Source organism: Oncorhynchus gorbuscha, linkage group LG16 (assembly GCF_021184085.1).
Source record: "Oncorhynchus gorbuscha isolate QuinsamMale2020 ecotype Even-year linkage group LG16, OgorEven_v1.0, whole genome shotgun sequence".
Lineage (NCBI taxonomy): Eukaryota > Metazoa > Chordata > Actinopteri > Salmoniformes > Salmonidae > Oncorhynchus > Oncorhynchus gorbuscha.
In genome coordinates, this window is record NC_060188.1 from 39,369,546 (window position 1) to 39,441,634 (window position 72,089).

At 42.1% G+C, this 72,089-nt stretch overlaps 2 protein-coding genes across 2 annotated transcripts; one reads left to right on the forward strand and one right to left on the reverse strand.

Annotated features, from left to right (window-relative positions):
* Positions 1-11,132: 11,132 nt before the first annotated feature.
* LOC124000388 (vesicle transport protein SEC20-like) lies at positions 11,133-18,618 on the forward strand. Its single transcript, XM_046306708.1, has 6 exons — positions 11,133-11,238; positions 11,481-11,573; positions 11,666-11,757; positions 11,856-11,960; positions 12,197-12,315; positions 17,450-18,618. Exons 1-6 carry the CDS (start codon positions 11,155-11,157, stop codon positions 17,644-17,646), a joined length of 690 nt encoding a protein of 229 aa, XP_046162664.1. The 5' UTR covers positions 11,133-11,154; the 3' UTR covers positions 17,647-18,618.
* Positions 18,619-22,293: 3,675 nt separating this feature from the next.
* On the reverse strand, positions 22,294-50,176 carry LOC123999763. The gene is made up of 7 exons (XM_046305789.1): positions 49,724-50,176; positions 49,387-49,511; positions 46,382-46,581; positions 28,911-29,099; positions 25,757-25,899; positions 23,375-23,586; positions 22,294-23,247 (listed from the first exon to the last, which is right to left on the reverse strand). The coding sequence occupies exons 1-7, from the start codon at positions 49,859-49,861 to the stop codon at positions 22,890-22,892; spliced, it is 1,365 nt and encodes a 454-aa protein (XP_046161745.1). The 5' UTR covers positions 49,862-50,176; the 3' UTR covers positions 22,294-22,889.
* Between the last annotated feature and the right edge of the window lie 21,913 nt (positions 50,177-72,089).

The following is a 72,089-nucleotide window of genomic DNA, read 5'->3' on the forward strand; positions in this document are numbered from 1 at the left end:
AGCGAGACTATCCAAAGAGTGCTGCAATCATGAGTCGAAGGAACTTTGTCGTCCTTATTTCTGTGAACCTTTTATTATTGCTTTGGTATTTATGCTTTAAATCTGTAAGTTGTTGCACATGTTTGAATTTGTAGATTTCTTTTTTTTTTGTGGTGCCTTTTGTACTTTCTGACTTGCCATACCATTTATTTTATTATATTTACTTTTAACCTAAAGAAATTACTTTACCTACAGAAATTATTTTAGATATTCATGATACTGCAGCGAAATACATTTAGCAGACCCAGAGCGTCCACCAACGATTTATTTTTTTATATAGAACTGGTAGATCTGCTTTGCAAAGACTATGTCCAACCTTTTTCTAACCTATTGTGTCCCCTCCACAAATTATCAAGATAATTGTGTGCCTCTGTTCATCATTTTCTACTGTTCCACAAACGGCTGGGTTGCACTTTACCTGGATCAGTGGCGCATACAAGCAGGTGGCCTTTAGCAGCCGTTCTTCAATGAACAAATACGGTTTGAAATAACTCTTAATGACACACTGAGGTTTGCATTGTTCAACTTTAGATCTATATTAACCATGGAGCTCCAGGAAACTGCATAAATATTTTTCACTAGAGACCAAGGTAGGCAAGGCTTTAAACATGGCAACCCCTGTATAACACTTAAAGCGATGATAATCTTGAAGTGGTGGGCCTCTGCACATAATCAGTTTCCTTGATTTCTCCAAAGTGGTGCCACCGCACAGTTCCCTTTATATCACCGAAGTTTGAAGGGAGCACTAATTGGAGTGTGAGTTTTAAACAAACAATGCAAACAGCTGATAGGAGTCACCACTCACCAGCCATGGTGCTGAATCTCAGATGTACTTGAGCTCACTCAAGAGCTGGCATTCGGCTCCTGTTGCCGTGTTTGCACGCTGCTTGGGAGCGTTGCAACTCTTTACCAGTTCCCAGAGAACTTCTCTGGACAGTGACTGATTTGCTTTAAGACCTGCACTAGCCACTGAGGAATCAGTGCCAATAAGGCCTTGTCCTCAGTAATGGTCACTGACGACCATGTTTGAATTTGATTGAAGTGGATTGGCCGGTGGTGGTGCTTTTTAATAGGATTATTTTTACTTCAGGAAAGGCATAGAGATCGGTTAGAGTCGCTAGGGCTGCTGGGCAGAGATCTCTCATCCCTGCACTGAAGTGTTGAGGTATGTACTCCTGCATGTGACGCATGCAGACCAATTCAATGATTACCAATGCCGCTGAGAAAATGGGTATAACCCTCTTTCCAAACACCATAAACACATCATATTCACACTGCAATGATATACATTTCCTTCCAAACTTGCCAAATGCATGGAGTGAGAGGGAAATGTACCTAACATTTATTTGTGGTTTTTGTAAGGTTAACTCCAAATTATTTTTGAAAATCCTTACAACTCTCGATGAGTTCTATTTAAAACCCATTCTAAAAACAACACAATTCCTGCCCTTGATGTAATGCTTCTGATGTTGTATGGTATTTAAATTGATAATTTAGCATGTAGTAGTGTGTGTACTCTCCAAGTGTAGAATATTTGTCACAGTAGGAAGGCTGTATGTCATTGCTAAATTCTCTATAATAGATCTCTTGGTAAGATTCATAAGAAAATCTGCAGAAGTATATCTTGCTGAAACTAACAGTAACTTGATCCTATTAGCAATGTATATTTGTAGTTCAAATACGTTATCTTGACAGTTGTCATATATGTTTTGAATGTTGTGCTGGGTTTATACTTTTGTCGTACTCTTATATTTTTTATATTTTTTGGGGAGGCACAATTTGTTGGAGAACTGTTATGGATAATAAGCCTTGAAAATGTACAGATGTGATTTTGGCTAGGTTCAGTTGTGAACTGGCAGGGTAGCCGAAGTATTTAGTGTTGGGCCAGTAACCGAAAGGTTGCTGGATCGAATCCCCGAGCTGACAAGGTAAAAAATCTGTTGTTCTGCCCCTGAACAAGGCAGTGATCCCCAGGAGGCCGTCATTGTAAATAAGAATTTGTTCTTAACTGACTTGCCTAGTTTAAAAAAAATAAAATTGATTGGAAAATTGGTCTGCTTGTGTAATTATGCCTCATTTTTAAAAATCCTTTTTCTCACAGGTACCAACTCTGCTCAGAGTTTGTACCACAGTTTTGCGGTTTATGTTAGAGTACAGCTACGGACAGAAGTGACGTTACGTCAGGAGAATTTGGTAAGGGTTAGCGAAAATACTACAGTTGTCCCCATTGCGACTCAAACATGTCACTTTTGGTCTGTAGCTGTATTCCATCTAGCCACAACCCAGTTTTGCTTGTAACCATGATAGTCTAAATCTACTATTGATTTGAATAAAAAAAAAAAAAAAAATTTACTTTTAGAAACTACAATTTGCTTCATGTTTTACAATTGTTTTATTTGTGTAGGCTATTAGTTTAATTGTATGATTGACACTGACACACATTCATGACCTACATGAATAGTTGAATAGTTGAAATTTAGTCCAGACAGCTGCCATAAGATGTTATTGCATAAGCATTGATGTTAGAGGCCGAATCATAGAAATATAATCACATTCTAGTTCTGTGGGCTGACTGACCTACTGTACTGACAAATGAGTTAAAATAGCCTGGCAGCTTCACTTTGCATTGTGATTCACATTTCCTTTTTCTGCCACTAACTGTTATGTCGCCTCCTGTATATTTATTTTCCATATTTCTTGTCTTGGATGAATGCCAATATCATCTCAGATCTTGCTGGGGTGGGTGGAAAGAAAATGTTGCAGTTTTAAAGCTACTTTTCTAGCAATTCTTTAAATTTTTCCATGTCTAATGTATTCATTTGATAAGAGTGACAAAACCTACATTCAAAAAAAAGTTAGCTGTTGTGGGCTAGTTGATCTGGACATGTCTGACAAGTTATAAATAGCTCTCTAAGGTATACAATGACTAACATGACAAGAGGAACTGATGATGCACTACCCAATGTAAAAATTGCACCATGTGCATTCTACTATTAAACTTTCAAGAGTACGTTTGAAGCCGGACTTAGTTTCCTAGGGGGCGCGCCTCACAGCTTGGGAACCACAGACTTAGGTAATTGTATTAGACTTGATTTGTGGTCAACTTACTACAACTCTAAATTTTCAATGAATTTCTTATTTCATGGAATTACATAGATACACGATGAGGCGTGGCTTAACGTGACCACGGCCCCGAGTAGGGTACAGACGTGGGGTACTCCCCTTACTCCCATGTTAAATTGCCTACTTCAGACAACGGCTGTATTCTTACTTTTAGTCTATAAACATTTTGTATATGCTTAAATTACAAATCACATCATACCTAAAAACACTGATTCTAAATGTAAAAATATTAGCATGAACAGAGACTGTCGCATGGAATGTAGCTACGTCAGCCAACAAGCCGATCTCAAATTACTTTCTTCAGATCGCAAACGTTAGCTAACTAACCCTGCCTTTATAGATAAAATGCAAAGAAGCTGTTACGTACGTTTGTTTGAAGAAAAGACCAAATCAAGTTTCATCAACTGCCCAATGACCAGGTTAGACGAACCTCTCATGGTTTCAGGCTATACGCCGCCATTGATGGAAATCTGTGGGTACCGGTTACTCGATGCATTTCAAGCACTTCATTCACTGTAAGTGGCTAGCTAACACTTTTTTATTTTTTTATTTTTATTTCACCTTTATTGAACCAGGTAGGCTAGTTGAGAACAAGTTCTCATTTGTAACAGCGACCTGGCCAAGATAAAGACAAGCAGTTTGACACATACAACAACAGTTACACATGGAATAAACAAACATACAGTGGAAAAAGTCTAAATACAGTATGTGCAAATGAGTTAGGATAAGGGATCGGCCATGGTGGAGAAGTAATTACAATATAGCAATTAAACACTGGAATGGTAGATGTGCAGAAGACGAATGTGCAAAGAGAGATACTGGGGTGCATAGGAGCAAGATAAATAAACACAGTATGGGGATGAGGTAGTTGGATGGGCTATTTATAGATGGGCTATGTACAGGTGCAGTGATCTGTGAGCTGCTCTGACACCTGGTGCTTAAAGCTAGTGAAGGAGATATGAGTCTCCAGCTTCAGTGATTTTTGCTGTTCTTTCCAGTCATTGGCAGCAGAGCACTGGAAGGAAGGGCGGCCAAAGGAAGAATTGGCTTTGGGGGTGACCAGTGAGATATACCTGCTGGAGCGCGTGCATGGTGACCAGTGAGCTGAGATAAGGCGGGGCTTTACCTAGCAGAGACTTGTAGATGACCTGGAGCCAGTGGGTTTGGCCATGAATATGAAGCGAGGGCCAGCCAACGAGAGTGTACAGGTCGTAGTGGTGGGTAGTATATGGGGCTTTGGTGACAAAACGGATGGCACTGTGATAGACTGCATCCAGTTTGTTGAGTAGAGTGTTGGAGGTTATTTTGTAAATGACATCGCCGAAGTCAAGGATCGGTAGGATGGTCAGTTCTACGAGGGTATGTTTGGCAGCATGAGTGAAGGATGCTTTGTTGCGAAATAGGAAGCCAATTCTAGATTTAGTTTTGGATTGGAGATGCTTAATGTCAGTCTGGAAGGAGAGTTTACAGTCTAACCAGATACCTAGGTATTTGTAATTGTCCACATATTCTAAGTCAGAACTGTCCAGAATAGTGATGCTGGACGGGCAGGCAGGTGTGGGCAGCGATTGGTTGAAGAGCATGCATTTAGTTTTACTTGCATTTAAGAGCAGTTGAAGGCCACGTAAGGAGAGTTGTGTGGCATTGAAGCTCATCTGGAGATTAGTTAACACAGTGTCCAAAGAAGGGCCAGAGGTATACAGAATGGTGTCGTCTGCGCAGAGGTGGATCAGAGAATCACCAGCAGCAAGAGCGACATCATTGATGTATACAGAGAAGAGAGTCGGCTCAAGAGTTGAACCCTGTGGCACCCCATAGAGACTGCCAGAGGTCCGGACAACAGGCCCTCCGATTTGACACACTGAACTCTATCAGAGAAGTAGTTGGTGAACCAGGCGAGGCAGTCATTTGAGAAACCAAGGCTGTTGAGTCTGCCGATAGGAATGTGGTGATTGACAGAGTCGAAAGCCTTGGCCAGGTCGATGAATACGGCCGCACAGTAATGTCTCTTATCGATGGCAGTTATGATGTTGTTGTTAAAGAAGCAATAAAACTGACCTTTAGACTTGTTGAGTATCTGGCCAGTCTGAAATATGTATTTTTCTTTGCAACTCTGCCTAGAAGGCCAGCATCCCGGAGTCGCCTCTTCACTGTTGATATTGGCCACATACTCAACAAGTCTAAAGAAGGTCAGTTCTATTGCTTCTTGAGACTGGTGTTTTGTGGGTACTATTTAATGAAGCTGCCAGTTGAGAACTTGTGAGGTGTCGGTTTCTCAAAGTAGACACTCTAATGTACTTGTCCTTTTGCTCAGTTGTGCACCGGGGCCTCCCACTCCTCTTTCTACAGCGTTGTACGAGATCATCAGTTCCTTGGCAATTTTTCGCATGGAATAGCCTTATTTTCTCAGAACAAGAATAGACTGACGAGTTTCAGAAGAAAGGCTTTGTTTCTGGCCATTTTGAGCCTGTAAATCGAACCCACAAATGATGACGCTCCAGATACTCAACTAGTCTAAAGGACAGTTGTATTGCTTCTTTTAATCAGAACAACAGTTTAACTGTGCTAACATAATTGTAAAAGGATTTTCTAATGATCAATTAGCTAATCCAAGTTGATCATTTTAAAAGGCTAACACAGGCGTGATAGTTGCTGATAATGGGCCTCTGTACGCCTATGTAGATATTCCATTAACAAAATAGTCAGTTTCCAGCTACAATAGTCATTTACAACATTAACAATATGTACACTGTATTTCTGATCAATTTGATGTTATTTTAATGGACGAAAAGTGTGTTTTTCTTTCAAAAACAAGGACATTTCTAAGTGACCCCAAACTTTTGAACAGTAGTGTAAGAAGGCTGTTCATTGACTATAGCTCAGCCTTCAACACTGTAGTACCCTCCAAGCTCATCATTAAGCTTAGGGTACCTGGGTCTGAACCCCACCCTGTGCAACTGGGTCCTGGACTTCCTGACGGGCCACCCCCAGGTGGTGAAGGGGCCCCCCAGAGTGTGTGCTCAGCCCACTCCTGTACTCCCTGTTATCCAATAACTGTGAAGCCACGCGCACTTGCAACTCAATCATCAAGTTTGCAGATGACACAACAGTAGTAGGCCTAATTACCAACACTGACGAGACAGCCTACAGGGAGGAGGTGAGGTTCCTTGGTGAAGTGGTGCCAGGAAAATAACCTCCCCCTCAACGTCAACAAAATGAAGGAGCTGATCGTGGACTTCAGGAGACAGCAGAGGGAGCACGCCCCCATCCACATGGGATGGAAAGAACGAGATTATGCTCTAAAAATAGCCCTAAGATCCAAATTAGAGCATGACAGACGTAGGTTTACCATGTTGAGAAATAAGGTGATGAAAAAAATCAGACTGGCCAAGGCAAACTTTTTTATTAACATAATTGGTGAAGGGAAATTATAAATTGATCTGGGGATTCTAAAAAAGTTAACAGGGAAAGACCACAGTAACACTGCAAAAAGACTAGAAATCATGGGGAATAACAATCTTGCACAGGATGCAGTCGAAATAGCACTAGCCTTCAACTCCTACTTTATTAACTGTCAGGGTACTGACACAGAACCCCTCCTGGTTTCATGGGCTCAGTGCTAGCTCAGCTCAGACCCTCAAACTGTCTTCATCATAAGGGAGGTTTCTGAGTCAAAGGTGAACAAGGTGATTAGCTCACTAAAGAACTCTAAAGCCAAAGATGTGTTTGGGCTGGACTCTATCTTTCTTAAAAACTACAAAGAGTCACTCATTGACCCCATTACTAAGGTCACCAACACATTTATTGGTCTCGGAGTGTTTCCAAGGGTATGGAAGTCGGCCATAATAACGTCCATCTTTAAATCAGGCAACCCTGCTGACGTGAGTACAGGCCCATTAGTATACTACCTGTGGTGTCAAAGGTTGTTGAAAAGTGTGTATCAGAACAGCTGATTGCCCACCTCAACAACAGCCCCTTCACATTACACTCCATGCAGCTTGGCTTCAGAGTGAAACACTCCACAGAAAAAGCCAACTGCTTTCTTCTGGAAAATGTGAAGTCCAAGATGGACAAAGGGGGCGTTGTTGGGGCTGTGTTTTGGACCTAAGGAAGGCTTTTGATATTGTTAACCACCACCATTTTCTCATCACAAAATTGTCCAAGTTCAACTTTTCCCACGATGCCTTGAGATGGAAGAAATCATACCTTGAAGGCAGAACTCAGTGTGTCAGAGTGAGTAATGAGCTGTCGCCCACTCTTAGCTATGATGTGGGCGTGCCCCAAGGGTCAATACTGGGGCCCCTCCTGTTCAGCCTGTACATTAATGATCTGCCTTCTGTCTGTACTGGGTCTGAAGTTAAAATGTATGCAGATGATACAGTGATATATGTGCATGCAAAGAGCAAACAACAAGCTGCACAAGAACTCACTACTGTAATGGTCCAGGTTACAAAGTGGCTCAGTGACTCGTGTTTGCATCTCAATGTGAAAAAAAACTGTTTGCATGTTCTTCACAAAGAGGGCAACAGATGCTACTGAGCCAGATGTCTATGTGTCAGGGGAGAAGCTCCAGGTGGTATCTGATTTTAAGTACCTTGGCATCATACTTGATTCCAACCTCTCGTTTAAAAAGCATGTGAAAAAGGTAATTCAAATACCCAAATTCAACCTAACTCATTTCCGATTTATACAAAATTGTTTGACTGCAGAGGTAGCAAAACTGTACTTCAAATGTATGATACTCCACCACTTAACATACTGCTTGATTAGTTGGGCCCAAGATTGCTGTACAACATGAAAACCTATTCAGTCTGTTTACAAACAGGCTCTCAGAGTGCTTGATAGGAAGCCTAATAGCCATCATCATTGTTACATCCTCAGAAAGTATGAGCTCCAGAGTTGGGAAAATCTTGTGCAATACACCGACGCATGTCTTGTAGTCAAGATCCTAAATGGCCTGGCTCCCCCTCCACTCAGTATTTTTGTTAAACAGAAAACCCAAACATATGGCAGCAGATCCACAAGGTCTGCCATGAGAGGTGACTGTATAGTTCCCTTAAGGAAAAGCACCTTTAGTAAATCCACTTTCTCTGTGAGAGCTTCCCATGTCTGGAATACACTGCCATCAGACACACATAACTGCACCACATATCACACTTTCACAAAATGCATGAAGACATGGCTAAAGGTCAATCAGATTTGTAAACATAATCCTTAGCTATGTATTGCCACTTTCCATGTTGTCTGTAGCTTGTGAGGTGTGGAAACACTTTGTTGCTTTTATGAATTTTGTCTTGCTGCTTTTTGTTCTATGTTGCTCTGTCTGTGTGCTACGTCTTGCTTGTCCTATGTTGCTTTGCGTGTGCTCACTGCTCAATGATTGTCTATATTGTAATTGTTTTTAAGAACCTGCCCAGAGACTGCGGTTGAAAATTAGCCGGCTGGCTAAAACCAGCACTTTTACTGAAACATTGATTCATGTGCGCTGTCCCTGTAGAAATGAAATACACTCAACTCAAATACACTACACTCAACATCGACAGGACTGCATTGGTGAAGGTGAAAAGCTTCATGTTCCTCGGTGTACACATCACTGACAATCTGAAATGTTCCACCCTCACAGCGTGGTGAAGAAGGAGCAACAGCGCCTCTTCAACCTCAGGAGGCTGAAGAAATGTGGCTTGGTCCCTAAGACCCTTCCACACTTTTACAGATACACCATTGAGAGCATCCTGTCGGGCTGTATCACCACCTGGTATGGCAAATGCACCACCTGCATCCGCAGGGCTCTCCAGAGGGTGGTGCGGTCTGCCCAAAGCATTACCGTTGGCACACTGCCTTTCCTCTAGGACACCTACAGCTCCCGATGTCACAGGAAGGCCAACAAGATCATTAAGGAAATCAACCACCTGAGCCAAGGGCTGTTCATCCCGCTATCATCCAGAAGGCGAGGTCAGTACAGGTCAGGGTACTGGGACCGAGAGACTGAAAAACAGCTTTTATCTCAAGGCCATCAGACTCTTAAATAGCCATCACTATCCAGCCTCCACCCAGTACCCTGCCCTGAATTTAGTCACTGTCACTAGCCGGCTACCACCTGGTTACTCATCCATGCACCTTAGAGGCTGCTGCCCTATGTAGATAGACATGGAATCACTGGTCACTTTAATAATGTTTACATACTGTTTAACAAATTGCACATGAATATACTGTATCCTACTGTATTATAGTCAATGTCACTCCGACATTGCTCGTCCTAATATTGATGTATTTCTTCATTTTATTATTTTACCTTGATTTGTGTGTATTGTTGTGACTTGTTAGATACTACTGCATTGTTGTAGCTAGAAACACAATCATTTCGCTAGACCTGCAATAACATCAGCTTAATATGTGTACGTGACTAATACAATTTGATTTGAAGTAGGTGTAGATATTGACATAGGCTACTTTGGGCCATTTGGTAGGGTTGTCTGCACAGCTGGTCTCAGGCAAGTTGAAAGGACATATAGGCAAGTGAACAAGAATCAAGTTTTCTAAATACCTAGACCGTTCAAGCTTAGGCAAAGACTGGAAGTAGTTATGCGGCATATCTAAAACTAGCGAATTAGATCGAGATTAATTTATCTCGCTAGCCAGCAAGCTAACTAGAAAAAAGTTTAGGGTTAACAAACAGCGACGTAAGTATAATGTCGCAGCTTTACTAGCTTTATGGCACATTCATAACTACTCGGAACTGGGAAGTCTCCGACTTCCTTTCTTTCAAAACTGGGAACTCGGGAATAAAACAAGCTCCAAATGGAAAAAAAATAGTTTTGAACGGTCATCCAACTTGGAATTCAAACTCAGGACTCTTTCTAGAGCTCCGACTTGAAGATCACTTACAGTACCAGCCAAACGTTTGGAAACACCTACTCAAGCAAGGGTTTTTCTTTATTTTGACTATTTTCTACATTGTAGAATAACAGTGAAGACATCAAAACTATGACATAACACATATGGAATCAAGTACAGTAGTAACAGAAAAGTAACTAAACAAATCAGAATATACTTTTATATTTGAGATTATTAAAAGTAGCCACCCTTTGCCTTGACAGCTTTGCACACTCTTGGCATTCTCTCAACCAGCTTCATGAGGTAGTCACCTGGAATGCATTTCAAATGTGAGATTTTTGGTTCCAACCGCCATGTCTTTGTGAGATGCAGAGTAGGTGAACGGATCATCTCCACATCTTGAAGGGAACTCCTTCAAGACTATTGGAAAAGCATTCCAGGTGAAGCTGGTTGAGAGAATGCTAAGAGTGTGCAAAGCTGTCATAAGGGTGGCTACTTTTAATAATCTCAAATATAAAAATATATTCTGATTTGTTTAATTACTTTTATGTTACTACATGATTCCGTATGTGTTATTTCATAGTGTTGATGTGGTCACTATTATTCTACAATCTCGAAAATAGTAAAAATAAACAAAAACTCTTGAATGAGTAGGTGTGTCCAAATTTTTGACTGGTACTGTACGTCATGATCTTGATCTATTTTTCTGAATTCCCAGTTGTTTTGAACACAGCATTACTGTCAGTGTTTGCAGGTCGGGTAAATATGTATCATGTAAATCATTTGTTGTTGTGAGAGCCAAGTATGTTAATAAAGACACGCGAGGCTGCTGAAAACGTTTGTTGAAACGACAGTGTCAGTAGTTGGCTTAGGATGACGCCAAAGATAGGCTAATTTACATGGGAGTACCCTACCTAAAACACTGGCCAAAAGAACAATTTTAATAGGATATCTGTGTCTAGTTTGCTAACGTTATTTGTGATCACTCAAATAAGCACATTTTCATATATTGGCTATGCACTATATTATGCTATATATTATTTATTCGATGTATCCGATTCATAGTGAATGAACACGCTCAACGTTTTCATAAAACAACGCGCTTCAAGTATTGCGCGCTTTTTGGATTAGTGGTTTTGCCGTACAACAACAACAGAAATGGCGTCTTCCCAGGATGTCCACGTCCGTATTTGTGGACAAGAAATAATCAAATATGATCTCGAAATTAAAGCTCTCATTCAGGTACATCCATCTTAACAACTTTTAACTTATTTTATTTATTAGGTATACCTTGTGTCATTTCAATATGCGGTTGTGAGCCAAGATAGTGTACATTTGTCCAGCTGTCTAATCTAGCCTAGTTCATTTTGGCTGGCTAGCTAACTAGCTAATTGCGGAGAGCAAAAGCGATGCAATATAGCTAGTTTCACGAATGTGTATTATATTGAATGGACAGTTACATACATTTATATTCTCTTGATTAGGACATTAGAGAATGTCCGGGGCCACAAAGTGTGCTGATGGATTTCAACTCCAAAGTAAAAGAGAAATTAAATCAACTGCGACTGAGAATCCAGGTAGTTATGGAAATGCTAATTTATTTGAGATCGCATTTATTGTGATTAGAGAGCTAGGAAAAACTCATCTGAACTATACATTACATTCACAGAATATGGAACAAATGGCTAAGGAACAAGACAGAGAGACAGACAAACAAGCCATCCTGAGTGAGACAGAGAGTCATCGCAGACAGAATCTGAGGTGAGAGATTGGGATCCAGATTCCTATTTAACATGCCATTGACCTCACACCTTTTGGAATTCCCTGACTTAATATTTTCATATTATTTCCATCTACAGTAACCAGACAGCTTGGAGGAAAGCAAACTTGGCATGTAAACTGTCCATTGACAACCTTGAGAAAGATCAACTTCTGAATGTTGGAGACTCTACTGTGAGACAGCGGTGAGTCGTGCTCTTCTCATCAGGCACAGCTGTTAGCTATTTTATTAATGCTCTATGTCCAGTTTCTTATTCCTACAATCATTATTCTTCACAGCCTGAAAAATCATATTTTCAACACACCCTAATGTACAGGCTAAAAGATACCCCCTCTAACAGGGTGACAGGGACAGAAAGTTGAGATTGCATTGAATTTAGTTCTAGTGTGTCATCCCCTCTCTGTGCGTGTGTGTTCTCAGGAAAGCAACTAAGGAGAGTCTGGTCCAGACGTCTGGTGACATCACAGAGAGCCTGATGAGCATCAGTCGTATGATGGCCCAGTCGGTGTCTCAGAGTGAAGAGACCATCGGCACTCTGGGTAAGAGACTACTCATTCAGGAAGGGAGAACAGTCACAAAATGGGTGCCAGTGGTTAGTGCTTGAAGACAAATATAAGATACGATAACTTTGTCCATTCACATTTTTTTTAAAGTTAGCATACAAAATACACAATCAATACACTATAATACAAATAATGCAATACAAAAATGGCTGGAAAGTGAGAACACATTCACATAGCCTAGTCCCTTTGGTATACTGTCCTCAGTGTCCCTGGGTGGTTACAGACGTCGTCCATTAGGCTATGCATCATGCAAGCCACTCTCTTATTAAGCTATGATAAATTACTGTAAAACTTTAATTAAACGCTGAGTCTCAAATAGTCGCCAATTTTATTTGGAATGGCAAGCCAGACAAAATTAAAAGGGCCAATTTATATCACAAATATGAATTTGTGGGGCAGAAATTATTAAAGCATTCGACCTCTCACTAAAAGGTATCAGTCATACAAAAGTTATATTTAAATCCGTAATGGTTCTCTAGTAAATTGGTCGGAATGTCTCACCCCATGTTCAAGAATTGCCTTTTTCCCTTTATTCAGATTACAACTGCTCACTTTCGGTCGTTTGAAAACGGAATCATCTCCAAAATATAGTTCTTTTATAAACAAGCCTTAAAGGTTGGTTACAATTTTAGTTTAATCCACCTGAAAAAAACGGAACAAATATTGTGGTTAAACTCAAACATACTAACTGATAAAAATAACATATTTTTCGATAAATTAAATAAATATTTTGTTGTAAATTATATCATAAATAGGACTGGTGGAGTTAGGTCACATGCAGCTAACACAGACATATGAAAATGTCTGCTTTACCCAAAAAGTAAGGAACTTGTCTGTCGGCCCTGCATTAAAGACCAGAAATGTTTAATGAAAATTGTGATAAATAAAAACCATATACCAATTTCATTTAAGGACCAAAACATTGACAGCTGTGCCATATAAATTGCAAAATAGTTGGGAAGAGTTTTTTGATGTACCTATTCCATGGCACATGGTTTATGAATTGACACGCAAAACAACGGCAGATTCAAAACTTCACATTTTTCAATTTAAATGATTATACAACATTTTTCAAATTAATAGAATGTTATATCATTTATTTATTTTGGTACTGTCCATATGTAGCTCGTTTTTGGTCACAGGTCTAAGAATGGCTGAAGAATTGCAACATTTGCCTAGAACTAATGCTACAGATAGCAATACTGTGTGATTTGAAAAGTCAGTCAGTCAATAATATTATTATTATTTCAGCAAAAAATGAGAAGCTATGAGAATAGAAAGGTTTAGTACACCATAGCACAGTTGAAACATACAGTGGGTTAAAAAAGTATTTAGTCAGCCACCAATTGTGCATGTTCTCCCACTTAAAAATATGAGAGAGGCCTGTAATTTTCATCATAGGTACACTTCAACTATGACAGACAAAATGAGAAACAAATCCAGAAAATCACATTGTAGGATTTTTAATGAATTTATTTGCAAATTACGGTGGAAAATAAGTATTTGGTCACCTACAAACAAGCAAGATTTCTGGCTCTCACAGACCTGTTCTTTAAGAGGCTCCTCTGTCCTCCACTCGTTACCTGTATTAATGGCACCTGTTTGAACTTGTTATCAGTATAAAAGACACCTGTCCACAACCTCAAACAGTCACACTCCAAACTCCACTATGGCCAAGACCTAAGAGCTGTCAAAGGACACCAGAAACAAAATTGTAGACCTGCACCAGGCTGGGAAGACTGAATCTGCAATAGGTAAGCAGCTTGGTTTGAAGAAATCAACTGTGGGAGCAATTATTAGGAAATGGAAGACATACAAGACCACTGATAATCTCCCTCGATCTGGGGCTCCACGCAAGATCTCACCCCGTGGGGTCAAAATGATCACAAGAACGGTGAGCAAAAATCCCAGAACCACATGGGGGGACCTAGTGAATGACCTGCAGAGAGCTGGGACCAAAGTAACAAAGCCTACCATCAGTAACACACTACGCCGCCAGGGACTCAAATCCTGCAGTGCCAGACATGTCCTCCTGCTTAAGTCAGTATATGTCCAGGCCCGTCTGAAGTTTGCTAGAGAGCATTTGGATGATCCAGAAGAAGATTGGGAGAATGAAACCAAAATATAACTTTTTGGTAAAAACTCAACTCGTCGTGTTTGGAGGACAAAGAATCCTGAGTTGCATCCAAAGAACACCATACCTACTGTGAAGCATGGGGGGTGGAAACATCATGCTTTGGGGCTGTTTTTCTGCAAAGGGACCAGGACGACTGATCCGTGTAAAGGAAAGAATGAATAGGGCCATTTATCGTGAGATTTTGAGTGAAAACCTCCTTCCATCAGCAAGGGCATTGAAGATTAAATGTGGCTGGGTCTTTCAGCATGACAATGATCCCAAACACACCGCCCGGGCAACGAAGGAGTGGCTTCGTAAGAAGCATTTCAAGGTCCTGGAGTGGCCTAGCCAGTCTCCAGATCTCAACCCCATAGAAAATCTTTGGAGGGAGTTGAAAGTTCGTGTTGCCCAGCAACAGCCCCAAAACATCACTGCTCTAGAGATCTTCATGGAGGAATGGGCCAAAATACCAGCAACAGTGTTTGAAGATTTACAGAAAACGTTTGACCTCTGTTATATACCCTTTGTTGGCAATGACAAAGTATTGAGATAAACTTTTGTTATTGACCAAATACTTATTTTCCACCATAATTTGCAAATAAATTAATTAAAAATCCTACAAAGTGATTTTCTGGATTTTTTTCATCTTTTCAAGTGGGAGAACTTTCACAATTGGTGGCTGACTAAATACTTTTTTGCCCCACTGTATATGGCAAATATAAATCCAAAATGGATGGTGTTAAGAGATAGATGGGAGGGGTTGAATGGAGCTGAAGGGTGGGACTAATAACAAGATAACCAATGTAAAACATACGGGGTCTTCAAAATGTATATAGGTTGTTAAGTAGCACAGTTACAAATAGAAATCAAATTGGATGGACATCAGAAATAGAGGAAGGACTAAAAACAAACAAAATATAACTATTGTAAAATGTGTGTAATCTGAAGGTAGAAGCCTAAGTGTTATTGTTTATTAGTTTACTCCAATTGGGGGAGGGGTGGTTGGGTTTGCAAGGAATAATGAAGGTATATTCTAAAAAAAGTATATGTATGTATGAATATTTGTGTATGTATGTACAGTTGAAGTCAGAAGTTTACATACACTTAGGTTGGAGTCATTAAAACTAGTTTTTCAACCACTCCACAAATTTCTTGTTAACAAACTATAGTTTTGGCAAGTTGGTTAGGACATTTACTTTGTGCATGATACAATACATTTTTCCAACAATTGTTTACAGATTAATTCACTGTATCAGTGGGTCAGAAGTTTACATACACTAAGTTGACTGTGCCTTTAAACAGTTTGGGGGGTCATGGCTTTAGAAGCTTCTGATAGGCTAATTGACATAATTTGAGTCAATTGGAGGTGTACTTGTGGATGTATTTCAAGGCCTACCTTCAAACTCAGTGCCTCTTTGCTTGATATCGTGGGAAAATAAAATATAAAAAAACAGGCAAGACCCCAGAAAAAAATGTGTAGACCTCCACAAGTCTGGTTCATCCTTGGGAGCAATTTCCAAACGCCTGAAGGTACCACGTTCATCTGTACAAACAATAGTATGCAAGTCTAAACACCATGGGACCACACAGATGTCATACCGTTCAGGAAGGAGACGTGTTCTGTCTCCTAGAGATGAACGTACTTTGGTGCGAAAAGTGCAAATCAGTCCCAAAACAACAGCAAATGACGTTGTGAAGATGCTGGAGGAAACAGCTACAAAAGTATCTATATCCACAGTATAACGAGTCCTATATTGACATAACCTGAAACGCCGCTCGGCAAGGAAGAAGCCACTGCTCCAAAACCGCCATAAAAAAAGCCAGACTACGGTTTGCAACTGCACATGGGGACAATGATCGTACATTTTGGAGAAATGTCCTCTGGTCTGATGAAACAAAAATCGAACTGTTTTGAGGAAAAAGGGGGAGGCTTGCAAGCCGAAGATCAGCATCCCAACCGTGAAGTGTGGGGGTGACAGCATCATGTTTTGGGGGTGCTTTGCTGCAGGAGGGGCTGGTGCACTTCACAAAAAGAGATGGCATGAAGGAGAAATTGTGGCTATATTGAAGCAACATCTCAAAACATCAGTCAAGAAGTTAAAGCTTGGTCACAAATGGGTCTTCCAAATGGACAAGACCCCAAGCATACTTCCAAAGTTGTGGCAAAATGGCTTAAGGACAGCAATTTCAAGGTATATATAAATATATATATATATATATATATATAAATGCCATTTAGCAGACGCTTTTATCCAAAGCGACTTACAGTCATGTGTGTATACATTCTACGTATGGGTGGTCCCGGGGATCGAACCCACTACCCTGGCGTTACAAGCACCATGCTCTACCAACTGAGCTACAGAAGGACCAGGTATTGGAGTGGCCATCACAAAATCCTGACCTCAATCCTATGGAACATTTGTGGACAGAACTAAGAAAGCGTGTGCGAGCAAGGAGGCCAACAAACCAGGCTCAGTTACTCCAGCTCTGTCAGGGGGAATGGGCCAAAATTCACCCAATTTATTGTGGGAAGTAGAAAGGTTCAAAATTCATGTAGAACATCACAGCACAATTTGAAAATATATGGCACAGGGAAACCAAACGAGGGTGGTCTATGTTGATGGGCGGAGACTGCCTAAGCGGTGGGATTAAAGAGTTTATGTATTATGTGATTGCTTTATATAAAAGTACCATGTATATAAAATGTATGTCGCAGAAAAGCTGTAAAAATAAAGATGTCCTCCGAAGAGGTGGATGAATGAATAAAAAATAAAATAAACACCACATTACTGCAGGAAATGTATTAATATGCTGGAATTAACTATGCAAATTAGCAAAAGCTGTGTCCGTTAAGGAAATAGACGCCTGGCTCATAAGCGCCTGTTGTGTTCAGTGATTTTAGCAAATAAACGCCCAAGCTATTTTTGAAATTTTACAGTAGTCATGTTTTGTAGAAATGCACATTCACTCATACAGTACTTGTCCTCTATATAGCTACATCTTCAAGAACAGTCCTGGAAACGGATGAAGAGTTCAAATCCATGACAGGAACCATACATTTGGGAAGGAAACTGATCTCGAAGTATAATCGACGAGAATTGACTGACAAACTACTAATCTTTCTAGCAGTAGCTTTGTTTTTAGCCACTGTCTTGTACATTTTGAAAAAAAGGCTGTTCCCATTCATTTAGAGGAAATTGTAAGCAATTGCCAGTTTTGTCCTTTGATATTACTCCCCAAAACGACATCTGTAATGTCACTGCAGTCATGCTGCATTTCTAACCTTTCAATGTCTTTCTTGCCCTACTACTGCCTTGTGCATGGCCATTTTGCATCTTCAAAACTGTCTGACATGCATTATCTAATACCACAGAGGAATGACCTTTAATGGTAAACTCACCGCAGATGTTGAGATGAGCGTGATGAAAGGACTGCTCAGAGTATCTTGAGCATGTGCACAGGTGCGCTTCACGCTGCTACGAAATGGAAGCTACAGGACCAAAACAGAGAAGTTTAGCCTTGCGGAAATGGATCCACTTTGTCTTTACTTCGTGCATGCAACATCTCGTTGAGTATCTTTACTGGCAGGAATGATTTTTTTATTCCATTACCTTATTCTTACTGTATAGTATACCTCAAATATACACCCTGGTGTTAGTACATACGAGGAAATGACAATGGTTATTGTATATCTGAAACAGTATAATAAAGTTTGGACGTAATGTCTGCCAATAGTTTTTGGATAGAGAACATTACATATGGCTAAACGCACCAAAGGAGACTGCGTGTGTGTAATTTGAGAATACATTTTTGAATTATGACTCAATTGAAGCGGAGCGTGCGGGTTTTCCACTTTGACTCCTCGCTCAATTAAGTCTATTGTAAAGTTTTAATCGCTGGTGCTGTTAGTCACAATAAAATGTGGTCAATTATTTCACTTTTTTTGGAAGAGGTAGCTAAGGGTTGAGGCTTTACCATACATGGTAAATTAGACCAATTCATCCACTTATGGAAACATCGCAATCCTGCTCTGCCTGTCCCGTCCTTTCCACCCGTCTCGCTCTGCTTGCTCCACCTTGTTCTGGTAAGTTATTTTCATTATTGTAGGAAATTGAGTTTGAAGTTGAAAAACTATTGAATAAACAAATATTTCGTGTCTTGTATTGCTAGGTAGCGGAAAGATCTCTCTAATACGACTTCCAGTCTGTCCATTTTGGATTCCTCCAATACATGTTCTACATATTACCAGTAGATGGCAGTAAGCAACCAATATATTATGGCCAGATTTGCCAGTTCATTGTTTTACGGAGCAGACCGTTTTTGTACCCGAAATTACATCCTTGCTACAGACAGTAAGATTGGTGAATGCATTTTCTTGGTATTTGAAAACACTCAAGTTTGAGGAAATGTGAAAGGAACGTAGGGGAATAACATTTTACCAAATCAATGTAAGACAGTTTTGTACCATCATCTTTGAAATGCAAGATAAAGGCCATAATGTATTATTCCAGCCCAGGTGCCCACTAGATGGCAGTGTACGTGAAGATTTAGGCAATGAACCATTGCGTTTGTTCATAATTTTGTACGAAGACTGCCCAACTGTGCCCATTTTGTTCAAAACTGTACATAATAGCATGGTATTCTTTCACTGTAATAGACAGTGCAGTCAGATTCAATTCTTAAGCTTTCTGACAATATCAGATGTCTTGTCCTGGGAAATTCTCGTTACAACCTCATTGTACCTCAGGGTATCCACCGATCCTGAAGACGTTCCAGTTGAAGTGGATTTAAAATCAATTGTATGGAGGTCAATGGGAGTATGTCAAAATAAATCTCTATAATTCGCTATGTGAGGTTTACTGACTAAATTTTGCAATGTTTAGGTTGGCTAGAATGTCCAGCCTTTGTGGTAATATATTTACATTGTTAAGGCATTGAGGCCTGTCTCGTCATTATCGAGATATTTGGAAATGGCTTGTCTAATTTCACAATCGCATTAACGCTTTATTTTCACGCTGACATTTGAGCGGAGTCTGCCCTCTCCCTTCGCCTTCCTCTGGGATTACGATGTAATTGACACTACAACTTTTGCGCAGTCGTAAATGGACTTCGCCCACTTCAAATTGTACACTTGAGTTATTTAAAGCAACTAGTCTCAATTAGAAAATTTACACTCAAACTAGTAACAATTTATTCTACTGCTTATAACATTTCAATAAATGGTCAAAATAGCAACAAAGTATGTGAAAGTGTTTAATGTCCAAAAGTACAGAACAAAAGAGATGTATAAAATGCTTTGCTTGCATCAAGGCCTAATGATATGCATAGTTTAAGAAACAAATAAAAAGACATTGAATCAGAGTAAACAAACTTCATACGAAGTCAGTTGTCTTTAAGTACAGACCTTCATTTTCCAATAGGTAAAAGTGAATAGTCATTCATTTGATTACAATTAGGTGAAAATACTGACACAGAAGTTGTCAGTACTATCATATAAACCAACCTGTACAAAATGCATGTAAAAATGTGTGAGATAGCGGAGTTGTATTCATACCAGTTCAATGTCCTCAATGTGTCCATTATGAAACATCTCTAGAGCTGGCATGGTGTGAGGTAGGTTCATTGGGGTACTAATGAAGTTAGAACAAGCATTTGATGTACAGTAGCTAGCTAGTAAAATGCTGAACCGTCCGTGGCAAAATGTTCTGATAAGACACTGTAGTCATCCTGTGACAAACACTTTGTAGTTGGAAAAATACATTGCAGTAGACCCTATTTGATACATACGTATTATCAAAGACCTCTGTGAGAATAGTCCAAGGCCCATAATATTTTAACCAGGAAATTATGAGTTTCGTTTTGTTACGAGACCTGAGGTTTGTCTTTGAGTGAATATACATAACCATGTTGCAGAGTTGTTACGAACGTTCCTGATTGTGGTAGGCCACTTGTTCCTTGTAATTAGTGATCATGTACCAGAGATATACTTCCCTTGTGGAGTTGATGTGCAAAATTACAGAGTTGAAAGGGAACGTAAACCTGTCTTAGACATACAAATTAAAATAATCCTTGGCGGTTCACCTTTGTACTGCAAATAAAAAGTAGAAAAATGTTTCCACAGAAACGTTGAACTTGCAAAAGCACTAATCTCTATACAAATGTTTTTCAGTAGTGACAGTATAAATGGGTCGAGCTAACGCAGTATTACCTATTTTAGAGAATGCTAAGCGTAGTATCAAAGGGACAGTTTACTTGAATTATATTTACCTAGTCTTCTGGATACCTTGAAATCTATGACCTGGAGTCAGACATTCAAAATGTGGGTGTTTAAGTACATTAGGAAATGTACTTTTAAGAGACATCATAGTATCTCAAAAGCAATAGCTTATGGTCTCAATACATTGTGTGTACCAAGTTAGTGTTCAGCTAAAACTACATTACAGCCACAATTAAGAAATGTAAAACATCCAACCTTCTGCAAGAGTCCGTGCTATGATAAGCACTTGTACATCTTCACTGAACCTATATAAAATGTTGATACTGTAAATTGTATATACAGTGGGGCAAAAAAGTATTTAGTCAGCCACCAATTGTGCAAATTCTCCCACTTAAAAAGACGAGGCCTGTAATTGTCATCATAGGTACACTTCAACTATGAGACAAAATGAGAAAAAAATCCAGAAAAATCACATTGTAGGATTTTTAATGAATTTATTTGCAAATTATGGTGGAAAATAAGTATTTGGTCACCTACAAACAAGCAAGATTTCTGGCTCTCACAGACCTGTTCTTTAAGAGGCTCCTCTGTCCTCCACTCATTACCTGTATTAATGGCACCTGTTTGAACTTGTTATCAGTATAAAAAGACACCTGTCCACAACATCAAACAGTCACACTCCAAACTCCACTGTGGCCAAGACCAAAGAGCTGTCAAAGGACACCAGAAACAAAATTGTAGACTTGCACCAGGCTGGGAAGACTGAATCTGCAATAGGTAAGCAGCTTGGTTTGAAGAAATCAACTGTGGGAGTAATTATTAGGAAATGGAAGACATACAAGACCACTGATAATCTCCCTCGATCTGGGGCTCCACGCAAGATCTCACCCCGTGGGGTCAAAATGATCACAAGAACGGTGAGCAAAAATCCCAGAACCACATGGGGGGACCTAGTGAATGACCTGCAGAGAGCTGGGACCAAAGTAACAAAGCCTACCATCAGTAACACACTACGCCGCCAGGGACTCAAATCCTGCAGTGCCAGACGTGTCCTTCTGCTTAAGCCAGTACCGTAATTTCCGGACTATAAGCCGCTACTTTATTACCACACTTTGAACCTCACGGTTTATACAATGATGCGGCTAATTTATGGATTTTTCCCGCTTTCACAAGATTCATGCCGCCAAAAAACAAACTGAGCACCGTCACATAATGTGACGTAAATCGCGCGCGCTCAAACGTCCCATCATTCTGATTACGGTAATTTTGTCACCCTCATCATGGCAAAGACATGGAGAAATGCATATGATGCAGCGTTCAAGTTGAAGGCGATCGATCTGGCTGTTGGAAAAGGAAATAGAGCTGCTGCATGGGAGCTTGGCCTTAATGCGTCGATTATAAGACTTTGTAAACAGCAGCGTGAGGAACTGACTCGTAAGAAGCATTTCAAGGTCCTGGAGTGGCCTAGCCAGTCTCCAGATCTCAACCCCATAGAAAGTCTTGAGAGTTGAAAGTCTGTGTTGCCCAGCAACAGCCCCAAAACGTCACTGCTCTAAAGGAGATCTGCATGGAGGAATGGGCCAAAATACCAGCAACAGTGTGTGAACCTTGTGAAGACTTACAGAAAACATTTGACCTCTGTCATTGCCAACAAAGGGTATATAACAAAGTATTGAGATAAACTTTTGTTATTGACCAAATACTTATTTTCCACCATAATTTGCAAATAAATTAATTCATTAAAAATCCTACAATGTGATTTTCTGGATTTTTTTCTCATTTTGTCTGTCATAGTTGAAGTGTACGTACCTATGATGAAAATTACAGGCCTCATCTTTTTAAAGTAGGAGAGCTTGCAGAATTGGTGGCTGACTAAATACTTTTTTTGCCCCACTGTACCCATTTACTTCTAAAAGGAATCAAATGAAAGCTATTTTACAAAACAATGTTTTACATTGCACCTGTAATTAAAACAAAAAGCAACTACTACTACTGAAAAACAAGTGCATGGCCTCAAATCTACATTTGACCACACATACCCTGTCACCTTTACAATTTAGGAGAGTATGAATGGAGCATGGTACAGGACCATTACTCGTCCTTTGTCATTGTTTGTAACCACTGAGGTTATCAAGTAGTAGGGCTGCTTGAGGGGGAAAAGGGGTTAGGGGCAGCTATGTTGTGTGTCAACAAGCTAAAGACATTGCACTCAGCGTTTCACCCCTGGATGGCGGTATTGGGTGGTTGACTGGCCACAGCGAGCCCAAGGTCTGTGGCGTTGTCCAGGGGCTCCTGACTGAGACTCACAGAGGGGTGGAGGGAGCCCCTGTCTAGCTGGCCAGTCTTAGGTTTCTCCTGTTCAATGTCTGGGAGGAAGACCTGTCCAGCAGGATGCAGAGAGGCGGGAGGGACGGTGATGTGTTGGGGGTCATCTGAACGACCGAGGGAGCACGGGCTCAGGCTATCACACAGGGCCCCCCAGTTCTGCTCACACTGCATCCTCACTCTCTGTGCTATGGCTGTCCTCACCTCCTCACCACAACCCAGCAGGATGTTCACCAGCTCCACATGAGTCCTGAGGTAGGAGGAAAAATTATATTTCTGAATGCAGACTACTACAGTATTTGAATATCAGATCATGTGGAGTCTGGAAACACCCTACACAGAGTTTAGTATGAAATGGAAAAAGGCCTCATGCTCACCCTTTGGGGAAGAGGTCCTGGAAGTGGATCATCTCCACCATGACATTGATGTTCTCCTGGATGGCGGAACAAAGGTTGTGTTTGACGTAGCACTCTCTCTGCAGGTGGATCATCATCTCCTTCACTGCCAGGCACTTCCTGCTCACACAGCTGAACCGGTGCCTCAGGCTGTGGGCCATGCACTTCAGGGCATCCTTGATGAAAGACTTCCCCTACAGAGTTCAACATAACAGCTGACATGTCATCTCAGGGCTGGCACAATAATTGTATCATGTAACCTACAATTATGGACAAAAAAAAAGTCACTACATTTTAGTGAGGTGTTCAACTTTATTTTCAAGTAGATCTAGTTTACCCAATAGCAGTTTAATTTTTACATGAAGATGGTAAAGTTGGTAATCATTTTACGATCAGAACGTTAGGGAGGAGAATCTTAATTTACGAAAGTTCCAAGCAGTCAAAACTGTTTTGAGACAGAACAGAACTTTGGCAACACCCCTACTAATTAGATACAGTTGGAAGTCGAAAGTTCACACACTTATGTTGGCGTCATTAAAACACATCTTTCAACCACTCCACAAATTTCTTGTTAACAAAACTATAGTTTGACAAGTCAGTTAGGCCATCTACTTTGTGCATGACAAGTCATTGTTCCAACAAATTGTTTAGACAGGTTATTTCACTGTATCGCAATTCCAGTGGGTCAGAGGTTTACATACACCAAGTTGACTGTGCCTTTAAACAGCTTGGAAAAAACAGAAAATGATGTCATGGCTTCAGAACCTTCTGATAGGATAATTGACATAATGAGTCAATAGGTGTACCTGTGGCTGCATTTCAAGGCCTACTTTCAAACTCTGTGCCTCTTTGCTTAACATCATGGGGGGAAAAAAAATAATCAGCCAAGACCTCAAAAAAAATTCAAGTCTGGTTCATCCTTGGGAGCAATTTCCAAATGCCTGAAGGTACCACATTCATCAGTACTAACAATAGTACAGAAGTATAAACACCATGGGCCCACGCAGCAGTCATACCGCTCTGTCTCCTAGAGATGGTGCGAAATCAATCCCAGAACAGCAAAGGCCCTTGGGAAGATGCTGGAGGAAACGGGTACAAAAGTATCTGCATCCACAGTAAAACGAGTCCTATATTGAAATAACCTGAAAGGCCGCTCAGCAAGGAAGAAGCCACTGCTCCAAAACCACCACAAAAAAAGCCAGTCTATAGTTTGCAATTGCACATGGGGACAAAGATTGTACTATTTGGAGAAATGTCCTCTGATCTGATGAAACAAAAATAAAACTATTTAGCCATAATGACCATCGTTATGTTTGGAGGAGAAAGGGGGATGCTTGCAAGCCGAACACCATCCCAACCGTGAAGAACAGGGGTGGCAGGCTTTGCTGCAGGAGGGACTGGTGCACTTCACAAAAGAGATGGGATAATGAAGGAAAATGTGGCTATGTTGAAGCAACATCAGTCAGGAAGTTAACGCTTGGTCGCAAATGAGTCTTCCAAATGGACAATGACCCCAAGCATACTTCCAAAGTTGTAGCAAAATGGCTTAAGGACATCAAAGTCTAGGTATTGGAGTGGCAGTCACAAAGCCCTGACCTCAATCCCATAGAACATTTGTGGGCAGAACTGAAAAAGTGTGTGCGAGCAAGGAGGCCTACAAACCTGACTCAGTTACACCATCTCTGTCAGGAGGAATGGGCCACATTTCACCCAACTTATTGTGGGAAGCTTGTGGAAGGCTACCCAAAACGTTTGACCCAAGTTAAATAATTTAAAGGCAATGCTACTAAATACTAATTGAGTGCATGTAAAATTCTGACCCACTGGGAATGTGATGAAAGAAATAAAAGCCAAAATAGATAATTATCTCCACTATTATTTTGACACATTCTCAAAATCAAGTGGTGAGCCTAATTTTTTTTACTAGGATTAAATGTCAGGAATTGTGAAAATGACTTCAACTGCATGTTGTAGCTAATTTGCAAATATGCATTATGATAAGCTAAAAATACATTTTTACAAAGATGTAAATTGTTACACCAAATTCCAGAATAGTCACATCATAGGTATCATTTTCGAAATTGTTCTATAACATACTAAACATGTTCATACAGTTACATAAAGGATGTACTGGCTGTAGTACACTTAGAAAAAAGTTGCTATCTAGAACCAAGAGGTTCTTCAGCTGTCCCCATAGGAGAACCCTTTCTATAGCGGGTTCAACATGGACACCAAATTGTATTTCTTTATTTTCCTACGGGGACAGATGAAAAAAAACTTTTAGACCCCTTTTTCTAAGAGTGGAGAGCATTTGTGGAAAACCCTCTATGACAGCAGCACAGCGGTTTAGGAGAAGTGGAATACCTTGGAGTCAAACTTGCCGGCATTGTGCAGAAATGTCACGCAGATCTCATGTAGGCCTCGTATTTCACAGGAGTTGTTGTTGAAGCATTCGAACATGCCACAGCCCACATCCCCAGCATTCACCAGACAGTGCTGGATCTCCGCTGATGGAGGGAACATGTTACTAAACAGGAGGGTGGCAAGCATGTTTGTAGTCTCTTCAGAAGAGAACAGTAGCTTGTTAATAATAATGCAACAGTCGATCTTGTGTCAATGTGCTGGTTCCTAGGGAATCATTGAAAAGTCCTCCAAATATGACTGCTGCTTTTTCAGTAAAGAATAATCCTCTTACAAATTATACAACCAACTGGAGATGTAATAATGTAAAAGTATTTAAAATGTTTCAGGGTTAGACTAGTGCTAGAAAAATGGGTCCCTCCTATACAGTGGCGATCCATCTTTCAGGGCAGGCACATTTTTTGCAAAAATAAAAAAAATAAAGGGTGGCTTGCCTGTTTTGCATGTAATTTTGGCATTAATACATTTTATTAAATTTATTTAACCAGGTTGGCCAGAACAATCTCATTTACAACGGCAACCTAGCCAAGATAGCACAACAAACAAAGAGTTACACATGGGATAAACAAATGTACAGGCAACAATAGAAAAATCTATATAGATTGTGCAAGTGTAGTAAGATCAGGGAGGTAAGGCAATAAATAGGCCAGTGGTGAAATAATTACAATTTAGCAATTAAACACTGGAGTGATAGATGTGCAAGTAGAGATACTGGGGTGCAAAACACCAATATAAATCATATGGGGATGAGGTAGTTGGGTGTGCTATTTTCAGATGGGCTGTGTACAGGTACAGTGATCAGCAAGCTGCTCTGACAGCTGATGCTTAAAGTTAGACTCCAGCGACTTTTGCAATTCATTCCAGTCATTGGCAGCAGAAAAATGTAAGGAAAGGCAGCCAAAGGAGGAGATGGCTTTGGGGGTGACCAGTGAAATATACCTGCTGTAGCGTGTGCTACAGGTGGGCATTGCTATGGTGACCAGTGAGCTGAGATAAGGTGGAGCTTCACCTAGCAAAAGACTTAAATGACCTGGTGCCAGTGGGTTTGACGACGAATATGTAGCGAGGACCAGCCAACGAGAACATACAGGCTGAAGTGGTGGGTAGTAGATGGCACTTTGGTGACAAAGCAGATGGCACCGTGATAGACTAACATCCAATTTTCCGAGTAGAGTGTTGGAGGCTATTTTGTAAATGACGTAGCCAAAGAGCAGTAGGATAGTCAGTTTTACGAGGGTATGTTTGGCAGCATGAGTGAAGGATGCTTTGTTTTGCGAAATAGGAAGCAAATTCTAGATTTAATTTGGGATTGGAAATGCTTAATGAGAGTCTGGAAGGAGAGTTTAGTCTAACCAGACAGGTATTTGTCCACATAAAAGTCAGAACCGTCCAGAGTAGTGATGCTAGTCGGGCAGGCAGCAATCGGTTGAAGAGCATACATTTAGTTTTACTAACATTTAAAAGCAGTTGGAGGCCATGGAAGGAGTGTTTGGCATTGAAGCTCTTTGGAGGTTTGTAAACAGTGTCCAAAAGGCCAGATGTATACAGAATGGTGTCGTCTGCGTAGAGGTGGATCAGAGAAACATCAGCAGCAAGAGCGACATCACAAGAGGTCCAGACAACAGACCCACCGATTTGACACACTGAACTCTATCAGAGAAGTAGTTGGTGAACCAGGCGGGGCATTTGAGAAACCAAGGCTATTGAGTCTGCCGATAAAAATGAGGTGATTGACAGTGTCGAAAGCATTGGCCAGGTCGATGAAGACTGCTGCACAGTACTCTTATCGATAGCAGTTATGATATCCTGTAGGACCTTGAGCGTGGCTGAGGTGCACCCATGACCAGCTCAGAAACCAGATTGCATAGTGGAGAAGGTACGGTGGGTGATCTGTTAATTTGGCTTTCGAAGATTTTAGAAAGGTAGGGCAGATATAGGTATAGGTCTAACATTGGGCCTAGAATGTCTTCCCCTTTGAATGACCGTGGCAGCTTTCTAATCTATGGGGATCTCAGACGATACGAAAGAGGTCAAGTTGCTGCAGATCGTAGAGTTATCGGTGGTGACAGTGTCTCCTAGCCTCAGTGCAGTGGGCAGCTGGGAGGAGGTGCTCTTATTCTCCATGGACTTTAGTGTCCCAACACTTTTTGGAATTAGTGCTACAGGATGCAAATTTGTTAGGAAAGCTAAGGCTAGTGTTTTTCAAACTGACATTGTATATTGGTCCCCGACTTGTCTGAAAAGTTACATATCGCGGGGGCTATTCGATGCTAATGCAGAACGCCACAGGATGTTTGTGTGCTGGTCAAGGGCAGTCAAGTCTGAGGTGAACCAAGGGCCATATCTCTTAGTGCTACATTTTTTTTAAGCATGTCACATCAGTTTGTAAACAATGTAAAACTATATATAATTGAGTTAATAAAGCTGCTTGCAAAACAGGCAGCTCCAAAATGCAGGTGTTTCAGCCTAAACTCATTGCTTTGTCGTGGTGGGGAAGGCCAGCAGAAAATAGGAGCGCCAAGATTTACATGCTAAAAATCGCCACTGCGCCTATACCCTGCAAAAATTAAATAAACACTGCTGAAGACTAGGCACGTGGGACCACGATTTGCGAGTTTTGCATGTCCCCGCGTCATTACGTTGAATGATTACATAAACCCAGGGTATTAAAAAAAAGTCGTCGTCAACATATTCACGGTGGTGTGTGGCTGCGCCGGGGGTAAGAACAGCTTGCTGTCAGAGCTTGTGTTGGCATTTCAACGGGAATGTGCTTGGATAAGAGTTGGTCACTTGGCGCATTGAATTACAGTGAAGTGACAGAACTAGAGATCACTGCGTACCTGCGTAGGACGACACTATAAAGCCACATTCTTCAGGTCATTTCGGGGAACATCATTTTGTAAAAACTTTCATTCACAGTGAAATAGTTTCAAGTGGCCTAAAAAGAATACGACCGGAGAGTCACAAGGGCAGTGTGCACATCATTTTATGAAGACGTGTGAAACTTTAGACTAGCTGGTGAATGTATAATCCGCATTTCAGACATACAAGTACGAGGCAGTAGCTATAGCCTACAAGCAACATTTAGCCAACATACCTGTGTTTTGCAGTGAGAGTCGTCTTTTCGGATGGTTCAATTGTTTCTCTTGAGGAGTTTCGTGAAGTTCGTTTGGGTCGGTCGCCTTTACTTGCTGAAAGGCTATACAAAGAAAGACAGCCAAAGAAAATTTAAGTAGCATCTCCATTCGCACTAATACACTCCAAAAAGAAAATAGCATTTTGAATATTTTATTTTTTCAATGTATTAAATTCAACTAAATGGATAACTTTCCAGTAGAGACGTGAATCAAAACGAGCATTGCGGGGGAATGGATGCTGCCTATATTTCCCTCAACTCTTATGTCAGTTTTAATGAAGGCGCTAAACAGGTGCTGTCGTTTGTGGCTGCCGACCAATCACATGTCAGGCATCCACGGCCAAAGTTTAAATGGCCTGCGTTCAATAACATTTCGCCATACTGTACTAAAGAATTGGAGGAAGTATTGAAGTCAAAGGCTGTAATATATTTCATATTACAACGCAGTGATGCATTTATGGTTTTGAATTATGTGATGTGAAACTACAAAGTAAGGGTGGAGTTGGGTTTTTCAGATGCTGAGTTGTTTGTTATAACAATGGAGGCTAGTAGTTGCTGCTGTTGAGGTGGCATTTGAAAAAGACCGAATAAAATGTTGAAATGTAGTTTCTTGAAGAGTGTGCATGCACATAGACATGGATAACAAAGGCTTGTGGACTACTAGGACACATGATATTGCCATTGCCTGAATGTATACAGTGGCACAGGAAAGCAATGTCCCTTACCCCCAAAGAACCTAAGCACATTGTAAATCAGTTACACTGATGGGATTATCACTTCTAGCCTCAATTAATCTGGCAGCTAACGGGGGTGAGAGAATGTCAGCGTGCCGTGACAGCCAGTGTGGCGGTAGGCAACTGCAAAGTAGTAGCCTTCATGAGGGACATGCTCGAAGGGATCAGTTTTGCAATACTCCAGAAAAATGTCACTTAGTTTTGAGTCTTTCACGGAGAGATAGTCAATGGGGGGGGGGGGGGGGGGGGGGGGGGTGTACTGTGAAGTGGTGCTATTCAAAATAGTTGAGTGAAAGTCAGGAGCCTTAGTTCCCATAGGCTGGGCAGTGATTTGTGGGAAATATCTTGCTGTCTTGCCTAAAGGTTACAACTGCATGAGAGGCATAGTACATACCATGGAAAACAGAATGTGACAAAGTGGCCTATAGTGCCAAAGGATCCCAAAGGAACATGAGGTGAGAGAGAATCCGATGCCATTACCAGGGCTCAGTGCCAAGCCAAACATATCCCCTGTCATCCTTATATTGGCACTGTGTGTCAGAGGCACACTTCAGGAGGCCATCAGAAAGTATTCACACACCTTTGTTGTGTTACAAAGTGGGATTAAAATGGGTTTACAACCCCCCAAAAATACCCTGTCAGTGGCAGACAAATTCTAACATTTGTAGTTATTGTCCTGCTGAAAGTTGAATTAATCTCCCATTATCTGGTGGAAAGCAGACTGAACCAGGTTTTCACTCGAGGATTTGACCTGTGCTTAGCTGCATTCTGTTTTTTTTAATCCTGATAAATGCCCCAGTCATTAACAATTACAAGCATACCCATAACATGATGCAGCCACCACTATGCTTGAAAATATGGAGAGTGGTTCTCGGTAATGTGTTGTATTGGATTTGTCCCAAACATAACACTTTGTATTCAGGACAAAAAATGGAATTGCTTTGCAATTTCTTTTGCAGTATTACTTTAGTGCCTTGTTGTACAGGCTTCCTTCATTTCAGGCTGTCAATTAGGTTAGTATTGTGGAGTAACTACAATGTTGTGGATCCATCCTCAGTTTTCTCTTATCACAGCCGTTAAACTCTGTAACTGTTTTAAAGTCACCATTAGCCTCATTGTGAAATCCCTGAGCAGTTTCCTTCTTTTCTGGCAACTGAGTATCTGTATCTTTGTAGTGACTGGGTGTATCGATAAACCATCCAAAAAGTAATTAATAACTTCACCATGCTCAAGGGGATATTCAATATCTGCTTTTTTTTACCAATAGGTGCCCTTCTTTCCAGCACTGGAAAACATCACTGGTCTCTGTGGTTGAATCTGTGTTTGAAATGCACGCTTCGACTGAGGGACCTTACAGATAATTGTATGTGTGGGTGTACAGAGATTAGGTAGTCATTCAAAATGAATATTAAACACTATTATTGTACACATTGAGCCCCTACAACTTATGATGTGAGTTGTTAAGCACATGTTTACTCCTGAACATATTTAGGCTTGCTATAACAAAGGGGTTAAATACTCATTGACTCAAGACATTTCAGCTTTTTATTTTTGGTATTAATTAGGAACATTTTCGAAAAACAGTTTAGAAATGTGTATATACAGTATATACGGAATAAAAATATAAAGGCAACAGGTAAGTGTTAGTCCCATGTTTCATGAGCTAAAATAAAATATCCCAGAAATTGTCCATAAGCACAAAAAACGTATTTCTCACAAATTTTGTACACAAATGAGGTTACATCCTTGTTCGTGAACATTTCTCCTCTGCCAAGATAATCCATCCACCTGACAGGTGTGACATATCAAGAAGCTGATTAAACAGGATGATCATTACACAGGTGCACCTTGTGGTGGGAATAATTAAAGGCCACTTTAAAATGTGCAGTTTTGACACACAACACAATGCCACAGATGTCTCAAGTTTTGAGGGAGTGTGCAATTAGAATGCTGACCGCAGGAATATTCACCAGAGCTGTTGCTAGATAATTGAATGTTCATTTATTTACCATAAGCCACCTCCAACGTTGCTTTAGAGAATTTGGCAGTACGTCCAACTGGCCTCTCAACCGTAGACAACTTGTAATCAAGGCAGCCCAGGACCTACACATCTGGCTTCTTCTCCTGCGGGATGGTCTGAGACCAGCCAGCCGGACAGCTGATGAAACCTTGGGCTTGCACAACCAAATAATATCTGCACAAACTCAGAAACCGTCTCAGGGAAGCTCATCTGTGTGCTTGTCGTCCTCACCAGGGTCTTGACCTGACTTCAGTGGGAAAATGCTCACCTTCGATGGCCACTGGTAGACTGGAGAAGCGTGCTCTTCACAGATTTATCCCGGTTTCAACTGTACTGGGCAGATGGCAGACAGTGTGTATGGTGTTGTTTGGGTGAGCGGTTTGCTGATGTCAACGTTGTGAACAGAGTGCTCCATGGTGGAAGTGGGGTTATGATATGGGCAGGCATAAGCTATGCACAATGAACACAATTGCATTTTATCGGTGGCAATTTGAATGTACAGAGATATCGCGATGAGATCCTGAGGCCCATTGGCGTGCCATTCATCCCCTGCCATCACCTCATGTTTCAGCATGATAATGCACGGCCCAATGTCGCACGGATCTGTACACAATTCCTGAAAGCTGAAAATTCCCCAGTTCTTCCATGGCCTGCATACTCATCCGACATGTCACCCATTGAGCATGTTTGGGATGCTCTGAATCGACGTGTTCAACAGCGTGTTCCAGTTCCTGCCCATATCCAATAACTTTGCACGGCCATTGAAGAGGAGTAGGACAACATTCCACAGGCCACAATCAACAGCCTGATCAACTCTATGCGAAGGAGATGTCATGCTGCATGAGACAAATTGTGGTCACACCAGATACGGACTGTTTTTCTGATCCACGCCCCTAGTTGTTTTTTAAAGGTATCTGTGACCAACACTAGATACATATCTGTATTCCGAGTTGTGAAATCCATAGATTAGGGCCTAATTAATTGTTTTCAATTGGCTGCTTGCCATACATGTACTGTAACTCAGTAAAATCTTTAAAATGGTTGCTTTTATATTTTCACATTCAGCAGACGCTGTCATCCAAAGCGACGTAGTCATTCATGCATACATTTTATGTATGGGTGGTCCTGGAAATCGAACCCACTATCTTGGCGCTGCCAACTGAGTTACAGGGGACCACAGAAATGCCCACAACCAGCATCTTCAACTCAGACGTCATAGACACATTTCAAAACAAATTTGTCTTTGCTTTCAGCAGTAAGGTGCTTAATTTGAGACGTCCAATGTGTTTGTTTGGAGAACTCCAATTGACTTAGTTAATATCATTAGCATTACTCCCAGCTGCCTGGTAAGGAGAGGGGGGGGGGGGGTGGTCTGAGGTTTACAAAGCATCTATCATTCACGGCTGTGTACTGAGGTCGGGGAATAATGGCATACTTCCCTCAGTAGTAGCAGGGCCCTAGGGAAGGCCCCAGTGTTTATGTAACGGATGTGAAACGGCTAGCTTAGTTAGCGGTGGTACGCGCTAAATAGCGTTTCAATCGGTGACGTCACTTACTCTGAGACCTTGAAGTAGTAGTCCCCTTGCTCTGCAAGGGCCGCGGCTTTTGTGGAGCGATGGGTAACGATGCTTCGTGGGTGACTGTTGTTGATGTGTGCAGAGGGTCCCTGGTTCTCGCCCGGGTATGGGCGAGGGGACGGTCTAAAGTTATACTGTTACATTTAGTTAGGCTAATATTAATGTTACAGAATGGGTGAGATCCAGTAATGGGACAGGATGAGAAGCTATATGTCTCCCAGCAGAAGGCTAGTTCAGCAATGGCTTTCACCCTCTCTCCAAATATGTATGTTCCTCCATGGCCAAATATGGTCAAATGTTGGCCCTCTGAAATGGCTGTAAATGGTTTAGGGTTGAAAGAATTTTGCAAGCTGATTACACAACTCCAGTTAAGCCGAGTTTAATTCATTCCCTCAATAGCGTGGGTGCTGAATGTTTCGGCTGTTGAATATACCGATATTTACTTTATTAACAACAGCTCAAGTGTTTACATAGCATAGACATATCACTCTCTAAACATCCTTAGTGAAAGTGTTCAGTGCCACAACGGCGCCAGGAGCATAAGTGACACTGAAGAACAGTCAAATAGGGACATACAGTACATTCGGAAAGTATTCAGAGCCAATTATTTTTTCCACATTTAGTTAAATTTCAGCCTTATTCTAAAATTGATGAAATAAAAAAACACAATCATCACTCTACATACAATACCCCATGATGACAAAGCGAAAACAGGTTTTGCAAATGTATATAAAAATATTGTATTTTTTATTTACATAAGTAATTCAGACCCTTTGCTATGAGGCTCAAAATTGAGCTCAGGTGCATCCTGTTTCCATTGATCATCTTTGAGATGTTTCTACAATTTTATTGGAGTTGTAGTAAATTCAATTGACTGGACATGATTTGGAAAGGTACGTTTATATGTTTATATAATGTCAGAGCAAAAACCAAGCCATGAGGTCGATGGAATTGACTGTAGAGCTCTGAGACAGGATTGTGTCCAGGCACAAATCTGGGGAGGGTACCAAAACATTTCTGGAGCATTGAAGGTCCCCAAGAACACAGTGGCCTCCATCATTCTTAAATGGAAGAAGTTTGGAACCACCAAGACTCTTCCTAGAGCTGGGGAGAAAGGCCTTGGTCAGGGAGGTGACCAAGAACCCGATGGTCACTCTGATAGAGCTCCAGAGTTCTTCTGTGAAGATGGGAGAACCTTCCAGAAGGACAACCATCTCTGAAGCGCTCCACCAATCATGCCTTTATGGTCGAGAGCCAGACGGAAGCCACTCCTCAGTAAAAGACACATGACAGCCCACTTGGAGTCTGCTAAAAGGCACCCAAAGGAGTCAGACCATGAGAAACAAGATTCACTGGTCTGATGAAACCAAGATGAAACTATTTGGCCAGAATGGAGGAAACCTGGCACCATCCCTACGGTGAGGCATGGTGGTGGCAGTATCATGCTGTGGGTATGTTTTTCAGCGGCAGGGACTGGGAGACTAGTCAGGATTGAGGGAAAGATGAACAGAGCAAAGCACAGAAAGATCCTTGATCAAAACCTGCACCAGAGTGCTCAGGACCTCAGACTGGGGCGAAGGTTCACCTTCCAACAGGACAACAATTCTAAGCACACAGCCAAGACACAGCAGGAGTGGCTTAGGGACAAGTCTCTGAATGTCCTTGAGTGGCACAGCCAGAGCCCGGACGTGAACCCGATCGAACATCTCTGGAGAGACCTTAAAATTGTTGTGCAGCGACACTCCCCATCCTACCTGACAGAACATGAGAGGATCTGCAGAGAAGAATGGGAGAAACTCCCCAAATACAAGTGTGCCAAACTTGTTGCGTCCTACCCAAGAAGATTTGAGGCTGTAATCGCTGCCAAAGGTGCGTTAACAAAGTACTGAGTAAAGGGTCTGAATGTGACATTTCAGTTTTTTTTAGGTTGTTTTTTAACATTTGCAAACATTTCTGGTTTTGTTTTGTCATTATCGGGTATTATGTGTAGATTGATGAGAAAAACAAACAATTTAATCGTAACAAAATGTGGAAAAAGTCAAGGGGTCTGAATACTTTCCGGATGCACTCTATATACTGCATGTCAGGCAGGGGTGATAACAATCAACCATGAAGTGGACTACAAGGACCACATAATCACAGCTATGCGTTGTCATGGAATGTGGTTGGTTGTTCCTTACAATAGAACCCTACACACCGTGCTTCGACACCTGCATTGCTTGCTGTTTGGGGTTTTAGGCTGGGTTTCTGTACAGCACTTTGAGATATCAGCTGATGTACGAAGGGCTATATAAATAAAATTTGATTGATTGATTGATACAATGGATGAGTTATGAGCAGGGAGTTGGAAGAATACAATATTTGGTTTATCAACAAGTAAAAGTTGTAACATTCTAAAGCTATTGACCATGTTTTTGGCTAATTACTACCCTAGCGTTCTGTTTTTCTAAGACCTCTGCTTGAAATCAGTTTTTTTTTATCTGACGTGTTGGAAAAGAGAATATCTGAAACCTCTGGTTTTGCTCAGCCACCGTTTTTCCCACAATAATATTTCTCTGTGTGCAATCATGATCGTGAAATAGTCCAATTCCATTTTTCCCATATGCAGGTAACCGATACAGGGATACTGGCCGTACTCTGTTGTTCGGTAGTAAATGTATGCTGTTTACCCTTCTGACTCTCACCCAACACATCCAAAGAATGTGGTCCTCAAAACAGTCGACATCATATGTCTCTTGTGTAATACCGATACCACCGCATGTAAAACCTGTGTAAGCACTCTGGAGTCAGATTAAACAAAATTACTTCATGAAAACAGTTGCCATCAATAAAATTGGCTATTGCTGACTGGTGGAAGGTATTGAATAGCCTGCTTTTCCAGACCTCCATGCATAAGTCCTCATTAGCTGTGGCAACACAATCACATAGGATTAACCACACTGTTGACGGTGTGGTTAAGGGGTGGTGTTCTCTGGGTGTGCTGTGTGTGTGCTGCTCTCAGGCAGTGGGCCTAATGGAGCCGGTCTCAGGTCTCTGGTGGCAGCAGATGCTGACTCTGCAGAGTGAATCTGAACTGTCAGAGGAAAGCAACGATGGTCTCAGCCTCTTACGTCAGGGCACATTTAACAGACCCCGCATGCTGCCAAGAAAAGGAGCAGGCTTCTCAGAAGGGTAGTATAAGTTTGGGTTTAGGAGGGTTGCTGCTGCTGTTCAAATAAACTCACTTTACCAGGCTGAGAAAAGAGTACAGGCTGCAGGGCCAGGCAGGCCTTCCCCAGGGCCCAACGCAGGGCAGGACTACCGCATTTGGGCCCCTGGAAAACGTTTTTTTTTTTTTTAACACACATTTGCACACACCTTCTGTGCAGTTTTCTAATGCTATTCTTCAAATTTCCTCACGAGTCTATGAGAAAATGTTGCCGTTTTAAAGCAAGTTTCCTGCTATTATACAGGGGTCTGTGCAGGCCAGTCAAGTTCTTCCACACCGATCTCGACAAACCATTTCTGTATGGACCTCGCTTTGTGCACACAGTATTGTCATGCTGGAACAGGAAAGGGCCTTCTCCAAACTGTTGCCACAAAGTTGGAAGCACAGAGTCATCTAGAATGTCATTGTAAGCTGTAGCGTTAAGATTTCCCTTCACTGGAACTAAGGGGCCTAGCCTGAACCATGAAAAACAGCCCTAGACTATTATTCTTCCTCCACCAAACTTTACAGTTGTCAGTATACATTGGGGCAGGTAGCGTTCTCTTGGCATCCACCAAACCCAGACTTGTCCGTCAGACTGCCAGTTGGTGAAGCGTGATTCATCACTCCAGAGAACGCGTTTCCACTGCTCCAGAGTCCAATGGCAGCGAGTTTTACACCACTCCAGCCGACGCTTGGCATTGAGCATGGTGATCTTAGGCTTGTGTGCGGCTGCTCGGCCATGGAAACCCATTTCATAAAGCTCCCGAAGAACAGTTATTGTGCTGACATTGCTTCCAGAGGCAGTTTGGAACTTGGTAGTCAGTGTAGCAACTGAGAACAGACAATGTTTACACGCTATGCGCTTCAGCACACGCCAGTCCCATTCTGTGAGCTTGTGTTTCCTACCACTTTGCGGCTGAGCCGTTTTTGCTCCTAGACATTTCCATTTCACAATAACAGCACTTACAGTTGACTGGGGCAGCTCAAGCAGGGCAGAAATTTGATGAACTGACTTGTTGGAAAGGTGGTATCGTATGACGGTGCCGTGTTGAAAGTCACTGAGCTCTTCAGTAAGGCCATTCTACTGTCAGTGTTTGTCTATGGAGATTGCATGGCAGTGTGCTCAATTTTATACACCTGTCAGCCACTAGTGTGGCTGAATAGCCGAATCCACTCATTTGAACGGGTATCCAAATACCTTTATGTATATATAGTGTATTTGCAGGGTCACAAAACCAAGCTTTGGCACACACATCCATGATCTCACATGACCTCTCTGAGTTGGGACTAACAATGAACTTGGAAAAGAGCTCTCTGGTCCATACTCAGTGTGTCCACTTCCTGGCCTTGACACTGTAAGCTCAAATCATGCGAGCAACAGTCTCCAGAAAGAGTGGTATCTTTGACAAATTGTCTTTTGACATTCAAACTTTTAAAAAACAGGTGTCAGCACTATAGAGTCAGAGGCTCCTAGGCTTCCAAGCTGCTGCAGTCCATGTTGTACCATTGGGCTTGCTCCACATGTGGCCAATACAATGCTGATACAACAGACATAATCTATGTCCCAAAAGGGACAAACACAAAAATCTGACAATTTCAATGAGTTACTGGAGAGCAATACAAAGGTGGTGCCTAGCACATCAAACTCCCAGTGGAGTTCTCCTATGCCCAGTTCACAACCGGGTCTTTGAACAAAGAGCCTCCCTACAGGGATGGGGAGTAGTCTGGGGTCCATGGTGTATGGTCAGCACCATGGACAATGGCTCACATCAATGTACTGGAGCTCAAGGTGGTTCACCTTGCACTCTGGCACTTCCTCCCAGTATTGAGAAGACAACATTCACTGATATGGACAGACAACACAACCGTGGTTGCACACATCAACCACCCGTGAAGGATTGAGGTCAAATGACACTGCACTAGCAAAGGAGCTACTGGTTTGGGCAAACAGACACCTGAGAGCAATACACCTGCCAGGGGTGGAGACTCAGGCAGCAGAACGTCTTCTCCAGAGGAGGCCTTCTTCCTCTGTGGTGGAGATGATCTGGGCGCGATTCAGAATGGACGTCACCGATCTTTTGGCATCGCAAGATTCAACCCATTGTCCTATGCAGTTCTCCAAGGGTCCTGGAGGCCCACTTGGGGCGATGCCATATCACACAGATGGCCAAGGGGGCTGCTGTATGCGTTTCCACCAATGTCCTTGCTCCCTCGGGTCTCGAAGAAGATCCGTCTTGAGAGTGTGTAAGTTATGCTTGTTGCTTCACATAGGCCACAGCATCACTCGTTTTCAGACCTTGTACAGCTGACAACCTCCCAACCATGGGAACTCCCGCTTCGAGCGGACCTCATGTCACAAGCAGACGGCAAGCGTTGGCACTCCAAACCAGCATACTGAAGTTGTGGATGTGGCCCCTGAAAGTAACTGCCTTGTAGCTGCAGGGTTGCTCTCTTTGGTAATGGATACAATTTAGGCAGCCAAGGCATCCTCTACGCAAACCCTGTATTCCTACAAGGGAAATGTGTTCGGGAAGTGGTGTGTCGATCATGCAGAATTGTTTACTTCCTGCCCAATTTCTGTCATTTTGACTTTCCTCCAGGAGCTTATGGCTGCAGGGAAGTCCCCATCTACAAATGAAAGTGTGTACGGCAGCCATCTCTATGGATCATGACTAGATTGCGGATGCATTACTACATGGACAACCTCTAGTATCGCAATTCATGAAAGGTGCTCTCAGGCTACGGCCACCCAAGGCTCCTTCAGTACCCTCATGGGAGTTAGATGTTGTCCTACGATCATTTATGACTCCACCATTTGAGCCTGTCTTCACTTGAGCTATGGGAGCTCTCAGTCAAGACTGCCATTCTATTGGCTATGGTTTCAGCCAAGCGTGTTAGAGAATTACAGTATATGCGCTTTCTACCCAACCTTCATTACTCACTTTAGCAGCAGATGGATCTAAGGCAGTGCTTTGGCCAAATCCAGCATTCTTACCTAAGGTCCTTTCATCATCACATGTTAATCAGCCCTTAATCATAGCGACATTTCACCTGACTCCCTACTCCTCACAGGAGAGTCGTGAGTTGCATACACTTTGCTCGGTTAGGGCATTGAGTGCCTATCTTGCTGCGAGAAGAACTTTTCGTCGAACAGAACAGCTTCTTGTGTGTTATGGGGAAAAATCCAAAGGGTGTGCTGTCTTGAAGCAGAGACTTGCACATTGGATGAAAGTCCCAGGGTGCAAAACCTGTTTTTGTGAACGATCCCCCTGGACTTTGTGACAGTTTAGTAAAGCCCAAGGGCAGCATGATCATGTGCAGCACGCCATGATGACATCACAGGGTCCCAGTGGAGTAACGCCACACAGATATGGTGATCTCCGGTCTCCTCCCCCTGGCCCTGGGCGATTGAAGATGGGAGGGGGAGCTGTTGTTTTGTTTTGGGAAGGGGGCGAAGAGGTCTCGTGTGTGTGTGTGTGTGTGTGTGTGTGTGTGTGTGTGTGTGTGTGTGTGTGTGTGTGTGTGTGTGTGTGTGTGTGTGTGTGTGTGTGTGTGTGTGTGTGTGTGTGTGTGTGTGTGTGTGTGTGTGTGTGTGGTTTTACACATAGTGGGCCCCATGTTCGGACTGGTGACTGTCCAGCTCTTTCGTCCTCGCAGAGAGCTTTCAAAACAACCAAAGAGATCAGTTCCAAATTCAGGCAACCTTTGTGTTGATCCCCCACTGAACGAACCCTGCCCTAGAAACATATGCCTACACATTGTCTCAAACACACAATGTTCATGTGCATTCTTGTACCCCATGTCTCTCACATGATGATGTTGTGAAAAATGCAAAACGTAAAACTGGTTTTATGAGTTGTAAAATGCAAGTCTTGTGCGTGCATGTTGTATGAACACAATTTGAGTAGCTTTTAAATGATGATGGATTAAACACAAAAGAAAAGGCCATGCAGATGTAGTATGAGCATTCCAGAGACTCTATTTTGATATTGGGGTCATTCTTGAATTACGGTGGCATTTGGGAATGGCATTTTGGAAATAATTGACTTAAATGTAAATGTAACTGGGGACGTTTTCCCCATTCTAAATCATCTAATATGGTGGGGAAATTATTGGAGTGAAGAGATGGAAGATGTGGGTCGAGAATGAACTCTGTGAGACACTCAAATAAAACGTTCTGATAGTGTTGAAGGCACCTGGTTTGTGTTCCACTGTGATACAGTAGGTCATGACAATGCATACAGAGAGAGTATTTGTCCTGTCCCCTACTAGCGGCCCCTAAGCACGTGGGAAAAGACAACAGGGCCCACTACACACAACGTCTACTCAAATCTGCACATTGCCTGACATTAAACATGTGAGTTGCATACACTTTGCCCTGTTAGGGCATTGTGCTTCAGACTCATGCCAAAAACAAGTGGATAAATCAATGAAATTACATCAGCGCTGACATCTGCAGATGAATAGAATAGCCAAGCTGTGCTCATGTTACGAGCTTACTTTCTTCTTTCTCACTCTGAAAAACAGCAGAATGTGCTTGTAATGGCCGAATTCATAATATTTTTTAAAATAAAATGTACAATGAATACAATTGCCTAATATGTATATAGGCCTGCTAATAATTCTCTCTGTGTAATGAATTGATCCTCATTTAAAAAAATAAAATAAACTGTAGCCAGCAGCTATCCTCTGTCCTTATTGAGTCCTTATTCCGCAACTAATTACTTCAAAATATAACTTTCTAAAAATGATAGAAATCATAAATTTGCTAACATATTCACCATGCATACAGTCAGGTCCACAATGATTGGCAACGTTGATGAAGATGTGCAAAAAAAGACTGTAGGCCTGTAAAATAAATCATACAAATACTGTTATATTGTATGCAAAACATTTTTTGGAAAATGATATTATTTTCTGCTAATACATTTGCTCAGAGAAAGAGGTTTGGTTTAACAAGCAATAAAAACGAATCTAAAGAATATGAAAATGATTGGCACCGCTGAATTCAGTACTAGAGCACTATGATGGTGGATGTTTGATGTTTGATGTTCTGGGGCTATATTGCTTCTACTGGTCCTGGGGCCCTTAAGGTCAACGGCATCATCAACTTTTAGCCAAAAACCTGGTTGCCTCTGTCAGGAGGCTGATAATTGGCTGCAAGTGGATCTTCCAGCAAGACAATAACCTCAAGCACACATCAAAATCGTCAAAGAAATGGTTAATTGACCACTACATCTATATTTCGCAATGGCCACCTCAGAAACCTGTGGTTTGAATTGAAGATAGCAGTCCATAAATGCAGACGATGGATATCAAGATCTAAGATCCCTCCCAATGTGTTCTCCAACTCATAAAACAATTTAGAAAAAGGCTTTTTATTTACCCTCGCAAGGGGGAGAGTGTTTTAGTACTGAAAACAAGGGTGCAACATTTTTTGTATATTACCTGTTAAACAAAGTCTCTTTCTCTGAGCAATTAGTATTAGTATAAAATAATGCAATTTCAACAAAATAAATGTGAATGCAATATACAGGTAACTGACAAAATACAGGAAACACCAATATAAAGTTTCTTAATTAATCGGGTGTTGGGCCACCACAAGCCAGAGCAGCTTCAATGCACCTTGGCATATATTCTGCAAGTGTCTGGAACTCTATTGGAGGAATGCAACACCATTCTTCCATGAGAAATTCCATAATTTGGTGTTTTGTTGATGGTGGTGGAAAGCACTGTCTCAGGCACCACTCTAGTGTTCAGTTGGGTTGAAATCTGGTAACTGAGACAGCCTTGGCATATGGTTTACATTGTTTTCATGCTCATCAAACCATTCAGTGACCACTTGTGCCCTGTGGATGGGGACAATGTCATCCTATGGGGGCATGGCCATGGTAGCCAAAATAATTGCCTGCCCAGCATTTTTAAACATGACCCTAACCATGATAGGATGTTAATTAACTCATGGACCTCACCTGTGTGGAAGCACCTGCTTTCAATATACTTTGTATCCCTCATTTACTCAAGTGTTTCCTTTATTTTGTCAGTTAACTATAGCTTAGTATTTTGTATTATTTCTTTTCTACAGTTTTTTTGCTCCCTAATCACTACACCACAGATTTGAATACACATTATGTCTGCATATTCCCTGGCTGAAGTGGAGAGAAGAGACTGAGGAACTTGTGCCTAGTGGTAAAAGTGACCTTGCCTGGATCGCGCAACCTCAGTGTGCCACTTTATGTAATGAATCCCCCCCACTGATGTGTGATAAAAATCTGAAGGGCAATAAAATGAACAGATGCACTAAGGCTTTGCAGAGGAACGGGGATTTAATTGTTGTGGCTTGGGCCTCTGAGAGCCAACTCTGGGACCAACGTGCAGCTGTGCTCTAATGGGGGTAAGGGGAGGGGCATGGGGGGGTGACTTTACCCCCCCCCCTGTCCTCTTTCAATAATAACTCTGGTGATTTATAAAGTCCAGAAGACAAATGCAACGACAACTGAGACTTCCCAACCCAAGATGTGCAGTGAACACACAAGTTCAAGTTACCTGTGCCCCCCCAAGGACCCCAAATTGAATTGCTGCAGATCTAAGGCTAAATGTGCTGTGTCACTTGGTTCCTTACACAATGCACTGTTCAACCATGTGTGTCATTTGCATTTGACATTTTAGTCATTTAGCAGACGCTCTTATTTGTATTTGTACTGGTGTCCTCTCTCATCAGTGAGCGATTAGGTACATCTGTGGATTTGAGTTTTTTACACTTGATGATAAATTATTTACTTGCTATGTCCTACAAATATGATTAAAAACCTTTGAATTTATCGTTATCATTATGCAATATGAAAAATTCCAATTAGGTAGTCATGATTGCATGTCATGATTTGTTGCCCGAGACAAAATAGTGGGAGTGGCCAGTGCCAGAGCCGAGGCACAAAAAGGAACCCCACAGGTGACCAGCTATCTCCCAATTAATACCCCTTCCTGTTGTATTGGTTGCATACATTGTTCTTCGCCAGAAATGATACATCATACTTTGTCAGCTATGTCAAGCCATTCTCCAGAGACACAGCTAGAGGACGATGTCCCTTTGCTAGTTTGGATCACTATGCCTCCTTTGTGGGTTTTGTCTTACATTTGAGATACTGCCAAAGCATCTGCTTCAGCACGGCCTTGTGTTGCCCTGTACACTGCACAGTACTCCTCCATTGTGTGGGAGGAAGATGCAGTTGTTCTGAGAGTTCTGAAACACAACTTGGTCACCACTTGACCTTTACCATTCAGGATAAAAATGAGTGTGTTCAGACCTTCTGGTCGTAAGTTGCCATGGCTTTTAACTGAGTTACTGGTATTATGCGTGTGTAATAAGTGGCTTTACTTGACTTAATACAAAGAGTGTTAGTCGATAATCCCAACCACATACTATGACCTGCATAACAGGTACGGACTAGAGGGAGTGAGGACGAGAGACTTCCAGCTAGAGCGCAACGGAGCCAGGTCGTTCAATTCCTCGCCCTGCTTTCTGATTACTCACGCCAGACAGCTGACAATTGTGGTGTTAAAATCAGGACAAGATCAGCTTTCACTAGGTGTCACTTCTCTTAGCAACCAACAAATTAGCTATATTCAATGTCCAATATGTCACTAGTATCCACTTTCCACTTGCCCCTATCGATCTACTACACACCCCAATGTGTTTTTTCAGACAGTGAAGCTAAAGCTTTTCACTTGGCGCTATACTCCAGCATTTTGGATTTGCGATCAACTGTTTCATATGAGGGGACAGTACAGATTGTCACCTTGTATTTTGATGTTATTTTCATACATATTTTTTTACCGTTTAGAAATGAAAGCACTTTATTTATCTAGTCCCCCCATTTGAAGGTGTCATACGTATTTGGGCAAATCCCCTTATATGTGTATATAAGTGGTCAAAAGTGTCGTATTTGGTCCCATAGCCCTAGCACAAAATTACTACATCAAGCTTGTGACTCTACAAACTTGGATGTGTTTGCAGTTTGTTTTGGTTGTGTTTCACATTATGTTGTGCCTAATAGAAATAAATGGTCAATCATTTTGGAGTCACTTTTATGGTAAATAAGAGTAGAATATTTTTCTGAACACTTCCACATTAGTGAGAAAGTTAGAGGTATAAATATCATACCCCCCCCCCCAAAAAAAGGCTAACCTCCACTGTTATTGGTCAAATTGAGTGGTTAGCATGTCTCGGGGGTATGATCTGTGTGCCCATGTATCTATGTATGCAAATTTGTTTAAAAAAAATGTATGCCAGACACCTTCAAATGGGGGGACTAGATACATAACGTGCTATCATTTCTAAACGGTAAAACATATGTATGAAAATACCCTCAAATAAAAGGTAACATTCTGTAGTCATGAAACATTTGATCTCAAAATCCAAAATACTGGATTATAGAGCCAAGATAAATGTTTTAGCTTCACTGTCCAAATAAATACAGAGGAGTGTATATATAATTTCCTTCTGACTTTTATCCTACTACTTGTAAAGACTAGGAGAGCGAAGAAAACTAATTCTGTTGTGTCGGGTGTGTGGAAGTATCTGATATTTTTTTTAAAGACAACAGAAAGACCTGCTTGCCAGTTCTCAGTGATGCAGCATAGAGGGCCTGCTAGTCTGCACGTCCTCAAAGGCGAGGTGGTGAAAGACAGAAGCAGCTCTATCAATTTAACCTTTGTCCCAGCCAGGTGGGAACACTCTGCACAGCTCATCCAGAGCCCCTCGTCCCCTTCCTGGGGGCTGCATCTAAGGGCCATTGAGCTAAGCCTCTCCTACATGGCCGAGGGTAGCAAGAGAAATATAGCATGGCTGTGGAGACAGCAACATACCGTGCCAATCACCTTGCACCCTGTCTGCCCAGAGAAATGCCAACAAACCTGTCAGAGGCAGCCTGTTGGATCCCCCCTGGGAGCTAGTTTCATATCCTGGGTTGTACTCCAGATGTCAAGTCTCAAATTGGCAAAGACTGTAGCACACTTTTATGGCTAAGGTTTTTCCCAGGACTGTGTGCTCTATAAGAAACACATTGCACCTCCCTCCTCTCAAGAGATCTCACTGATTTTGCTCTAGATGGCTCCAAATTGGATAATAAATCTGAGAACATTCTAATCTAATAAGACTATAGTCAGATGTAGCAGAGGTATGGATAATTTAATCTAGGCTAACTCAGCAATGATGTCTTACCATGGCCAGTACAGCACATTTTCTATTGACCCAGTTTAAAAATGAAAGGGCAGTGTAGACATTTCTACCAAATCATTTATTGTTGAAAACATTTATTTACAAAAATTCACAAAAAAAAAAGTGGTAAAACATTGGGGGATAAAATCAGTTAGCAAACATTACGAACAATGACTACTTCTGGGTTTTAAGAAATAAAAGTGACCATTCTATTGTTAATTCAATAACCACAAATGCAATTTAAATCAGAGCAATTCATACAACTTTATCTGGAAGTAAAAGATGGTATATTTAGCCAATTGTGCTAGCTACACAATAAAGTGTTATTTTGCACAATTCCTCCTGTGACTTGGTAGTTGGTACACATGTCCAGCATTGACAGCTAAAATCCATGGCTTGGTTTCTCCACATGAAGAATGACTAAGAGTTGTGGAAACCTCTTGCAAAGCCCTTGCGCCATGATTCCTCCACACTAGTTTTTAAAGTTGGAGTTCCTTGTCCAGTCTGATGGAGCTCTAGAAAAGTCTACCTTTAGCAGAAGACGTTTCTCTGCACCTGAAATAAAGATAAATGACAAATTGAGAACCTGAAACATTCTGAGGAGATTATAGTTCAATACCTATAGTTTTCCCCATGATTTGTATGTTTATGTTGATTTCAGCAATCTTGACCACAGGTGTGACACACTGACCTCATGGTGTTTTGGGTCCAGTGTGGCTTGGAGCCTCTTGCTGTTCTGTCTCTGATGGAGTGTTGGATGGACCCTCCTCCTTCTTCTCAGCAGACAGGAAGTCGTGAATGGCTTCCTCAATGTGGGGCCTGAAGGTGTGGTTAAGCTTGGGATCCACCACCTGGGTGATGATTCTGTCCACTCCGGACTCCAGCATGCCTGACCTGACACACCACAGAGACAATACATATGACTGTCACATATACCCTAAATCTGTAAACATGGGCACCCTCATAGATATTATCCTGACCAACTTGCATTCCAAATGCACCTCTGCTTTTTTCAACCAGGATCTCAGCCTCATTGCCTGCATCTGCTATCGGTCCACAGTCAAACAACCACCCCTCATCACTGTCAAACGCTCCCTAAAACACTTCTGTGAGCAGGCCTTTCTAATCGACCTGGCTCGGGTATACTGAAAGGATATTGATCCCGTCAGTCGAGGATGCCTGGTCGTTCTTTAAAAGTAATTTCCTCACCATCTTAAATAAGCATGCCCCTTTCAAAAAATGTAGAACTAAGAACATATATAGCCCTTGGTTCACTCCAGACCTGACTGCCCTTGACCAGCACAAAAACATCTTGTGGCGGACTGCAATAGCATCGTATAGCCCCCGCAACATGTAACTGTTCAGGGAAGTCAGGAACCAATACACGGCAGTCAGTCAGGAAAGCAAAGGTTATCTTTTTCAAACAGGAATTTGCATCCTGTAGCTCTAACTCCAAAATGTTTTGGGACACTGTAAAGTCCATGGAGAACAAGAGCACCTCCTCCCAGCTGTCCACTGTACTGAGGCTAGGTAACACGGTCACCACCGATTAATCAATGATAATCGAACATTTCAATAAGCATTTCTCTACGGCTGCCCATGCTTTCCTCCTAGCTACCCCAACCCCGGTCAACAGCTCCGCCTCCGCAGCTACTTGCCCGAGCCTCCCCAGCTTCTCCTTCACCCAAATCCAGATAGAAGCTGTTCTGAAAGAGCTGCAAAACCTGAACCCGTACAAATCAGCTAGACAATCTGGACCCTCTCTTTCTAAAATTATCCACCTCCATTGTTGCAACCTCTATTACCAGTCTGTTCAACCGCTCTTTCATATCGTCCGAGATCCCTAATGATTGGAAAGCTGCCGCAGTTATCCCCCTCTTCAAAGGGGGTGACACTCTATACCCAAACTGTTATAGACCTATATCCATCCTACCCTGTCACTCTAAAGTCTTTGAAAGCCAAGTTAATAAACAGATCACTGACCATTTCGAATCCCACCGTACCTCCCGAGCTGGTCACGGGTGCACCTCAGCCGCGCTCAAGGTACTAAACAATATCATAACCGCCATCGATAAAAGACAGTACTGTGCAGCCATCTTCATCGACTCCATCGACTCTGTCAATCACTGCATTCTTATCGTCAGACTCAATAGCCTTGATTTCTCAAATGACTGCCTCGCCTGGTTCACCAACTACTTCGCTGACAGAGTCCAGTGTGTCAAATTGGAGGGCCTGTTGTCCGAACCCCTGGCAGTCTCTATGGGGGTACCACAGGGTTCAATTCTCAGGCTGACTCTTTTCTCTGTATATATATCAATGATATATCCACCTCTACGCAGACGACACCATTCTGTATAAATCTGGCCCGTCTTTGGACACTGTTAACTAACCTCCAAACAAGCTTCGATGCCATAAAACACTCCTTATGTGGCCTCCAAATACTCTTAAATGCTAGTAAAACAACCTTTCGCTGCCCGCACACGCCCGCCCGACTAGCATCACTACCCTGGACGGTTCTGACCTAGAATATGTGGACAACTACAAATACCTAGGTGTCTGGCTAGAATGTAAACTCTCCTTCAGACTCATATTAAACATCTCCAAACCAAAATCAAATCTAGAATCGGCTTTCTATTTCGTAATAAAGCCTCCTTCATTCACGCCGCCAAACTTACCCTAGTAAAACTGACTATCCTACCGATCCTCGACTTTGGCGATGTCAGCTACAAAATAGCTTCCAATACTCTACTCAGCAAACTGGATGTAGTCTTTCACAGTGCCATCCTTTTGTTACCAAAACCCCTTACACCACCCACCACTGCGACCTGTATGCTCTAGTCGGCTGGCCCTCGCTACATATTTGTCACCAGACCCACTGGCTCCAGGTCATCTATAAATCTATGCTAGGTAAAGCCCCGCCTTATCTCAGCTCACTGGTCACGATAACAACACCCACCCGTAGCACACGCTCCAGCAGGTATATCTCACTGGTAATCCCCAAAGCCAACACCTCCTTTGGCCACCTTTTCTTCCAGTTCTCTGCTGCCAGTGACTGGAACGAATTGCAAAAATCGCTGAAGCTGGAGACTTATATTTCCCTCACTAACTTTAAACATCAGCTATCTGAGCAGCTAACCGATCGCTGCAGCTCTACATAGCCCATCTGTAAATAGCCCACCTAATCACCATATTGTTTTTATTTACTTTTCTGCACACCAGTATCTCTACTTGCACATCATCATCTGTTCATGTATCACTCCAGTGTTAATCTGCTAAATTGTAATTACTTCGCTACTATGGCCTTTTTATTGCCTACCTCCTCACGCCATTTGCACACACTGTATATAGACTTTATTTTTTCCTATTGTGTTATTGACTGTATGCTTGTTTATTCCATGTGTAACTCTGTGTTGCTTTTTGTGTCACACTGCTTTGCTTTATCTTGGCCAGGTTGTAGTTGTAAATGAGAACTTGTTCTCAACTAGTTTACCTGGTTAAATAAAGGTGAAATAAAACAAATACTGACATTAGCAGGAACACCTGATTGCAATCCAGACTGGGTACATGATCTTAATCATTCATGTGCAGATGGCACTGTTTTTGGCTTGAGAAAGTGATTTAATTGTTATGTACTGTCAACAATTACAATGCATTAGACATTTACAAGCAGAATTATAATCATATATAGTAGCTACTCACTGCACGACGCTTTGTCTTAGCACATTTCGCACTTGATTTTTGTTGATTGATGGGTTCCAGTCTTGAGTGTTCAAATGAGTAGAGACGAAGTTGTCAACTTTCTGTCGTAGATTCTGGTAGGCAGGCTAATGACAACAATGACAGAAGCACGTCATTTACGTTACCCATTGATCAATAGCCGCAACATTTCAAACAGCTGGCTAGCTAGTTAGCTAAGCTAAAAACAACAACAAGGTGGGACAAATAAAGCGGAAACTATTTGCTAGCTAACGTTAAATAGCAGGTTTAAAGGAACGTTGATAGCTAGTCAGAAAAGGTTAAAAGCTAGATTAGCTACCTTTGTATCCACATCTGCCAGGCAGTCTCTTCGGAACTCGTCGAACAGGCCTCGGTTCTTGAGATGTTCCACGATGAGCCCGATGAGCTGCGGATCTCCGGGGGGAAGATTCACTGCGTTACCGACACCCTCCGCCATACCGATGTTTGTTGAATTTCAGCCCGTCAATTAGTTTTGTACATATAGAAGTGTAGCAGTATCGATATAATTTCAAGAAATGACACAAAATAACTGCTGGTGGCTCTAAAACCTAGCTATATTATTTAGCAGTGTACACAAGTACCAACATGCTATGCAATAGGAAGTCTCTTACGTTGGGTGCGTTCGTAAATTAATCAGTTATTCTGCTCGCTGCAGACTCAGACGGGAGTGATCGGAGCAGATAGCCAGAGCGAATCTACGAACGTGCCCATTGCGTCTTCTTTAACATTCGATGTTACGGGCATGATAGTAGACTACACATATTGGTGTATTTCCGCCACCTACTGTACGGGTTATTAAAACATTTATTACATTGCGGGAAGAGGCACATTGCATATTGGGATATGTAGTATTTACTTAGCTAGTTTTACATTTAGTTTTGGTTTACAGAGGGAATGAACTGTATTATATTTTCATGGTTACACACAGTTCTGCCTAAAAACGCCCAAATATGCTGATGACAGTGAGTATGACCAGATAATTTGCATGATCATTTTTGAGGAAACAGGTGATATAGAGTACCACAGTATGAGTCATAATACCCATAACACCTAGCAGTCAAACAGGGAAATTGTTCCAATCGTTTTTCCACCATTAATTTTTCCCATATGAGATTTTAGAAACACTTTTGTGTAGGTTACCCTGGTGTGACGTTTTGATAACCGTGTAAATCTCTCTAGGACAAGGTGACGTTTATCAATATTGCCCGCCCGTCCAGCATCACTACTCTGGACGGTTCTGACTTAGAATATGTGGACAACTACAAATACCTAGGTGTCTGGTTAGACTGTAAACTCTCCTTCCAGACTCACATCAAGCATCTCCAATCCAAAAATTAAATCTAGAATCGGCTTCCTATTTCGCAACAAAGCATCCTTCACTCATGCGGCCAAACATACCCTTGTAAAACTGACTATTCTACCGATCCTTGACTTCGGCGATGTAATTTACAAAATAGCCTCCAACACTCTACTCAGCAAATTGGATGCAGTCTATCACAGTGCCATCCGTTTTGTCACCAAAGCCCCATATACTACCCACCACTGCGACCTGTATGCTCTCGTTGGTTGGCCTTCGCTTCATATTCGTCACCAGACCCACTGGCTCCAGGTCATCTATAAGTCTTTGCTAGGTAAAGCCCCGCCTTATCTCAGCTCACTGGTCACCATAGCAACACCCACCCATAGCACGCACTCCAGAAGGTATATTTCACTGGTCACCCCCAAAGCCAATTCCTCCTTTGGCTGCCTTTCCTTACAGTTCTCTGCTACCAATGACTGGAACGAACTGCAAAAATCACTGAAGCTGGAGACTCATATCTCCCTTACTAACTTTAAGCACCAGCTGTCAGAGCAGCGCACAGATCACTGCAGCTGTACATAGCCCATCCAACTACCTCATCCCCATACTGTTATTAATTGTATTTATTTAGCTCCTTTGCACCCCAGTATCTCTACTTGCACACTCATCTTCTGCACATCTATCACTCCAGTGTTTAATTGCTATATTGTACTTATTTCACCACCATGGCTTATTTATTGCCTTATCTTCCTTATCCTACCTCATTTGCACACACTGTATATAGACTTTTTCTATTGTATTATTGACTGTATGTTTGCTTATTCCATGTGTAACTCTGTGTTGTTGTTTGTGTCTCACTACTTTGCTTTATTTTGGACAGGTCGCAGTTGTAAATGAGAACTTGTTCTCAACTTGCCTACCTGGTTAAATAAAGGTTAAATAAAAAAGTATATATACAAAAAAAGGTGAGGTCCATGCACCTTAGAGGCTTCTGCCCTATGTACATAGTCATGGAATACTGGTCACTTTAACAATGTTTACATACTGTTTTACCCACGTTATATGTGTATACTGTATTCTAGTCAAGGCCTATCCTTTTTAACTGTTGCTGCACGTGTTCTATTATTCAGGTATACTACATATTGTTTTCATATAGTGTCCATATTGTATATACATCCCATCACATATACAGTGCCAGTCAAAGGTTTGGACACATCTAATCATTCAAGGGTTTTTCTTTATTTTACTATTTTCTACATTGCACTTTGCACATTCTCAATTATGTCTGACTCATATTGTCAGACAGCATCTTCTGTTTATTTGAATATTAATTCCAAATGCCTCTTTTAAAAACCATTGAGACAATTGTTGTTTGGAAAACTATTGGCCAAGTTGATGATTTATAAAGAACTTGAACGTGAATGTATTTGCAAGGCCTAGTTGTAAAATAAACTAAGGAGACATGATTTGGCATTGCAATTATTTTCTCTAATAAATGTAGTTATTGTAAAGTGTGGACGTGGTCTTTAATTATGAAGTCAACTGTAGTCTCAATTTCCAGGAGGAGCTGGTTGCCAGGCAACTAGGGAGAGGAACCATGGTGACCCTAAGGGAGGGGGGGGGGACAAGAGGACCTGATGAGGAGGGCCGTGACAAGTATATCAAATGTATTGTAGCATTGGGTCTATTTAAGTACACAATGTCCTTGTAGGCCTTGCCCCAACTCATGCTTTCTGTCATCTGGGGCGACGAGGCAAATGGCCCAGGTACACAAGGATAATACCAGCCAGTCAGCCCTTCCCCCGTCAAGAGGTCAAAATGCCCCTCTCTCTCTCACACACAGTTCCCAGAGGACTGACTGCTAAAATGCATGTGTGTTAGAGTAATATTATGGCATCCATGTTTGGTATCTATCTGAAACGTTTTCCCTGCGGAGAACATCGATGCCATCTATATGTATGGATATATGATATGGATGTATGATCTCTGTGGTAACTTGTATCCATTCAGAGTGAACTCTAAACTACTGTAAGCAAGAGAGTTGATTGTCTTTTCAGGAATTCTACCTTATCTGTGTTTCTCTCTCCAACCCTCCAATCGTGACACCTCTGGGACCAGATTCTGCTGGCCCTGTAGGTCTGAGGCTGAGTTACAATAATGCTATTGGTCAAAAACTCCGATTTTGAATCCAAACAGTCAGCGCAGATGATGCTGAGTACCGTTTTACACAATGACGCTGTCGGTGTGATCAAGGTGTTAGGATATGTATGCCTAGAAAAATGCCTGGTTAATGCCAGTAATGCCTTGTAGTAACATATCATTTCGCCTTGTATTATGGAACTCGTTCATCTTACAATGTTAATTAAATACTTGCTTTGATATTCGTTCGCATTACTATTTCTTGATTTAGTCAGGTACTCATAATAATTGATTGCACATTGTTTTACCATAATATTAAAAGTATTAAGTCAGACTTAATTTTATGTAGATTGTTAAATATTATTTAGCCCTATAGCCTTCTATGTATTGTGGCTGGAGCCTGAAGGCCTGGTTAATTTGACTCTCATTGGAAGATGAAAAATGCAAATAGGCCAAATGTGAATTGACAACCCTTCAATTTAATATGAAAAAGTAATTTCATCTTCCAGATTTAGGCCACAAGGTGGTGACATAACATCAATATGTGTCAGAGTTAAAGCAGTTGAAGCAGAGGTTTAATTATGCAATAACCTCTAATTTATTCTCCAGTTGTAGTTGACAGTTTTCGACATGTGCAGCGGCATATGTATCTTTGATCTTTAGAATAAGATATTCTGTAATGGCCACCAAATAACAAAAACAAAGCACTCCGGCAGAAACACACACGCACGCCCACACACACTATTCTTAATGGAACTAGTCCAATGCATAACTCTGCCAATTTATCAGAATCAGGCAGGCCTGGTGTAATGTAATCAGGGGTGCACTGGGACAAGAATTCGGCCCTGGTATTTTATCCACACCAGCCTACATCACTGCGCACGGTGTCAACTCAACCCACACATACAACTCAGACCCTACATCCTAGTTAGACACAGGCAGTAGTGCTGACACATAACATTGGCAGTACAGTACAGTACAGCGTTTCTCAACCATTTCTTTACCAGTGACTGGTGAGACATGGTCCTCCCCCTCTTTTTTTTAAGCAGCGCAAGTTTAAAACAAATGTAAAGACACCACTGGCAATACAACTCATAAATTACAGTTGTAGGATCTTAATTTAAGACAGTTTGGTCAAGCAGGAATATTTGATTTGATTTAATCTTTAACTAGGCATGTCAGTTAAAGAACAAATTCTTATTTATGATGGCTTACCCCGGCCAAACCCTAATGACACTGGGCCAATTGTATGCCGCCCTATGTGCCTCCCAATCACGACAGGTTATGATACAGCCTGGAATCGAACCAGTCACAACAGGAAATATGAATTGTTATGTGGATTATAATTAATGGACATTTTTGTAGGGGTTGATACATTTTTCACGAGGGAAAATCAAGTCTGAAATTCCAAAGTGGAAATGACAAACTTCTGAAGCCTTTTTAAACCTCAAATTCTCTAAATGATCCTGCAACAGGGTGCTCAGATTAATGTTTTATCCTCCTATGTCTGATTGAAAATGGGCTAATGAAATGTCCATCGGCCAAATTATTTGACCTGTTCAAGCACTGAAAAGCATTGTGCTTCTTCACATGAAGGTGACATATCTGAGCATACATTTGCACCACATTCAGTAGTAGGCTATACAAGCCATGGAAAGGCAAACATCCACATATTTAATCCAAGTTGCTATTTCCAAAGCACATCTTTGATATTTGTGTAAAAAGAAAAATGCTGCATAGAAAATCCAGAACTCCAATCATAAAACCTATTCTTTGAGAAAAGTTATTTTATTCATTTAACAGAAAATCCAAGTTGCACATGCTCAATACCCCTGCCTGCCCTGTTTGTTATTATGGACGACGCGATGGGTGCAGATTGGGTCGTCAGCGGTGGTCCCTTGGAGTCCAAGTGGTGGTAGTGTTGGTCTGTGATCCACTCAAAACTATCAATACATACATTGTGAATCAAAATTATAATATTGCAAGACAATATTGCAATTCCACATAACCATACCACAAGGTAGAGCTACTTTAGCTGCTTCATCATGACGAAAGAACTATAGTAACTGAAACTAAGTTGCTAACATAAACTCACCCCATTCCGTACAAATGTGCATAACCGCAACATTCAAATGAGGCTTCAAAGAAAACTAATGGGACTGTAGGGACTGTGTTGCCTTTAAAATGGGAGGTGTGAACTGGGTTTCTATTCAAGCATTGATCGACATGGTAATGGCTCTATAGTATTGGAGAAAAGTAAAAAAAAACGTACCCTCCGTTACATCGTGGTGTGTCATGTCGTAACGTACAGCATAAAGCTACTATTTCTGTCTTACAATCTCTCTCCACCAGGTGTAGCACTTCACTCATCGCTTAAAAACAAGAAATGGACAGTGACGGGGGTAAGGGGGGTTACCTAGTCATTGATGCGATCATCATTCTCAAAGTCCATGGACTCCCATTGGACATGCTCTCCGACCAGGGTCCTCAGTTCTCTTCCCGGTTCTGGAAGGCGTTCTGCACAGTCATTGGGTCATCAGCCAGCCTGTCCTCCGGGTTCCACCCCCCAGTCCAACAGCTAACCAAGACCTGGAGATGACTCTTTGCTGCCTGGTCTCCACCAACCCCACCACCTGGAGCCAGAAACTAGCGTGGGTCGAATACGCCCGCAACACCCTTCCTTGCTCTCCCACGGGTCTCTCGCCCTTTGAGTGTTCCCTGGGTTATCAGCCCCCGCTCTTCCCCAAGCAAGAGGAAGAGGTCGGCATTCCTTCGTCCCAGATGTTTATCCGCCACTGTCGTCATACCTGAAAGAGAGCCCGGTCAGCCCTTCTCAAGACCACCTCCAGGTATCGACGACAAGTGGACTGCCACTGGACCCCGGCTCCCCGGTATCGTCTCGGGCAGAAGGTATGGCTGTCCACCCGGGATCTGCCCCTCCGGGTGGAGTCCTGCAAACTTTCCCCCCCGGTTTATCGGCCCTTTCCTCATCTCTAAGGCAATTAGCCCCTCTGCTGTTCGTGTTCTGTTGCCCCGTACCCGCCGTATACATCCCAATTTTTATGTGTCTAGAATCAAACCCATGTCTCACAGCCCTTGGTCTCCTGTTTCCAGGCCCACCCCTCTCCTCCGTCTGATTGACGGCCAACCAGCGTACACGGTGAGGCTTCTCCTGAAGTTTCGACCTCCGGCAGTGGATTCTAGTGCTTGGTTGACTGGGAGGGTTATGGCCCGGAGGAGAGGTGCTGGGTCCCTGCTAGGGCTATCCTGGACCCAGGCATCATCTCAGGTATGCACCCAGGTAGGACGCCAGGTGCCGTCCCTAGAGGGGGGATACAGTCACACTGTGATCTGTTTCACCTTTCTTTGTGCTTGTCTACACCCCCCTCCAGGTGTCGCCCATCTTCCCCATTATCCCCAGTGCATTTATACCTGTGTTCTCTGTTTGTCTGTTGCCAGTTTGTTTTTGTACGTCAAGTCTACCAGCGTTTTCCCCCTTGCTCCTGTCTGTTTCTATTTCCTGTTTTCCCGGTTTTGACCATTCTGTCTACCCTGACCCTGAGCCTGCCTGCCGTTCTGTACCTTGTCACTCCACACTGGATTATTGACCCCTGCCTGCCCTGACGCTGAGACTGCATGCCATTCTGTACCTTTTCGACACTGATCTGGATTACTGACCTCTTCCTGCCCTTGACCTGTCGTTTTGCCTGCCCCCTGTTACTTCGACACTGTCTGCACCTGGGTCTTTCCTAAAACGTCATAGTATTTGAGGTTTAAAAAGGCTTCTAAAGTTTATAATTTCCACTTTCAGATTTCAACCCCTACAAAAATGTCCATTAATTATAATCCCCATAATAATTCACATTATTGCTGCGGAATTATTTTCCTGCTGTAGCAAACTGTCTCAAATTAAAATTTAATGATCTAACATCTGTATGTTAATTGTAGACACTAACCACCACCGGGAATAGTTAATGTAATATAATGCCCACAAATTAAACCAGTTGACCACAGAGACCCATTTTCTCCATTGTCTGATCATACAAGTCTCCGTTGCCAAGGTAACTTCTCCAGATTTAAAATTTTCAACTGAAGAGACATTTTACGGATGTAGGATCTTAATTTTATTACCAAGCAGGAAATGTAAAACATGTTTACAATGGCTTCTGAAGTTTGTAATGTCCTATTGCTGGAGGATTATTTTCCTGTTGTAACAAACTGGCTCAAATTCAGATCCCACATCTGTATGCACTAACGGCTTCATTTATCTTTATCTTATGTCTTTAGGATTATGACATCAATTATCATATCATGTCTTAGTCTGTGCTGCAGTAGTTACAGTTCAGATAATATTCATGAATGGATATTCCTATGGGCTTTTACTGGGGTAAAACAGGGAGGAACTGCATGGAGAAGAGTTCCACAGCCATGGTGTAGTGACAACAATGGAACGGAATAGAGTTATGTTACAGTAAAAAATAGTGATAGAAAATCCATGAATTATATTGACAGTTCAACCCCAATAAAATACCAAATTGACCCCTGAATGTTAGTGATCTATCCTGCCTACCAATACCTCTAACCTACATGAACTATTCTGTCCAGAATAAGTCATTTAAAAATAAGTTTAAAGCTGTTATTTTTTTGCTGTACAATCTAGGCTAATGTATGCAGTGTATTGCTAGCAGAAGCAAGTGCATAGTAGAGCTAGCCAATCGAGAGAGTTAGCATCGTCATGGATGGCAGAAAATGATTTGAGTTGGACGTTGGAACGGGAAAACAACTCAGATCACAGTTAATCCTGTGTTGTCTGCTGAGCAGTATTCGCTACCACACATCTTCAACCTTTTTGAGGTTTTAGCTGGGACCGGATCTTGAGTGGATTGCCAGGAGTACAATGGATGACCTGAAGAGGACCGTCTCCAGAACTTGAATGTAACCTTACAAAGATTGAAGGACTGCGGACTGCAACTTCGTAAGGACGAATGTGTATTCTTCTAATCATTGGTTGAATACCGTGGACACGGTCAAGGCTATCTTGGACGCCCCAGCTCCTCAGAACGTGAGCCAACTACGTTCTTTCCTGGGGTTACTGAATTACTAAGGAGGCTTTATCCCGAATTTAGCAACGAAGCTGAAGCCACTGCATCAGTTGATTTGTTAGGACAAAACATGGAAATGGACTGAACAATGCAAGGAAGCATTCATGAAATGCAAGGAAGCATTCATGTTTTTGAGTCATGCAAAAATGTGTCGGAGGAAACACCGTTCAACTGGTGACCGGGGTCAGCCTGCAGGCAGTTGGCCCACCACAAGGAGTCGCTAGAGCGTAAAGCCACCCTGAGCAAATCCATCCCTTAAACCGGACGATGCTGGGCCAATTGTGCGTTGTCCTATAAGACTCCCTCTCACGGCCGGTTGTGGCATAGCCCGGGAATGATTCCGTGTCTGTAGTAACGCCTATAGCTTCACAATGCACACTGCACACACTTGGGGGCACCTGACGAGCATCTTTGGATCACATACTGGGATTCTGTCATTTGCTATAAGAAGAATGCAAAGGCGGGCTATGTTTTCAGCACACACCTACGACATCAAGTACCACAAGTCAGAACTGCCAAGTATGGAATTAGCTACATATGCTATCTGAAGATAACACAGCAGGGTTATTCGCAGCAGAGCTTAAGAGGTACAAAACCAGGCTAATAATGTCTTCCACTGTGCTTCAAATATCAGAAGTTCACTTTTCTGAATGCTGAGGTCGGATATCTTTGGAACAGTCAAGAGTAGGGGAGAACCAGGACGAAAGTAACACTTTTTGTTTTATTCCTAATTACTCAGAGAACAATAGAGCTAAAGACACCACATTCTATGACAAACAACGTATATATATCATCTACCATTAGCAACTGTAATTTCATTTCTAGGGTAAATTTGTTTAAATTAAACTGAGAACAGAACTACTGCAACTTTACCTTTGTACCTGTCTGAAGGGCCGGGAGTAACACAGCCTTGGGATGGAAGTAACAGCTGGCGAGAAGTACACAATATTCATCTTATCTCCATGTTTTCGGTTTGTAATGCTAGTTACTTTTAACAAATGCACTAAAAGCCATCATTTCATGTAAGTGTCGATTTGAATAATTAACGATATAGGTTTGAAATATATGAAAATGAACCATGCGTCAACATCGCAACATTGCTATATTAACCATAATTTTCTCATCTCACTTCAGTGGGAATGCAGTAGGAGATGTTTTTCACCATTTTCCTTGACTAATGCTTAGCCCCACCAATCAGGTGCTCTGTGGCTGTCCTTGTCATGCGAGCTCCTCGTGTCTTGATAGAATAGATGTTTTCATTCTTTTCACAAATGGCAAACTCATCATACTTATCACATTCCCATGGCTTGCCACAAGGTAATTGACCCCCAGAATCATAAAGATATATATTTTTAACCACTAACCCGTCGATAAAAGCTTATGCAAGAAGCTGATCCATCCATTCAATTGATTAAGGCTAACGATGTCATATATCATTTTCAAACATTCAGAAACTTGTTGATATTTTGCTAACATTATAAGATCAATATGAACTAGAGGAGACAACGCCTGTGCTTAAATGTTTATTTTGATTTATTCCAGGTCATCAGTTAACATTGTGTTACTTTCGTCCCAAATGTCTCTGTCATGTTTTGTCATAGATTGTCATGTCATTCAGGATTAGTCGTTTTCTGTTTTGACTGGAATAAACTCTGTTTCTGTTAAGTCGCTTTTGGGTCCTCATTCACCTGCATAACAGTCTCTCCTGTAACTCCCAGGCTAACACCCAAGACTAGCTAGCATGATACTTAAAACCTATGCTGTCATTTAGTCACTAGATGGTTTAAGAAAATGACTAAATTCAACTCTACAACTGAAAAACCCTCCGGGTCCATTTTTTACTTACATCTCTCAAAACCACTTTTTTGTTGATAACTCAGCAAAACATGGTCGAACTGGGCAGTTTTTGTTGTTGTTGCAGGGAGCCCGTCCTCCGCATTAGGAATGTGCTGTCTTCACTACGTCATTCTAGCTTCTGTGTTATCAGAGAAAATGGGTCTGTTGCTTTTACCCCGTGTTACTTTTGTCCCAGCTCTCCCCTAGCCTATTTCCATGGCAACAATGATTCTAGGGCAATGTGACCAACAAGAGGTCCTATTAAATTCATATTCTTATTACTCATTCTATAACTGTGACAAACACCAGCAAAATACAGAATATGCAATGTCACATCTATATCAAAGGCCCCTTTTCAGCACACGACACACTGACGTCACGTACAGATGCGCGCAACTCATGGCTGCAGAAAGAAAGCCGTCGCCATCTGCACCCATTCAACATAGTCTAGATTTAAGTTCTTTTTACATCTAAACAAAACAACTTTTTGGAGTTTTCATACCATAGAATGTTGTTGAACATTTGCTAACATATATATTTATATTTGGTTGTGATCTTTGCAAAATTCCTAGTTTGGATGCAGCATCAGTATGCTAGAATGCTAATGCTCATTGACATAGGCTGTAGCAAAAGCTAGCCAAAGAGCCATTTTACTGTTTGAAGTGCACACATTGCCCTCTTAGGATGATAATGTTGGAAATAGTTTGTTTAAGAGTCCATTTTCTGTTGGACATTAAGATTTAACCTTCACCCAGAACATTGTCTTTATTCATCACTCTCTCTCTCTCTCTGCCTATACAGGTCACCATACTCTGTCACACCTTAGCATCAGCTCTCAACCCCACAGGTCTCATAGACAAAGTGTAATGTTCTGTCTGAGTGACATGAATACTCACACAATGGTCCTTGAAATTCATCCCTGTAACACCCATTCATCCACTGGCCATTTACCCTCCCTGGTGCTCATCCAGCCTCACATGGCCCAGCAAATTATCCTTGTGAGTTTTAGTAGCAACCTCAGAATGGAGGTCCTATTTCACTGCTTGAAGTTTCTGCAGTGTTCGATCTGTCATCTCCCTTATACACAACATTGTCGTAGTTCACCAAGGCAAATGATTGTGATAGCGATGTTGATGATGGATACCATGCATGATTTATGTGGGTTTTACAGTGTAAATCAGTATGATCGGAATGGATTGTATGGCCATCTGTGTGGTTGGCTTGGTTACTAGAATGGAACAGTGGAGCAGAGTCCTGGTTCAAGGAGACTGTAGGTGCTGACGAGTTCTGCTCAGAATGTTGTTGCAGTTTTCTTTTTAGCTTTTTTCGTTAGCATTCCACTTAATTCAAGTCGGCCTATATGTAAAGTATGCTATCAAGATTTGAGCTTCCACAGCATATTTGTGTGTGTGTGCACGCGTTCGTGCGTCATGAATGTGTGTCTAATCCCACCTGAGTAATTATCCACTTTGTAGAACACAACTGATAGGACGTGAGACGGAGTGTGAGGTCAGACCCACAGTACTGTGCTGACAGACTAATGCTCTGGAAGATTGTGTGTGTGTCTGTGTACAAACACATGTGTGTATCTATGTGCACGCTATGGGTGCAGGATATTCATGTCCTCCTCAAAGATGATTCATCTTCATAATGTTGGACTTTAATGTGAAGAATCCCCTCCCACCATCCTCAGGTCAAGAGGAGCGAGCACCAACCATGTAACCATGAATAAGTAAAGACCGCTGAGCTGGGAGGGAACATGTAAGTTAGCCTGCATCTAGGTCCCATCTCTATGGAAACAGGTAAAGGGATAAGTACAGTTGAAGTCAGAGGTTTACATACACTTAGGTTGGAGTTATTAAACGTTTTTAAATCATTTTTCAACGACTCCACAAATTTCTTGTTAATAAATTGTAGTTTTTGCAAGTTGGTTAGGACGTCTACTTTGTACATGACACAAGTCATTTTTCCAACAATTGTTTACAGACAGATTATTCCACTTATAATTCACTGTACCACAATTCCAGTGGGTCAGACGTTTATATACACTAAGTTGACTGTGCCTTTAAACAGCTTGGAAAATTCCAGAAAATTATGTTATGGCTTTAGAAGCTTCTGATAGGCTAACTGACATAATTTTAGTCAATTGGAGGTGTACTTGTGGATATATTTGAAGGCCTACCTTTAAACCCAGTGCTTCTTTGCTTGACATCATGGGAAAATCAAAATAAATAATCCAAGACCTCAGAAAAAAATTGTAGACCTCCACAAGTTTGGTTCATCCTTGGGAGCAATTTCCAAATGCCTGAAGGTACCACGTTCATCTGTACAAACAATAGTACGAAAGTATAAACACCATGGGACAATGCCGTCATACCGTTCTTGAAGGAGACGCGTTCTGTCTCCTAGAGATGAACGTACTTTGGCGCGAAAAGTGAAATTCAATCCCAGAACAACAGCAAGGGACCTTGTGAAGATGCTGGAGGAAACGGGTACAAAGGTATCTATATCCGCAGTAAAACGAGTCCTTTAATTGAAATAACCTGAAAGGCCGCTCAGCAAGGAAGAAGCCACTGCTCCAAAACCGCCATAACAAAAGCCAGACTACGGTTTGCAACTGCACATGGGAACAAAGAGTGAACTTTTTGGAGAAATGTCCTCTGTTCTGATGAAACAAAAATGGCCATGATGGCTATAATGACCATTGTTATGTTTTGGAGGAAAAAGGGGGAGGCTTGCAAGCCCGAAGAACACCATCCCAACCCTGAAGCATGGGGGTGGCAGCATCATGTTGTGGGGGTGCTTTGCTGCAGGAGGGACTGGTGCACTTCACAAAATAGATGGCATCATGAGGCGGGACATTTTGTGGATATATTGAAGTGTAATGGCTCTCCTCTTCTTCTGATGATGAGGAATAGGAATCATCGGACCAACACGCAGCGTGGTAAGTGTTCATAGTAAATTAATTAAATAAACTGAACACTGAATGACAAAAAACAACCAAGAGCGTGAACGACACGAAACAGTCCTGTAAGGTGAAAAAACAGGCAACAACTACCTACAAACACAGGTGGGAACAAGCTACCTAAGTATGGTTCTCAATCAGAGACAACGATTGACAGCTACCTCTGATTGGAAACCATACCAGACCAAACACATAGAAATACAACACACAGAACAAAACATAGAATGCCCACCCCAACTCATGCCTTGACCAAACCAAAATAGAGACATAAAAAAGGAACTAAGGTCAGGACGTGACATGAAGCAACATCTCAAGACATCAGTCAGGAAGTTAAAGCTTGGTCGCAAATGGGTCTCCCAAATGGACAATGACCCCAAGCATACTTCCAAAGTTGTGGCAAAATGGCTTAGAACAACAAAGTCAAGGTATTGGTGTGGCTAACACAAAGCCTTGACCTCAATCCTATAGAAAATTTGTGGGCAGTACTGAAAAAGTGTGTGCGAGCAAGGAGGCATACAAACCTGACTCAGTTACACCAGCTCTGTCAGGAGGAATGGGCCACAATTCACCCAATTTATTGCGGGAAGGTTGTGGAAGGCTACCCGAAACGTTAAACAATTTAAAGGCAGTGATACCACATTCTAATTGAGTGTATGTAAACTTCTGACTCACTGGGAATGTGATGAATGAAATAAATCATTCTCTCTACTATTATTCTGACATTTCACATTCTTAAAACAAAGTGGTGACCCTAACTGACCTAAAACAGGGAATTTTTACTAGGGATTGTGAAAAACGGAGTTTAAATATATTTGGCTACGGTGAACTTCCGACTTCAACTGTAACTATTTTGCAGTAAAAAATAAATAAAAGCGAGAGAAAATAATGTATTTTTCAAAAAGTCTGATGCTCACTCTGATTCACAGGACTTGTGAGAAGGTCACCCGTGATTGTGCTGTAAATAATTAGTGAAAACCAATACACTTGAATAGGCTATTTTTTTAAGAAGTGTTGTTTTATTGTTGTCGCTGAATGTATTATTCAATGAGTTTCTATGGACTAATAGCAGTAAGGCCATAGATATAAGGCAGGCTTCAGGAAGGCTCTGAATTATGGCTCCTTCTCTTTCTGCTCAGATGGAGCCAGTTGGAGCGGAGCCATTTTGAGATGGCAGGGGGGTATGGTAGCTGACTCAATGTGTCACTGTCTTAAAGCTGCATCGTCTAGCAACAAACAGCACTACCCAGATGTGTGTGGCCCTGATTAGGACCTGCTGACTGTCTCTAAACCAGCAAATATACAACTGGAAGTGGACCACAATAGGAAATTAGGCCCAGACATTGTTGATGATTTGACTCATGTACTTGTATGTCTTTTTCAAGTTTCATGTGCGCTTGTTTTTAAAATGGTCAAATGAATAAGCTGAACTAAATCGGTGAACACATATATTCTACTCATTGAAAATGGCAGGTTAAAATGGTATGCCTTGTACAGAATGCATCCCGAGACATCCCATAGCAACGAGCAAGATGTACAGTGCATTCGGAAAGTATTCAGACCTCTTGACTTTTTACACATTTTGTTACGTTACAGCCTTATTCTAAAATTGATGAAACATTTTTTCTCATTAATCTACACACAATACCCCATAATGACAAAGTGAAAACAGTTTTTTAGATTTTTTTTTCTGCAAAAAACAGAAAGAAACTTATGTAAATAAGTATTCAGACCCTTTGCTAAGACTCGAAATTGATCATCCTTGGGATGTTTCTACAACTTGATTGGAGTCCACCTGTGGTGAATTCAATTGATTGGAAATTATTTGGAAAGGTACATACCTGTCTATATAAGGTCCCACAGTTGATAGTTCATGTCAGAGCAAAAACCAATCCATGAAGTCGAAAGATTTGTCTGTAGAGCTCCGAGACAGGATTGTGTCAAGGCACAGATCTGGAGAAGGGTACCAAAACATTTCTGCAGCATTTAAGGTCCCCAAGAACACAGTGGCTTCCATAATTCTTAAATGGTAGAAGTTTGGAACCACCAAGACTCTTCCTAGAGATGGCCGAACTGAGAAATTGGGGGAGAAGGGCCTTGGTCAGGGAGGTGACCAAGAACCCAATGGTCACTCTGACAGAGCTCCAGAGGTACTCTGTGGAGATGGGAGAACCTTCCAGAAGGACAACCATTTCTGCAGCACTCCACCAATCAGGCCTTTATGGTAGAGTGGCAAGACAGAACCCACTCCTCAGTAAAAGGCACATGACAGCCCACTTGGAGTTTGCCAAAAGGCACCTAAAGTACTCTCAGACCATGAGAAACAAAATTCTCTGGTCTGATGAAACCAAGTTGGAACTCTTTGGACTGAATGCCAAGCGTCACGTCTGGAGGCAAACTGGTACCATTCCTACTGTGAAGCATGGTGGTATCAGCTTCATGATGGGGGAATGTTTTTCAGCGGCAGGGACTGTGAGACTAGTCAGGATCAAGGGAAAGATGAACAGGACAACGACCCTAAGCACACAGCCAATACAACACAGGACACAGGCTTCGGGACAAGTCTCAGAATGTACTTGAGTGGCCCAGCCGGAGCCCAGACTTGAACCCGATCTAACATTTCTGGAGAGACCTGAAAATAGCTGTGCAGCGACGCTCCCCATCCAACCTGACAGAGCTTGAGAGGATCTGCAGAGAAGAATGGGACAAACTCCCCAAATACAGGTGTATCAAACATGTAGTGCCATACCCAAGAAGACTCGAGGATGTAAATGTGATGCATTTCTAAAAACCTGCTTTTGCTTTGTCATTATGGGGTATTGTGTGTAGATTGATGAGGGGAAAACCCCCCGATTTAATCAGTTTTAGAATAAGGCTGTAACGTAACAACAATTGGAAAAAGTCAAGGGATCTGAATACTTTCTGAATGCGCTGCAACTGCCGTGTTAATTGCCATGATAACCCTTCGTACAATCTATTGGCGCTCATTTATTTTTCCTCTACTGCAATTGAAATTAGATTGGGAGGGGTGAATTTGGAAGTTCACAAAAGATTGATGCTTGAAAAATAGAATGGATGATTTAGGTCATTGTAAAACAGATCCATGTACAATAATGAGGGCTAAACAGCCTTGACGTATTCAATTGTTGCCTTTAAAAATGACGCAGATCCAAGGCAAGGCGGAGGAGTCGGAGGAGGAGGAAGAGATCATGGTGGATGGATGGCAGCAGATTCCAGTCGCCATCTCCTGACACACACACACGCACGCACACACACACACACACACACACACACACACACACACACACACACACACACACACACACACACACACACACACACACACACACACACACACACACACACACACACACACACACACACACACACACACACACACACACACACACACACACACACACACACACACACACACACTAGAATAACACTAATTACTGTCTGAATGCTCCATCCTTCCAGCACCCTGATAGGGTTTTAATAGCTCTGTAATATAGATGAACAATATAGGGCTGGAGGAAAATGGCTTCCACAGATAGAAGAGTACTCTGTCATGGCAACTGCAGCTGATGACATCATCTAGTGTCACATGATCTTATGCATTCCTGCCGGACATTACAGAGATATTAAGTAAATATCAAGGGGGTGAATATCTGATTTGCGGATTGCCCACCCCTTCCCAACCCAGGTGTGAATGGTTTTGTTTGATATGAAAATTGTCCTCTGCATCCTGCTGAAGTGCTAGATTGAATGCTGTGTGTTGTTTTATTCATGCCTCCAGAGAATCGCTCCCATTTGTTTTCCTCATAGATGAGCTGCACTGCTTGAAGCACGAGCGTGTGTGTTATGAGCACGGGAGACTGTGAAATATTAAGTCACTGTCGTCTTAAGGCAAGCCACTAAGGGGAGAGGAAAGGATGTGACATGTCCCTCATCTTTGTTTTACAGCACTCACATTCACACATTGGTGCACTAGACACTCTAATCAAACAGCAAAATTGAGGTGACATTAAACCAACAATGAAAGTTTATTTTGAGGAACGTCTGTTCTCTACCCAGGGGTGGTGCATCCTGTTACACGAACTAGGCTTTTCTTACTGAATGTGAAAACCAACTATGAAATCTTCCCTCTGTTCATTGAAAATGTATACACAATGTGTACATCTGCATGAAGTGCTTTTTTATGCAAAATGTGTGTCTGCTCGTGTGCATGCATGTGTGAATGTGTGTGTTTTACTATACCTCAAGACAATGCACAGCTGTCTCTTAAACCTCTGCAGGGGTTCCTCTGTTGTCTGGCAGCCAAGTCCTTTTATTTGATGCCGTTAGTCTCCAATTATGCTAATCGTCGCGGGGACAGAGATTATCCACGTTGTCTGCTGCAAACCTTCACTCACATCTGCAAGCCATTCTTTGCAAATGCATGCTAATTCAATTAGACATTACAGTCATCACTCAGTCACAGGAGAGACTGTCAGTCTGAAACGTTGGGGCCTGATAGGCTGGTGTGCCTTCAGAATACGAACATGTCATTGTCTTATCCCACCAGGTTGCCAGTCTCCTTGCAGCTGGAATCAACTCACGCTCCTTCTTCCCTTTGCAAAGCGTGAAACCCAAACAAAATGGTGAATCTCAATAAAATGGAGATTGTAAGTGACATCGAGAAAACCAAACCCAAAACCCAGATGTGCAGGTCTGCCTGGCTGGTTAGCAGGCCTGGGCCATATGCTTGCCTGAGGCTGCTCTCCTCACCAGATGCATAATTTGTGAGTTCAGTATTGTGTGTATTTGTGATTTGGCTGTGGAGACAGACAGACTGAGGAAACAGACATGTTGAGCCTCTGCAGGTGTCAGGCAGGCACGGAGGAAACGTCCTTGACAGAGCTGGAGGCTGTCGTCGGCCACTAGAGGGCATGTGTCTCACTGCTCACTCCCTGCTCTACTTTACACATCATCTTACCCACTCACTCATTACTCAGAGAACGCAGAGGAGAGAGAGAAGTCTCTTTCAGTTGTAAAGAGTCATGTTCTAATGGAACTTTCTGCAGTATGACCTATAATTCAATAGGATCTGAATAGAAATAGGTTCCTTAAACCAATTCTAAACATGCCTGTGAAGTTTGATGCTCTCAAACGAGAAAGACATCTCGGGAATTCATGAAAACCAGGTCAAATCATCTTCCTCACATTTATAAAACCTCAATCGATCAATGTGTCACACCGTGGCAAATGTAATGAGAATCGGTCCCATTTGAGGACATGTGTCATAGGTGGGCGGGCAGGCAGGATAACACACAAAGGGGCCGGAAGGTTCTTGTACCGAAGAAAAAGTTCCCAAATCTCTTTTCATCTTGCCATATTCTGGAGAGAGATCAAGCCCCCTCGAAACAAAGAGCTGGCTTTTGTTTTTTGATAGGCTTATTTTAATAGGAATTCAGCGCTGTATGAAATATTTAAAACGGTGTCTCTCTCTTCCTCTCTCGCACTATATACACTACATGACCAAAAGTATGTGGGCACCTGCTCGTCGAACATCACATTGCAAAATCATGGGCATTATCATAGAGTTGGTCACCCCTTTGCTGCTATAACAGCCTCCACTCTTCAGGGAAGGCTTTCCAATATATGTTGGATCATTGCTGCAGGGACTTATTGGGCGATTAGGTCTGGCTCACAGTCGGCGTTCCAATTCATCCCAAAGGTTTTCGATGGGTTTGAGATCAGGGCTCTGTGCAGGCCAGTCAAGTTCTTCTACACTGATCTCGACAAACCATTTCTGTATGGATTTCGCTTTGTGAACGGGGTTATTGCCATGCTGAAATAGGAAAGGACCGTCCCCAAATTGTTGGCACAAAGTTAGAAGCACAGAATCGTCTCTTCCGTTCACTGGAACTAAGGGGCCTAGCCTAACCATAAAAAACAGTCCAGACCATTATTCCTCCTCCAACAAACTTTACAGAATGGCACTATGCATTCAGGCAGATAGTGTTCTCCTGGCATCCTCCAAACCAAGATTAGTCTGTCGGACTGCCAAATTGTGAAGTGTGATTCATCACTCCAGAGAACGCGTTTCCACTGCTCCAGAGTCCAATGGCGGCAACCTTTACACCACTCCAGCCGACGCTTGGCATTGCACATGGTGATCTTAGGCTTGTGTGCGGCTGCTCGGCCATGGAAACCCATTTCATGAATCTCCCAATGAACAGTTGTTGTGCTGATGCTAATTCGGTAGTGAGCATTGTAACCGAGGACAGACCATTTTTACCTGGTATGCACTTCAGCACTCGGCTGTCCTGCTCTGTGAGCTTGTGTGGCCTACCATTTTGTAGCTGAGCCGTTGTTGCTCTTAGACATTTCCACTTCACAATAATAGCACTTACAGTTGACCGGGGCAGCTCTAGCAGGGCAGAAATTTGAAATTTGACGAACTTACTTGTTGGAAAAGTGGCGTCCTTTGACTGTGCCACGTTGAAAGTTGCTGAGCTCTTCAGTAAGGCTATTCTACTGACAATGTTTGTCTATGGAGAATGCATGGATGTGTGCTCGATTTTATACCCCTGTCAGCAACGGGTATGGCTGAAATAGCCGAATCCACTCATTTGAAGGGTTGTACAGTCGTGGCCAAAAGTTTTGAGAATAACACAAATATCAATTTTCACAAAGTCTGCTGCCTCAGTTTTTATGATGGCAATTTGCATATACTCCAGAATATTATGGAGAGTGATCAGATGAATTGAAATTAATTGCAAAGTCCCTCTTTGCCATGCAAATGAACTGAATCCCCCAAAAACATTTCCACTGCATTTCAGCCCTGCCACAAAAGGACCAGCTGACATCATGTCAGTGATTCTCTCGTTAACACAGATGTGAGTGTTGACGAGGACAAGGCTGGAGATCACTCTGTCATGCTGATTGGGTTCAAATAACAGACTGGAAGCTTTAAAAGGAGGGTGGTGCTTGGAATCATTGTTCTTCCTCTGTCAACCATGGTTACCTGCAAGGAAACACGTGCCGTAATCATTACTTTGCACAAAAAGGGCTTCACAGGCAAGGATATCCATTGGATATCCCACAGCATCCCCGTGGAACACTTTCGGCGGCTTGTAGGGGGGATGGTGTTCTTAATTTTTTCTACACTCAGTATATATCTCTCTCTCTCTCTGTCTATTGATCTCCCCACCCATTTTATTTGTCGCTAATTAGACAGTTGATCAGCTTTGCATGCTTTCTCTGTGTTACATCTCTGTACTCTCCAGTCTGTGTGTAAAGCCTGCAGATGGGTGCCGGTGTGAATTCAAAGCAGTTTCCTTGTCAGTATTTAATGCACATTCCATGCTAATGCAAGCTAGCTTCCCCAAAGATCTCTATTTTTACACAGAAAATGAATGTGTTAGTGTGGATCAATGGAGGAGTTTTTATGGAGGACATGACTCCACTACAAACACGGGAGCGAGGCTCCACTTTCTCACGCTATGTATGACGAAGCGGTAGAAAGGGGGATAGAGAAAGCAGGAGAGCGAGAGTAAGAGGAACAGTGAGAGAGAGTGTGGGAGGCAGGCAGCATATCCCTCTGCAATTAAAAGCCACTCTCTCTCCTACTCTCTCTCTCTCTCTCTCTGTGTTGTGAGGTATTCCCCAAATCCTGATTCCCTCTCCTCTGCGTCGTGCCGCAATCTACAAATATCATCAGGATAATTATTTGCTCACGGCATCTGAAGCCCAAGCATCTGCCCCTTCTTCTGTTGACCTCCACTCCCCCTCCCTCTCCTGCCTTTTCTCGTAAGCCTGTTATGCCTTCCTACCTCTCAGATTGATTAGCTAAAACAGAGGCTTGATCAATCATACATACATGCATGCCTTGTCTATTTTTTTTAGAATGAGAAAGAACGGTAGATAAAAATGTAGATGGATGATATAAAGAGAGAGGGATAAGGGGAGGGGGGGGCAGAGAGCATTGGGAGAGGAAATGATTGATGCTTCAGCGTTGTATCAATCAAAGAGGTGTTCATGTACAAATGGGTAACTTTGATATAGGAAGCTATCAGCGTGTTGCTTGTCTAGATCTTTCACACTAGGGCCAGCTACTCCCCATCCGCTGATGCTTGGGATGGGATGGGTGTGCATTGGATCAGCACTGCAGGTCTGGTCCTGCAGCTGGTGTCACAGCTCCCTGGGGTGAGGGCTTAAAGCATGCTTGTGCGTACCACTGGTCTGTCACACCAATAGGATTGGTCCCTAACCATGATCCCTTTTCAAGGTTGCCTCGTGGCCCTTCCCCCTTGCTTCTGTTTCAGCCACTCAGGAGTCAGGATGGTGGAGACAGTCAGGAGGGTGGATAAGAGTGATGGGTGGTTCTACTGCACTGTAGGAAGTTTTATGTTCTGAATCTGTGGTTGTTGGTAACAGCTGAGTCATTCTCTGTTACTTAAACGCCATCGACTTGTATGACACAAAGTGACTCCATATCACCGTCTGTACACTCCGGTATTAAACCGCTTTGCAAGTACTGATATGAATTATGTGTCAGCATGGATTGACAGATTTCAGCCAGAAGTCAATCTCTGCCTGGTAGACATCAACAAGCATGCAAAGCTCATCAACTGTTTAATTAGCAGCAAATAAAATGGGTGGGGATATCAAATGACAAAATACTAATGATACATGTACATTAGAACCAGTGAGAGGGGGGATGGGCTCTCCAATTACTCCCGTCTCTCCACGATTCGCATACCCCAATAAACACAGGAGAGCATAAAGAAGCTTATGGCACAGTTTGTGGATAGGACCCTGGGAATTTGGGGGGCACAAGGCACACCCTTTTAATAGGTAAGAGCCATAGACTATGTCTCTCCCTTGCATGGTGAAATAAAGGAACCATTACCAGCTAGCAGGGCATGATTCAGATTTCAGACTGCCCTGGCATAGTCTGTGTATAAGACTTCCCTAGCATACGGCAGCATCGATAAGACATGAGTGATTTTAGGGGGCGTGGGTAATCTCTCTGTGGCTGAGGGGGGAGTGGGTAATCTCTCTGTGGCTGCCATGCCTTTCCACAGAGGGGAAGGTAGAACCCAAATGAGTTCTACCCGAAACCAAAAGGATTATACATGGAACCAAAAAGGGTTCTCATATGGGGACAGCTAAATAATTCTTTAAGGTTCTAGATAGCACCTTTTTTTCTGGTGTAGTGAAGGCTGTGCCCCCATGCGGAGTGTGGTGAGGGCGGTGTGGGATGTAGCGTGGCTGCCATGGAAACCCCTTCTCCTTGGCTCAGAACAGAGCGGCTCTGGGGAAAGCCCCAGTGTGT

Excerpts from the sequence above, each read along its gene's own strand:
- LOC124000388 (XM_046306708.1), top strand. The coding sequence starts at position 11,155 with ATGGCGTCTTCCCAGGATGTCCACGTCCGTATTTGTGGACAAGAAATA. Across the intron at positions 11,758-11,855 it reads CATCGCAGACAGAATCTGAG|TAACCAGACAGCTTGGAGGA; the intron begins GTGAGAGATTGG and ends TTCCATCTACAG. Across the intron at positions 11,961-12,196 it reads GACTCTACTGTGAGACAGCG|GAAAGCAACTAAGGAGAGTC; the intron begins GTGAGTCGTGCT and ends GTGTGTTCTCAG.
- LOC123999763 (XM_046305789.1), bottom strand. The coding sequence starts at position 49,861 with ATGGCGGAGGGTGTCGGTAACGCAGTGAATCTTCCCCCCGGAGATCCG. Across the intron at positions 25,900-28,910 it reads ACTCTCACTGCAAAACACAG|CGGAGATCCAGCACTGTCTG; the intron begins GTATGTTGGCTA and ends TCCCTCCATCAG. Across the intron at positions 23,248-23,374 it reads CAGGACCTCTTCCCCAAAGG|GACTCATGTGGAGCTGGTGA; the intron begins GTGAGCATGAGG and ends CTCCTACCTCAG.